Raw genomic sequence first — 72,089 nt, 5'->3', positions numbered from 1 at the left:
AGCAGGACATTATTAACAAAGATTTATCAAGGACTATGTTATAAAATTGAGAATTTATTCTTTCAAGTTTCATGCTTTCACTACTCCAACATAAGGTGCACCTGAGAGAAGATAAAGTATGGGATTGTGACCGTTAATTGAAAGTTATTAATTAATATTTTCATAATTTTGTTTGTTTGAACGATGTTATTTTGGTTTGAGTGTAATTGAAAGTTATTAATTAATATTTTCATAATTTAGTGTGTTTGAACGATGTTATTTTGGTTTGAGTGTAATTGAATTTGAAACTTTTAACTTGTAAGAAGGTTTCGAGTTTTAATTTGATGGATGAAAGAAATGAAGTTGAAAAAATATATTTTTATTAAAATTAAAGTCATTAATTAGGTTTTTCAATAAAAAAAAATAAATGACTAAATCTGTTGGTACTTTACATTTATAAATTATAATAAAAAAATTGTATGTTTGTGTATCAGGAAAATTAAATTTGTACTTTAAAATAATATGTAATTTTTTTTAAAAGAATATATATATATATATATATATATATATATATATATATATATATATATATAATTCTTATGTTACCACGTGTTAACTCATTTTGTACTTGCTTTCATATTTGAGTAATTTTAATTAATTTTTTTAAACAATTCAGGTAATACTTTTTTATTAATTATTTAATTTTTTTTAAAATTAGAATTAAACACAATAAGATATTACAAATCAAAATAATTTTCATTAATTATAATATTTTTTATTAACTAAAATAACCTTGTATCAATTAAAATATTTTCAAAATTATGTTTTAAATATTTGGTTTTATATTGTGAATTATATTTTTCGTTTTTACTAAAATATTTGTGTTAATTAGATTATTTTTAAAAATTAATCTTAATTTATATATTTTAATCTTTTTTATTTATGTTATAAAAAATACTGAAGCAACGTACAAGACATTTACTAGTATCATAGTTAAATTAAGAAAATAACAGTTTCAACTTTCATTACTCTTTTAATTTATAGTAGATCTCGTCACTTTGGCTGGGTAAGAAAGAAATTGCCGAAAATAGAAAGAGAGTGTGATTTTAGAAAAGGTAAAATTACAAATTTCTCTCATCCTAATTAAAGTAAAATAGATTTTTTTTTACACAAAACATAATTCTTTAGACGACAAAAATCTATTTTTGAGAACAAAAAATCGATTTTCTTTGTTTGTTAATCAAAAGAATCAATATTTTAGGTAAAAAAATCAATTTTCTTTGACACAAAAAATAATATTTCTAACTTATTTTTCTTAAACTAAATAATACAACATATAATTTTATTTATACTTTATTTCTCATTTTTTAAATTATCGCTTATATTTATATTTATCTTATTTTTTTCCTCAAAATCAAACACATCCTTAAGAAAGTTGGATTCAGTGATTTTATTTCTCTAATTTTAGATCATTTGATTAAATCTAACACTTTAGATTGTTATTTGTTTAAAAGATATTTTTAATCTAATAATTAACTTAGCTTTTATGTTTTTTATACTTTAAAAACATGAACAAATACTATTGAACATGTAGATTAATTAGTACTAAGTTGTTTTAGTTTAAGCAATGATCTTTAGAAAATACTTTATTATTTATAATAATCTTATCCGATTATAGTATGATTATCTCCAACAAAAGATATCAAACAAATGTATAAAAAAATCATCAAAAATTTTGTGGCAATTCTTAAATGTCAGAATATTTTTTCTCGCTAATTTGTTTTTTACACTTCAGTAACTTACTTTTTGTTGATGACTTAACAAACTATGCTCATTCTATTGATGGCAGTTCTTAAACTGCGAGAAATTAAACGATCCTTTGCGCATTTTTTATTTTGAATGTCGTAATGGAGGATGTATTTTCTACGGCTTTCCCTTGCAATTTTTAGTGTACTTTGTAATCCCCATCTTTCAAAAATAAAATGTGACAATTTAAATTTTGAAAGAATAATTGTGATTAGTTTAGTTTTTTAATATATAAAAAATTTCATAATTATGTTCTATTTTTAAGTATTATAAGACTATTTTTTAATAAATTTTAATGTTTAAAAATTAAATTTATATTAAATTATAAAATTTAAAAACTAATTTGTGATTAAATTATATGGTAGGAAGTGTTAATTGAATATTGTGGGTGCAGGAAGCAGCTGTCCATGCAGTAGTTAAATCTGAAAGGCCTATTTTTTTTTGTCCAGATCCCAACTGAAAGCCTAGTTGGTGAGAGACTGGGAGCTACTATTCCCCCTATCCAATTTGCTATTTAGACTACCAAATTTTGTAAAATTCCTCTTTTTTCAATTCAGCAAATCCTTACGCCACCTCTCCTTCCCCTCAGACTTCTCCCACGCATCACCTTGCTGCACCACCCCATCCTGTCCTCTAGCACTGTCATGCCAACTCTGTCCAAAATCGCCGTGCCACACCTATGACATGTGCCACCACCTATGGAAAAAATACACAGCGAAATCATATTTTTGTTGTATAATTTTTTTAAATACCTTATTACGTAACAAAAAGATAATTTTGTTATGTATTTTGTTAATGAAATTGTATTTTCATGAAAAGGATATTTTTGAAAAAACATTTCAAGCACATGTGAGTAGTGTAAATAGCAAATCTGATAGTCTTAAATCTTAATATGATATTTTATATGCATGCAAACATGCATGCTGTGTATTGTTTTCTTAAGTGCATGGATATTTTAGCTTGTCAAATATAGGGTAGACAATAATTTGGTCTCGAAAAATGAATAATTAACATTAATATAATTTTTCAAAGATGGAGACTAAGGTAAATTTTGTCTTCTAAAAACACTACTAAAAATGTATTTTTTACAATGTGCGATCTACGACGATTATTGTAGACTCGATTTAAAAGGTGACATAGTGTTATTTTTGTAATTATTGTAAAAAAAAATATATTTTACGACGCACATTCTAAGACAGTTATTAAAAACCGCCTTAAAATATTATATGTAATTTACGACGGATTTTAGTAAAAAAACCATTGTAATTAAAAAAAAAAAGCAAAACGCATCCTCCTACCTTCTCATTTCGCGAACATCAAGGTTTCCACCTCCTTCTCATTCATCAACGCACTCACCTCCCCTTTCCCTCCCTCAAACGCACAATTTCAAGAACCCAATGGCACAACCCTATTCGGTCCACTCCTCCAATTCCTTCACGACTCCAACTTCTCCTTCTTGATCAACCTCTACCCTTACAATCTTTATGGCCTCAACCCCGAGATTCCTCCCGGAATCGCACTTTTTCAAGAACATCATTTTAACTTCCTCTTGAAATTAATTAATTCACTTTTTAAATTATATAATTTTGATATGAATTCAATCCTTCAAATAATAAGAAAACACATAATTTAATCTATTTATAGTCTTACGATTTTATGCACATACATATAATTTTGACATTACTTTTACCATTTTCGTATAGAATATATATTGGATTAATGTTAATTATCTTTCAAAAACTAAAGTGATTTCATTGTCTACCCAACCTTTCAACCACTAGAATGGACATTATCCTTTATTTTACTTGATTTATACTTTCCAAACTTTATTTCTATATGACATTTAGTTATCTAGCTTTTCTTCTGTTTAGTTGTCCTCATTACCACAATATATATATATATATATATATATATATATATATATATATATATATATATATATATATATATATATAATGTGTATGGATCAATTTGATTCAATTTTATTAGGAGAAAATTCTGATCTAATTAAAATAAATTCATTTAATTTGATTCAGTTTTACACTTGGTTGTTTGGCCATCAAAAACCCTTTTAAACCCTTTTAAATTAACTAAACCCTTTTAAACAAAATGTACCATCAAAAACCCTTAAACAAAATGGCATAATAATAATAATAAATCAAAAAGCTTCGGTATAAATCATCAAGTTCCAAGTCATGTAACTTAGGATCCAAAAACCAGATATAACATTCATTGGTTTAGTTTAATTTATACATAAAACTAGAAATCAAATCGAATCAATTTGTTTTTTTTTTTAGTTTCTCAAATTAATCTGAGCCAATAAGTCATATTATTATATATTCTTCAGTTAAAAGCAAGTCAAAAGCAAAATAGATTTTTATCCTATTGGTCAAACTACTCCAATCTCTCAAACACTTATCTCCCTCTCCTCCCTTTTATTTTACAGTGAATAGGGCTATAATTGATTTTAGATAATGGATACGGTGTTTTATTTTTATTAATTAATTTAATTAGCAGGCACTCAATCATGATTTGACAGGATAATTGCATGGGTATTAATTTACTATATGCAAATATCTGTTTGCTTGGCAGATAAGATTTGTTTATTAATTGACAGATAAGACTCCATAGACTTTTAGGCCGTTGAAAGCATCATGCACAACTCAAAATATATATACCAATAGAATTAACACTTTCAATTCACGGTCATGATACCTATTCCAAAATGAGGCACAGGTGATGCTAAACTTTATAAAGTTGGTTCGTTTTCTTTCCCCAAAAGGGAAAGCAATTAAAGTGAAATTTGATTTGTATGGCTTTTGGATAATATGATTCCTTTAGATGATAACAAGAATGGTCCCTTATAGAGTCGAGCCACAAAGAGAGAGCAAGCTAGCAGCTAGTGATGAAATCGACTTTGATGTCCATTTGTGTGACCTTGGGTCGGTGGAATATACTTAACTATGTCTTATCACTCCCACGTAAGAAAATGACACCCATGCTCAAATATCTTGATATACCCTTTTTGTAGATTAAACCAAAGTTGGTGTGGGTGGAAATTGAAAAGGTAAAAATTAAAGAATAATAATAATATCAACCTAATTATTAATTAATTTCTAACCTAATGAGTAGAGAGTATCAATTTTTTTTCCCTCGAGTCGTGGCGTATTATTGATGTGCTGTCTAAATAACAACCGCGCATTAAAGTGAAGGTGTGCAAAAACTATATTAACAGCTATCTAGGTATCTCTTAGGAAAGGGATGCATCAAAAACAAGTTTTCAGTGGTTGGAATGGTTTGTCTTAGAGCACCATGAACTATAAGTGATAAACAGTGTAAGTGAATAGGTGATTAGGTGCTACTTTTCTCCTCTTATCCCTACCAATAAATGTTAAGTAGTAATGCGGATTGGTATACATTTTTTTATAAGTAAAAACTTAATTTATTGATTAAAAGGTATAAGAAATACTCTAACCCGAGTACAAGAATCTCACAAGGTTATATTAAATTAAGGTTTAAAAAAAATACTAGATACATGATTGATACACAATTAGAAAAGAAAAACATTGAGTCTAACCTTTTTAGTTGTAACCAAGTCTAAAGATCTCATTTTTTTATCAAATTTAAATTATCATTAAAATTAAAAAGAATATCCTGAAACACAATTTTGTTACGCGTCATCTAAATAAACCAGATCATGACGTATTATGAACAAAACCTAATTTTTTCCTTCTCAGGATTGAAAATGAAAAATATAAACCAAGGGATGGAGATGAACTGATTTTTCTTCTTTTCTAAAACTTCCTTAAAATGTTTCAAGAAACACTTTGAGAATGCATTAAGCAATTTAATAATTAGTCAGACAGTAGAATTTTTTTTTGACAACATCAGACAATAGATTTAAAAAAAAAGGTTTTTGAAGACTTTAATGAAAGATATTTAAAAAATTCGCAAACTCTCAAATTAATTCCACTTTAACATTGGTCACGAATAAAAGATAGATAAAGAAAATCTAGAAAGTTATACTAATTCATGCCAAAAACTTAATTAGGGTTAATGGGTTATATTCATTTTCTTCTTTTTGTACAAGATCTTTTCCTACAAAGACAAGGATCCCTTTTATACAAGTGTGTCTACTTGTCTAGGCATACAGCATAGGTATATTCTTTTCCATGCCTCTTTAGACTTATTTCTTAAAAAAAAAAACTAAAGAAAAGGTAAATTTAATGTTATATTAAAGTATATGAATGCTCAATTGCCAGCTAATAAAGTTGAAGAATGCTATGAGATTGTAAATATGATAAATAATTAATATATCAGAGATTTTAAAAGAATTGCAGAATTAATTAATATTTGATGTAGATGGGACTCTTTAATTCTTCAAACTTTTGTTGTAGACATTCGTTTAACGGTTAGAGATGAAGTGCGTTTTTAAAAATATTAGTTTATATATATATATATATATATATATATATATATATATATATATATATATATGCACGTTTAAAGTAAAAAAAATATTGCTTTTGATCGTCATGTGCAGAAATGTTTTTTCTTCAGATATAGTTCCTCTATGTTCTAACTCTTTAATTAAGTGAAACTTTTTATTTGCTCAACATCTTGTCACTCATTCTGAAAGTTCAATTTGTCATATCCCTTTAAGGATGTGAGTACAATCTTCAACAAGAACTTTTCTAATAAATTTTGTCTTTGTCTTATAATATATCAACTATATCCTTCAACAATTTAGAATGCTTCGAGACTTAGAGATAATCAGACAATCATAGTGTTAGAGATGTGAGGATGTGTAGATGCTATACATACATATAGTCTATTAATGCTTTAATGATAAACACAATTTTTAGTATTTTTTTTTTGCACATATAGTAAACGTATCTACTTTATTTATTGAAAAGAAAAACTCATTCAAATCTTAATATCAATATTTTATTCTTTATCAAAATTTTGAAGTACAATCTTTGTTGACTCGATCTAACCATTATTAATTTTAATGTAAGTCATATTATATTATCTTTATCCTCAAAGTTCAAATGTTTTTCTTTCTAATAAGAAGTAATTAAAAATATTTTATGTCTTATATCTTATTTTAAATTTTTATTTTTTGAACTCTTAAATTTAATTTTCTCTTTTTCTAAAAGTTAAAATAAATATTAATTAACAGGACCTTATATTTTAAAAAAATAGTGAAAATAATTTTCATTATATATATATATATATATATATATATATATATATATATATTAATCCTAAACAGAGAAAGTATATATAATATTTGTTAATTGATGTTTATTCTTCAGTTATTTTAAAATCTTGTTTTCTTTTAATCTTTAACAAAAAAATATTTGAATTCCTCTTTTTATATGTTATAAACGTTTATAAGTTGGTGAGTTAAAAAAAATGAGGCTGAAAACACGAAAAGCCAAGAAACATATATGTGGGATAAATAGAAACTTATTAATAAAAACAATTAATGAAGCAACAATTTAAAAGAATTTTAAAACGAAATATTTAGGAAAAAAATTATGTGACAACTTTATGTTAGAAATTTTATATTATATATTTATTGACAACTAGATATTAATATATTATCATTGAAATTTAATATTAAACTGAAAATTATACTTTACACCGTACTTGTAGTACGGGCACTAATAAGGGGCTGCACGAGTGATCGATCTTAGAAAAGGATAAATTAGGGGAACAAAAGTAAGAGAGTACGAAAACTAACTTCCTAATGATAATGGATAGCATCACAATACCACAAATCTTTAATAACATAAAGAATTAAAAAAAATTGACATTGTGTATCAATGTCTACTTAAGAACATATAGCTCCCAAGCATGGATGACATATGCATTTATAATACCATCATATCATACATTAATTAATCAGTGAAATAGCTAGCATAGTTATTGTCGCTATAACTTATAAATATCTTGCTGGTATTTTTTTAATTAATATGATATACTACTTTTACCAAACAGAAAATCAGATATTGAAAATGTTAATATCATCAGATATATAGAATACAAGTTATGACAAACATTTCGTTTTCAAAGAATGTGATCGGTTGGGACAAAATTCAGAACCCTTCTTTCATAATTGGTGCATGTGCATGCATCAATCGAAAAGTCTATAACAGAAGATTTCAGTTGCACACATATTTAAAAAACAAATTACAAGACGGGCCCCTATATATATCGTGCTAGAAGACAGAAGCAGTGAAAAATAATGTTTATTAACAAACAAAATAATATTTCATACTTTTTGTATGTTTGTGTATGGATGCACAATATTCTACCTGATGTAGATATCGATATCATTCAGGCCAAAAGAATATGTAGAGATATTAACAATGCTAATCAATATCATGTAGTTTACCTAGGTTACATGCAAATACGTTATACAAAATCCCTTTCACTTGTGTTCGCTTAACCGTCAAGAGCTTATATAATAACAGTTTAGTGATAACAAATCAATCAACATTGATTGGATTAATATCAAGCTCTTCATGAACAAGTTATAGATAAACAAACCGCAAATATAATCAATATACATATTTTAAAATCTTGCATCAATAATATAATAATATATCGTTCGGAAGTATAGTTTCTATATTCTTCATTTTGTATCCTAAAGCAAAGTATATATATATATATAATTGTGGCTAACTCTTTCTTTCATATCGCTCGAAAGTTTTTATACACAAAAAGAGCGCCCTCACTTTTTTTTTTTCTTTACACACTAATAAAACAAGCAAATTAAATATCCCTTTATATCTATCTATATCTATGTTTCTATATCAATCTATATAAATTAAAATTAAACTAAAAGTACCAAGGCCTTACACCCTCACCTCATGTGGTATTAATTGCCATGAGCTACCTGCAAATGGTTGGAGGAAAGCATTGATTAGAGTACTCTAACGTGCTTCCATTCTCCTAACAATTAAACCACAATCTCAATGACCCTTTTGAAATCTTTGCGATCTAGCACAAGTTGAAGATATTCCTTGCCACACCTTAGTTCAATTGGATCTCCTTGTGCATTATAATTATGAAATTATCATATCATATCGTACGTATCCCCCAAAATGGAGTTAACCATACCAATTGGTCCCTTGTATTTGATATGGTGTTCGAAGTAACCCATCTATTTGGGGCAATGAAGGTGTTTGTGGAAGTTGGTTAAGCAGAGTGGCAAAGGAGCCAGAAGTACCATTAGTATTATTATTATTCTCTTCAGTCCTCAAAACACTCACATTCCCATTACTGTCCAAATTGAAGTGTTTGTGATCATCATCATCATTATCATCATCAACATTCCAATAGAGTGATGAGAGTGTTCTTTTGGAGGCTGAATTAGAAGTGTTGTTGTTTGAAGGGGCAAAAGGAAGAAGCTCTGCCTTGGAGTTTGAGGAGGCAAACTGATGATGAGATGATGATGATGATATGGCATTTATTGAATTAGTGTTGATTCCATTGACATTACCATTGCCTATAACCACACCTTCTAACGTGTTTCTGTCATTTTCCAACAATGCACCACTGTAGCTCGTGGACATCTTTGAAAGGTGAAACCTCGCATTCATGTGGCCCACGTTGATGGAAGGAGGTACTTCTCCAATCATGTCGTCCATGGAATCATCCCTCTCATGTGACCTTTGTGTGTTACCCTTCTTGTAGATCCGGCATAACACCCAATCATCCAGCTACACAATTCATGTACAATATTCAATTCGCATGTTATTCTTCTATAGTAGTGTATATTAAATTAAGTATCTTATCGCAATAATCTTTAACTTGTGCAAATATAAAAATGTCAATATACTTTTTTATTCGTATAAAACATTACTCTACCCAAAATTCACCCGTGCGTCACACATGTTAATACTCTAGTCAAGGAAGAAAAGAAAGAAAGAAAGAAAGAAAACATAAAGTGCTTCTGAAAAAAATGCCATCCAGAAGTGCTTTTCAAAGTTTTTCTACGGAAAATATAGATTTTTTTTTCCAGTAAAGAAGGTCTTTAAAGTTGTCAAAAGCATTTTCTAGCCTTGTATTCAAACAGGTATAGAAGAAAATGATTCTTGCTTTGTTCAACAATGTGCCTAAAAGCACAAAGATAGGTTTAATTATTATTTTAATATATCCTAGCTTTTAATTGGTTGTCATTTGTGCAAGAATTGGTGAATGAGGAGAGCCTCTGGTGGGAAGAGAAAGTGTGATATGCATGATATGCTCAAAAGTGAAGCAAAATAAAGCAAGATTTTACATGAAAAAAGGGTTTACCCTTAGGGAGTTTTTCTTGTGGCCCAAGTCACACCCAGGAGGCCTATTGTTAGGCTTGTTTTCAGCAACACGGTACTCATGCATGATCCAATCAGTTTTGACCCCTTTTGGTGGCTTCCCTCCATAGAAAACCAAAGATTTCTTCACCCCAACCTTTTGAGTTCCACTACATATAGGCTTATCTGTACCTGTGGCCTTCCAATACCCTGAAGTTGCAGCCCTGTTTGGCCTTGCGCCATTCGGGTACTTCCTTTCTCTCGGGCTGAAAAAGTACCACTCTTCCGCCCCAAACGATGCCATAGCTTCAAAAACAAATGCAAACAAAAAAAAATGAGAAAAAAAAATCAAAGAAAAAAAAACTAAATATCCATTTTCATTCTCTATCATAAAGTTAAATTACAATACCAAAACGGTCTCATTTCATTCGGTGAGGCCAATTACAAGAATCACACAACGTAATAAACACAATTAGAAATAGAAAAATGAGGATCATAGATTTATATTACAACAATGAAAGTTTTAAGACATATAAATCATGAAAAATTAAATAGTTCGGTTGAAGATTATGAAAATTCAATATTATAAAAAAAAATATTATGAAACTTGATATACAAAACCTTAATATTATGAAAAGTTATGAAAAAGTGCGGTTGATGAGTGTAAACCTCTAAAATCTTGAAATTGTGAAGCAATTGAAAACTTCTGTTGTAATCGATAATTTATATGGGTGAAATTGGAGACATACCTGGTAATTCCCATGGATCAAACTTGTAGAGATCAACATCAGCGATGATTGAAACAGGGAGAGGAACAGAATCAACTTTCTTCTTGAGGTAATGAACCACGAGCTCCTCGTCCGTGGGGTGGAACCGAAACCCGGGTGGCAGGTTCGGTTGTTGTTGTTGTTGTGAACTCGTGGATGAGTCTTCGGTGCTCTCCATGGTTGTTATTATTATTACCAAGGTTGTTGTTGTTCACTATGTTTTTGTTGTTGGGTTGTTCCAATGGTTGTTGTTGTGGCTTTGGCTTCACACAAGAAGAAGAGAACAACACAAATCTTTCACTTTGGATGATATGTAGCTTTATTTACCCATCCAAAGTCAAGGTGAAGGCCATGATCAGCTTATGTGGCTGTCTGTGAGAGATGGAAATTAATTAAATGATCTCCTACAAACACCTCCAATGTTTCACTTAATTCATGCATGTGGGCATGTGTGTATGCATGTTAGATGATTTCATGACTCATAGGGAGGGGCAGAAGAGTCTTTTGACTTATACTGTTTGAGGTAGAATTTAAAAGTTAAAAAAAATGCTGACATTTTATTTAATTTTTAACTTGATATACGGGTTCAAATATAATTTTAATCATTAAAGGATTGTTGTTAGTATAGGTGATATCTAATATATGTCCTCATGCATACTGTCTAAATTCATCATTACTAGATTGACCTAATTGGCTATATGTGTTTGTTTTTTATAATTAAAATAAGGTTTATATTTAAGTTTGTGTGTGACGAAAAAAAAATCTTTAAAGATAATTTCCATTATCCATATAGTATTTATTTTTCATGCATTATTGATAATTTTTATTGGAGGTGCAACGATAAATTTAAGACTCGTGGTCATTAGTGAAGTTGTTATAATCAAGTGTTAATTGATCTAAGCGTTCAATAATTCCCGCAATACTATTTATTTTGTATATATAAATATATTTATACAGTAAAAAATTTCAATTCAACAATAAATTTTTTTAGATAAACTATTGGGTAAGAGACTATTAAATAATTAATAATTATTTTACTATGATTTGAGTTATTGACTTGATGTAGGAAAAGGACTGCGGTTGCAAATGAAAGAGGTGGGTAACCATTGATAAATACGCGAACTGGAAATTTGGCCGTTGAGAGAGCGGCACGTATGATTCCAAACCATAAAAAATTGACACGTGGATGGGACCACAAGACAATGCAATTTTCCATTTTTCATTTTCTTATGAATAAATATGATAGAATGAGATCGTTTACAGCTTCACGAAAAATCCATTCAATCTCAGCCATGAAACACGTTTGATTATTTAACCAGAAAATGTTATAAAGTAGGATTAATGGAAATGAAAGGTGAAAATGTGAACTGCACCAATACATTAGAACTCTAGAGAATCTTTATCCCAATATGATTGGGACGTCAACCCCTATTGAAAATAAATGCTATAGGATGTGTAGTTCATGATTTCAGCCACTCAATATTTATTTATTTTTATCGAAGATTACGAGTGTATAAATTAATTTTGTTAACATTATTTGATTATTGTTGGTTCAAAAATTTTATATAGATAATTAAATATAAATTTTTTTACTAAGTAGATCATTTCTTAACTTAAATGAATGTTTACACCACGGTGTAACATATAAATTACTCAATAATTATTTAATTACAGCTTTCAAAAGCGAATTTGTAAGAAAAGAAAAGAAAATATTGAATGGTGAGGATGTCGTGCTGTTTAAAAGTAACTCCAGATAGCCAAGGCCGATCGTGATTGATATTAATTTAATTTGTTTTATGTGATGAAACAAAAAAGTGTAAATCGACGGAAAGATAAGTGTGGGGACAAAGCTTTACCACACTTTTCTGCTTTTGTTGGGCACATAGCACCACCAACGCTAACATCAACCAATGGATTAAGAAAAATTACCATGGCAAATGCTAAATCAACGGTCCCACATGCCATTGGGTGAACACTCACTTTTCTTTTTTTCTTGATCTCGTGTGAACCCCCACTTATGCGAATGATAATGGAATAATACATGATATGGTTGATATAGACATATATAGTGTTTTTTAGTGCACTGAATATCAGCTGATTTTTTTCATTTTAATAAAGGTGTACTAATTAAATGCAAGTGGAGAAAAAATGAAAGTAAAACTACTTAGCATTATTTTCACATCGAAATACTTAATTAATTAGAAGATATAAATGTGAGAAAATAACATGTTATATATTTTTTTTATTTAATTAAATATGCCAGACAAAACATCAAATCTTGGAATACGATACTTTTTAAATTAAATATTTGTATAATGTACATATAGAAATGATTAATATATTATTGATGGTGAATTGTTTTATTGGATAAGTTTATAGAAGCTTGAAACTATGCACGATTTTATTCAAAAAGAAGAGAAAAAATAAATAAAAAAATTGATATTGTTTTTTAACAGTAAATACACAATTTCTTATATATATGAAATTATCTTTTACACAGACTTTAGTCACTAAATTTTGTTTATATTTATAAGTTATATCTTAAAGCAATAGAACTTTCCATTAAGTTTGTCTTTTCAAAACAAAAGTGAAATATATATAATACAAACTAACAAGATTTATATATATATATATATATAATATAACTTAACTTATACACATAAATAATTTTTAAAAAATAGTTTATAAATAAAATAATTTAAAGCACTAAGTTTCTAATTGTAAGATTTTGAATATATTAATTTTTAATATATTGTTCTTTTGGTATGATTATATATAGAAGTTCAAATTGAAAAAGGTTTAACATTTTCTACATTAAAATTTACAAGAATTTGAGTAGAGAACAAAATTGGTGAATATTAAAGTTGATACCAATTAAACTACAAGTTCTGCTCTAAAAAAATTAACTAAACAAATTCAGTTGCCTATTTAAAGATGGAAGTTTTTTAAATATATATTTAGAGTTAGGCTAGAGTGTTAGACTCTAGCTTGTTTGAAGTATTGTCTATTTTGGTTCTCGTAAGTCCTATTTTCTCCTTAAAAAATATCTCGGTAACCTAAAAGATGATGATATTTATAAATTATTTCGGATCTCAATTCTTAAATAATGTGAGTTTATTTGATGGGATGGAACAATACATGTTTATTCTTCTTATATATTTTACTCCTTATTTTTAAATCCCGACATATCTTGTGTTAAGTTCCAGCAACAAGTTATTAATATATATCTTTTGGCTTATAAAAGATAGTTTTTTTAATTATCAATAATTAAAAATAGCCCTATATTATAATCTAAATTATTTATTATTATAATTAATTTATATATTAAAATATATTTCTTTATTATTAATTATAAAATAACATATATATTAAAATAGTTATGTATTATAAATATTAACTATAAAAACTATTTAATGGCAAATTAGTTCTATGTTAAAGACAAAGAATTACAGTATCAAATTGTAAATTCTATGAAAATCTATAATGTCATTTATGAAAAATACACCCTATTTTTTTGTTAGTATTCATTATGTGCGATTCCTCCCATGCATTTGACCGAAAGACGAGACTGAAAGAGACGTGATGAGTACATGGCCACACATGCCAAAATGCATGTGGAGATAAAACCAAACCATACCCCACAATGACTCAATATCTAATCAAAATCGATGAAGGCTACAATACAAAAATCTTTGATGGTGTAAAACCCTAAAAATACTATAGTAGGTGGGGCCCAAATGCTGATTAGTTATCGACCAGAGGGTCCCATGGAGCATCACTTACTGTAGCCCATGACTTCACACCAGGTAGGGCTACCGAAAGCTGAACAAACCCTAGACATACGTTTCGTATCTTAATTTCCGCGTATGTCTCCATGTTTTGTTTTATACATTAGGTGGTGTATTTTTCATTTTGTCAATCTTATAATTATATGAATTAGATAAAATTATTATAGATATATATGTATATTAGACTATTGGTCTTTTGATATATTAAAATTTATTTAAAAGATTGATATTTTTTTATAAACATTTTTCTCATATATATGAATATATGAGAATCAAATCAGTGATAAAATATTTAAAAATATAATTCTCCATAGATAATGTTAGATTATGTTAATACAATACTTTTAAACTATTAAAGGTATTAGGATTTGTTCAAGGCGTTGATTTCTCTCAATAAATATTTATTTATATGCATAAGTTTGAAAGTAAAGCTATGATCATATGTATAAAGAATAAAATTATCTATCGAACATATTATATCTTATTTTAACATATTTCAAGTGAAATTTAAATTTTAACCTATAAAATACAATATATCTAAGAGTGTTAAAGGAGAGTTTTGCTTCCTGGTAGCGCGTACGTACTCTTTTGCATCTATTTACAGGTAATTTATTGAAATTGTGTCTAAGATATGGTAAGGTTAATTCTTTTTTTTTTCTGAATGTGGTAAGATTAATTCTCTTAATAAGAGTTTATTTTTTGTTGTTGATAAATTATAAGAGTTTCTTTTATAGATACAAAATTTAAATTTAAAATCTTAATTAATATATTATACAAATTAATTACCAATTAATTACCAATTAATAAACTATATTAGCATATTTGATTTTTTTTTATTTTAAAAATATAATTTAAGAAAAAATATATAAAAAGGTATTTAAGTATCATTCGATATTTTCTAAGTACAAATTTAACACTACGTACGGTGTGTATGCGAATGGTTATCATATACTCAGAACTGCTCACCCAATTAATGTTCATTTATTATGCTGTTCCTGCCTATGATGCTTTTGGGTTTTGGTACGTATGCTCCTCCATTTTAGGTTTTGGTACGAATATACTTTTTTTTTAAAATGTATTTTTGGAGATTATATCATTTTGAAATATATTTTGCCAAGTCACTTATATTTTGTTATAAAATACCAAAATTATATATATATATATATATATATATATATATATATATATATATTCTTCAATTAAAACTAATATTTCATTTATAAAGTGATTTTATTAACTATTGTGTTTAAAATAATTGTTCAGCACATTCAAAAAAAAAGTTGTTAAGGAATTAATAATTATAATGTTTTATTGAAATATTAATGATAGGACTTCATTTATAATATTACTATTTTTACTCTTTTAAAAAAATCATTATTTTAATAAAAAAATACGTTTAAAAAAATAGTTGAAAAATTAACTGAAATAATTTATCTCATTCGTAAATTGGCACCATGATGTTTAATTTAATTTTAATTAAACCTTATAATTTTCTGTTTTTTGTAAATAGACACCTTGAACTTAAATTCATTATGATTTATCATTTTTACAAATGGTTTTTTTATATCAATATAGAGTTAATTTTTCTTATATAAAATTAGTGAAACTAAGCTAGCTAACTAAAGCATCCCCAACGAGATTGTCATCCAAATGCTAGCAAGCAGAAGCCACACCACATATAACATTAAGAAAAAGGAGCCAAAAACAAAATCACAAATGGAAGAACTAGACCAAAATCCATCAACAAAATCAGGTGAATCTATGAAAGGAGAGCATCAATATAGAGTTAAATTATTTATGTTAAATGTCAATAATTCATTATCATTTTTTCATATTCTTTTGTTACAATTTATTTTCTTCATGTATTAAAATATAATAAAAATGTGAATTTAGAAAGAAAAAACAATAAAAAGGACTTTATTTGATTTTGTTTAATTATCAATTTTATTATGTTTGTATGTTTGAAAATGCTATTTATAAAAATAAAACTAATAAATGATTGGGATTTAAAATAAACAAATTATTGACATTTTTCCCTTTTTTTACTGCGACATTTTTTCCTAATTAGTACTTTAATCGGAGTTTAATATAAGAGATCATTTACAAGATGATAAATTTTGAGAATTAATTAAGAATAAATTGAAATTAAGGTTTTTATGTGCAATAATAATAGATGAAGTTTAAGTATTAATTCAGATAAAAATAAAGTTTAAAATATTATCTGCAATAAGATTAAAGTTTAAGGATCAATTAGGATGAAATTAAAGGTTAAGATGTTTATTTAATGATTGATACGGCAATAGCTCTGTAGATAACCTATAATGAAAAAGTACATGAGGATGTAAGCTGAATATTGGTGCCTATTTGAAAAATACTTAGAAATGTTAGATCACATATTCTAATGTAAAATTTATTATTGAGATTAATTATTTATATCTCAAATGTTTTTTATTTTGAAGTATTGTAATTTAATTAATTGTACTTAATTTTAAAAAGAATGAACATATTAAATGTATTTTTTATTTATTTACTATCTTTTAAAATAAGATCATTATGCGTTCTCACTTGTTGCATGTTATACCTAAAAATTCTAATGAGTAAGTGGAAATGGATCCCAGAACTGTTAAAATAGGTCAAAATTCACCGACCAACCTGGCCCGCCACTAGTTTAGGTTAGGATGGGTTAAAAAAATTGACACTTGCAATTAGTTTAAGATAGGATTCTGACCACCTACAACCCGGCTCACTTAGGTTGAACATTTTAATATATATAATATATGTAATATAATATTTTAATAATAAATTAATTATTTTAAGTATTAATTATTTATTTTATTCTATTTCTTGAAAAAATATTTATTCCCTTTTATAGCATTCATTACAAAAATAATGATATTTGATTTTATTTATTTCCTAGCTTTGTCAGTATCTTTTCCTTTTGCAAAATATATTGTTGTTATTTTAAATGTTATAAATATTTAAATTTGTAACCAAATAACTTTACTATCCATTCTTTTTATATTGATTTGATTATAATTGATTTGAGGAATTAAATATTATTTATAATTAATTTTTATATATGAGATAGAGTTACAGTACATAAGAAATTAATAACTAAATTTTGGAGACGTACTAATAACTATTCCTTTTTTTATTACTATTATTCATATATATATATATATATATATATATATTTTTTTTTTTTTATTTCTCTTATCTCATTTTTGTTCTTCTTGTCATTGTTAGCTCTAATCTAATGTTGGCTTTAAGGGTATGAGTCTAGTTTTTCTTTCTTTTCTTCCCACCGTGTATGAGTCTTTGTTTTTTTTTTTTTTTGTCTAAAACTTATCCACCGAAGGCAATTATTTTCTATTTGGATAGGATCATTATGAACGATAAAATTCTCCCTCAAAGTATTTAACACAATTATATATACAAGACTCGAACTTGAAATCTTTTATTAAACTGAAATAACCCCATGATATTTTATCCACGTATTTGATGATTATAATGTATCAGTCTAGTTTTGAATTTATGAAGCTAAACCTTATTATATAAGCTTTGGAAAAGAAAATTAAATAATAAATTATACTGAATTTATTGAAATTTACTTTCATAGATTTTGGGCTTTTTCATAAAATAAATAGTTAATTAATTTTTTATTTCAAAATCATGTGAATTATATTTGGCACGCCTAATGTTTACTGCTCGGTCTGCCCCTGCACTTGTCCCACTCAGAAAGAAAAAAAAAACCTAGTGTAATGACCACAAATGTAATGATTTTTTTGCTTAAAAATTAATTTTTATGTAATTGGAATTTCCAAAATAATAAAAAGTCATGAGCAAATATAATCGCACATCTATCTAATTTTGCTTAAACTTATTTTTCTAAAAAAACTTAATTTTATGTTTTTTTTATATTTTTCTGAGTCAATATATTTAACCCACCAACTTATGATAGGCCAATCCAAGCCAACATTTGATTGGATTGACCCATTTATTAGGTGAGTCAAGGTGGGTCAAACATATCTATTTTGATAATTCTATAAATTGGGATTCTTTTCGAGCAACACTATGTTATTCTTTAGTTTTCATCTCTAGTCATTTGACATTACATCTTTCTATTTTTTTTTGTAATTTTAAATTTTATCATTCATTTTTCTCTCTTCATTTTTTATGGGTTTAAATATGTTTTTTTATCCTCAAACAAATGAGGGACTAAAAAAATTGTTTACAAAAATAAAAAATTAGACATAATTGTTCTAGTCAAACTTCTTGAACTCTTGAAAATATGATAAGTCATTGAGTTGCTAATGTGACTGCTATGTAATAAAAAAATATGTCACATGATAGCAAAGACTAAAATTGTTAATAAAGAAAAAGTACATGACCAAAAATGCAAAAAAAAATAAAATTGTTTAGAGACTAAAAATAGAATTTGCAAAAAGTTAACAGATCAAAATAAATTTAACCTTTTTTTTTATGTGTTTTTGCTTTTAATTTTGTTGGATTGTATAGGCATGAAGGGATCTAATTTGAAGTGGGGACTTATCTTTGTGTCATGAAATATCAATTTATGGTTTGTTGAATATAGACCTTATGTAACACTAGCAGAAACACAAACGATGTTGTACTTTGTCTGTCTGTATTTTTATTTTGTTATTGTGTTTTTATGTGTTGAACTTGATATATATTATACATTGATGTATATGTTAATTTTATTATTTGCTTTCGTTTGTTTTATTTTTTATTTATTGTTTCCTTTAATTTTTATGTGTTGAACTTGATATATATATTCTTCCACTTGAAAGTATGTATTCTATAAAATATTGAGGACCTTTATGGAAAGAGTAAAAATAATAACAAATAACACTACAAATCCAACAACTACACATGAATAGTTCCTGCAAAACCATCTATCGAATTTTGTCACATGCATTGCTCATTATTTAATACAGAAATTAAAAAATCAGAATTTTTTATGGATTAAAAAGTTGATTTCAAGTTAAAAATTAACAATGAAAAAAATTGAAAAAACTATAGATTTCAAATTGAAAAAAAAAATTGATTAATATGATTTAGTAATATATTAAAAAACCAATTAATAGAAAGAGAGACCATAAAGTGGATAAGATAAAATAAAATAATGAAGAAAACGATAACAAAAATAGATGTAGAATAAAAGACATTAGAATTTTTTTATGACAAAAAAGTTGATGTCAAATTTAAATGTGAGTAAATTAAGGATTTCAAATTGAAATTAAAATTTAAAAATTTTCAAATTGAAAACATTTCTGATTGTTATGAGTTAGTAATATATTTTAAAACAACATTGATTATTGGAAGAGGAACTGAAAAGTTGATTAGATGAAGAAAAATAAAAGAAATAAGACAATAGATGATGATGATAGAAAATATTAGAGATATAACAATAAATGCATTAAATAAAAAGATAACAAAATAGATGAAGAAGAAGAAGGATTAAAACAATGAGCCATTATTTCCTTCTTGCTTGAAGCACATGTTCTTTAACCTATAGAAAAAATTATTTCCTTTGTTACTTTCTTCTTGCTTGAAGCAGAGAGCATGTAACCACAAATTATTATAGACGAATCATGGAGGTTTTGATTGTATCGAATGTGTTGGATTGTTTTTTAGCCTTCACCAATGTGACACTTGAAAAACACCAAAACAATAGTAAAAACAAATGTGTCTTGAATGTTTTTTTAGAATTGATGCATCACAATTTTCATTCTTTTGAATCCAAACAAAATGAATTTCCAAACAACATGTAAACCAAATTACAAACAAAAATATAATTAAAAATATGAAACATGAAAATTCAAATAAAATAAAATAAAATAAAATAATATTGAATAACTTCCGTGGAGAGAACGAATAAAAGTGAGAAAAAGTTTTGAAAAAATAGAGAAAAAATAATAGAAAATTTTAAATTTCTATGATTGTTTTTATTTCTAATTTTTTTAATTTTTTAGAAAGAAAATATTAAGAGACGGATAAATTGAAAGTAACATATGTATTATAGAATTATAGAGTTCAAAATAATGATCATCAATAACTATGAGTGATTATATATAAAAGTGACATATGTTGTTTTGTTTTTTTGGATTCCTGCTTTTTTTTTTCCAATTTATATCATTTTAATGCAGTTGGACTTGAAAGATATTATAAAGAATTTTAAAATAATTAAAGAATAAAGATATCTGTGTAAAAGTAAATACTAAAAATAATTTTTGAATGAGATTTTATTTATTTATTGGTAAACAATTTATTTTCTATGACTATATGGATTTAAATATGTTGTGTGATTTTTTAGTCTTACCTTGAGTCTCACCAATCAAATGATGACACGTTAATTAAGTTGTCATGAGTATTATTTCTTCAATTCTCAAAATACCCGACAAATCCCTAACCCAAAAAATCTCTAACGCCTTCCTAACAGAGTATGGCACACGAATCGTTTCTCCCTAATTCCTGACGACACGTTTCTTCCAGAAGTAAAAAGTGATGGTGAATTGCTGAGTAACCGTCACGACCCATTTCTTCATCCATGGAGGTAACTACACTGCGAATCTTCTCTTCTTTTTCTTTTCTCTCTCATGCCATTGGGTTGTCGGAGAAGGACGTAGGGGCCGAAATAGAGTGATTTTCGAAGAATTATCCAATAAAGAACAATAACTTAAAGACGTGTAACTGAAACAATGACGGAAGAGTGAGGAAGAAGGTTGAAAAGCAAATAGGAATTACAGTGCTTTCATTTTTATTTTATTTTTTTTATCGTGGCATAAGTTAGAGATTCCTCAGAGGTATTTAGAAAATTGAAGGAAAAATATACCTAACAACATAAATGACATGTCACCATTTGATTGGTGGAACAAGAAATGAGACTAAAAAAATAAGACAACAGATTTAAATCCGACAATTTTTCGGATCACACTTTACTAAACTTATATTTTAATTTATCACACGTTTCTCCTGAAATTAAAAATTAATTAATACTCAAAGTAAGTAAAGATGAGCACGTAATTACATACCTTACCAAGAGAAGCAAGATTAACCTCTTGTTTTTTATCTGCTAATATTCAATATAGGTAAATATGCGATGAATGAATAAATGGTCACCATAAAGTAAAAGATTATGTTTTTTAATTGCCCAACAAGAAATGGAGATGAATTGATTTATCCCATCTTTAAGTTGAATATAGTTGTACAATCTCACAAATATCTTCGTCCAAGATTCTCCAGCATATTTAAGATTTCACTTCCTCTTTTTGGGTTCACCCTATGGATTATTATCTTCAGCCCCGAAAGTTGTATGATATTATGGACAGTTGGACACCATAGGTAAAAGCATCCATAAGGAAAATAGGGAATGATGTGTACTTTGTCAACTTGTCGTCTGGAAAATTTATGAGATTCTCGGCCAATATGAAGGAATCAAATAAAATATTGAATCATGATACATAAATTTTTTGAGTGTTAATCTAACAACTTCAATTTTAAAAACTTCATCCTTGGCAATATTGTATTAGGGTCTTGTTAGAAAATTATTTGTACATCTTCACCGAACATGTTAATTTACAGAGAAAACGTAATCTCAAAAAAGTTATACATGACAATTAATTAATCTAAACTCATTGATACTTGTCTGATCTTGACTCTACTTTGTTAGGAAAATTCATTTTGAGTGTGTTCAGATTTGATTTTTTGGTTTTAAGCTTCTATTAAGGTTCTACTTTTTTCTTTCGCGTGAAAAATTCTGCTGATTTTGTGCTTGTATATTAAGATCATGGCTTTCCCTTGTCAAGTTATGTTTGGTACGATTCCTACATAATTCAACCTCCAGCAAAAAGGAATGTTACCTTGAACCAATATAAATAAAAAGATCATGAAGTGTTTAGATATTTTGGAACAAACACAGACCAGTCACTCGAGTTAAGTTCTACTAAAACACACTTTACCTCACTCTTGAATAAGAATTTGCACACAAATTTAATATGGACTTTAATATCATATAGACATATATATAAGAGGATCATAATAAAGACAAGACTTGAAGTCTAAAACAAACAAAAAGTGATTGAAAAATTAATTGAAAATGCCCAAAATAATATAAAAGGTCAAGCTAAATAAAACATGCTCATAAGTCATTATAGAAACAAGTTGAAGGATATATAATATATTCTTTCCAAAAAAAGTTGAAGGGTATATAAATAAGAGTCATAAGTCTAAAGTACTGTCTTAATAGGAGGGTGTTGGGTTGTTCGTTGGAATAGTTATAAATATAATCGAGGTTTTAAAAAGTTATTGGTATATGGGTTTCTGCGGTAAGATTATTTTGTTGGAATTTGTAGACTCAGCTTGGAGGGCCTTGGTGTGGGGTTAGTGGTATTGGTTATAGTTTACGTGATTTAGCTTTGGAGGGACTGAGTTATTTTGAGATTGGCATTTGAAGTGTTTTCAATGTCTTTCTCTTTTATTAACTTGGTTGTTATGTTTCTTTTTTCCCGGTTTTTTTTGGCACTTCTAGTGCCCCTTCATTTATTAATATATATATATATATATATATATATATATATATATTTGGCTTATAAAAAAAATCTAAAGTGACTAATTTTTAAAACAAATAGATAATTTAAATCTTACTAACACTCTCTCTAGTTATCCCACAACCATATTTTAGAATAATTATATTCATGCAATCAATTTTCATAACATTTTATATACTCTTATCTTTTTCTCTCTTCGTCATATATACCATTTATCCTATTGTGTGCTTTTCTCTCTCGTCTTACCTTTTCCCTTCGTATAAAAAATTGTAAAATTATTGTAATTTTTTTTTTTTGTAAATGTAACCTCTCGCTTGTATATCGACCAAATTTGTTAAGTTGTCAACCAATCCTAGTTCGGGTGTTGACCGACCAAGTCAGAGAGGCAAAGATCACTCTTTGGTCTTATCTCCAAAGCCATGCATGTTTGTTACTGTACGTAACTTCCTAGGATGTGTATCCAAGGATCTCAAGTAACGACTAGGTGAGAATATCAGAGGTCGACACTCGACACCAGGCATGAGGGGGATATATTTTAAAAAAATAGAACAATGGGGTACTAGTACAAAATTTCTTATCCGTTGCGATCCCACCTAAAGGATGTACACCTTCATGCCACAAAAGGTCCTAACATTGATAGGGTACCAATACAAAATTGACACAAGTAAAATGAACGTATTAACATAACTTGAACCACAATCAATAAGAAACATGATAGTTTAATAGCAGTCTTCTCAATACTTAAAATTAAAATCTATTTGACATATATTATGATAATAATAAATTGAGAAAATTAGAATTATGGACCTGGATGGATATATGTTCTTAAATCAACAATTTTTTTTTTTAAATAGGAAGATTTTACATGTATTCACATTAAAATTAATATCTATTATATATCAACTCTTTGGATGAGTGAAATTCTAAAAAGTAAATTCTCCTTTTACTTTTCAGGTCTAGAAATTAAACTTTTTCTGGTCTATGTCTAGTTCTCTTTAGATACTTTTATTAAAGATATATGAATTTTCAAATAATCAAATGATTAAGTATAATAAGTAATCACATGATTTAAGATATGTAGCAATAAAATCTTATTCTTATTTTATGAACAATTTTCACATCTATAAAATAATACTCTTTGTTTATATTAATTATATTCTTGGTGTTAGTAAAAAATATAATAATATTTCACTAAAATATTTATTTTATTAAATTAAATTCTATAATTTAATTATCAAATAAATTATTTTCTTTTGCAAAGATTAAAACATTCATTTGTATGTGATCTCGTAGGTTCAATATTAAACTAATAGTAAATTAATCAGAATTAATTTACTAATTAAGATAGACGTTTAGCAACACTTCTTGACATTTGGATAGCTGAAGTAACATATTTTACCTCCAAGAGAATAATGTAAATTTTCTTCCCTCATTTACCGTTCAAGGTTAACTCTAGAGAATAATATTACCATCAAATTCTAATAAATTAACACATTATATTTAATTAATTAATGACTTAAGAAATTTTTTTCTTCTTTCATTTGATTTCCCTTACCAAGATCTTAATCTCGTTACCTAGAGTCGATGGATTCCTTCTTCATTATTTAATCATATCCATTATTCATTCAACTAATGTCCTAAGATATTAGGTGTTTGAAATCAAAATATAACAAATAACTTGTTATTTATTATGATGATAATGTCAGGTCAAAGGAAACTATTATATTTCTTCTTGAAAACATCCTATTGATATATTAAAGTAATATTAACCATTAGGAATTATCAATTGAATAAGTTGAATGATGACATTCATATGTACATCATCTATGTGCGTAATTTAATAACTGAGATCTATTAATCTTTATCCAATAAAGACCATTATACATATATTTATTTATATGGATTATTGATGTCTTATTCACAATAATTCTATGATAAAAAATAATTTAGATTAAAATTATAAACAACTTATTTCTCATTATCATAATCTTTATCGTAATAACAAGTTTCTAATTTTTAATCAAGATCTAGTCAAATTAACAATTTAATAAAATAAAGAACAATTTTTTTTACTAAAATTAATAATATGATGAATTGAATCTTGACCATACACAATTATCCCCAACAATATAACATAATCAAAAATTATAAAATAATATCTATAAATACAAATTATAGCATGTGAGTATAGCGATAAAACATATAAGGTTATTGAAGGCTAACTTGAATTCACATTAATCCCCATGAGCATAAATGACGATGAAAATACTTCATTACTCTTGAGAGGGTTTCCGCCCACTTTCTAGGGAACTATTTAAGAGAATCTGACTAAGAGAGAAATAATTATAAAGTGTAAATTTGTTTAATGGGATAATAATTTATAATTCTCTAGTAGTAGGTAGGGCTATTTACTAAATGATTGACCAAATTCATCACTTGATCAATCTTATCTTAATTTCATCCAAAATATTTCTAATATACATATGATAATTAACTTATCTCGTGTTATATTAGAGAGATTTTTTTCTCACACATTGGGCAAATTACATAGCAAAAAATTGTTTATGTCTATTTTTACACTAGACAAATCATATTGGGTAAATAACATAGATTAAATATTATGCTTGATATATTAAATTCTTTGTTTATCCCATGCATGGCAGGAGTAAAAAATTTAGTACGTAAACAAGCAATTAAAGATAAAGGTTAAGAGAAGAAAATTATGATATCAAATAAATAAGAGTTTTGCTAACCAATGCTCTTAGGATATTACTTAAAGAACTAATTAAAATGAGACATTATTTATCGTGGAGATCATAAAATTGCATAAAAAAATCATTTGTGTTTCTTATCCAATGCCCTAAGGATACTTAGTTAGCATTTGTCAATAAATAATAGATTCTTTTTATTTCTAATCAATACTCTTGGAACATTGGTTAAGAAATTAAAAAAGAAATATTTAGTGTGAAGATCTTAGGAAAACATAAAAAAAAATCACGGGTAACATAATTTTACACGTTCCAATAAAAAAAATACTTTTAATTTATTAACAAATACCTAAAGATACTAATTAGTATTTACCTAAATAATAATGTCTTGTAAAAAAAAATGTCTTGCACAAAAAAAATAAAATAATGGTGACTGCCAATTTAAATATATGAATGGAGTTCTTTAATGCTTAATGGGACTTGCACCATTTTTTGATATGCTTTTCCTGACCTTTCCTTCTCATTGCATACCGATCGATAATCTTTACAAATCCTTTTATTGCTAAAGTACTCAAGTCTTCAACAGTCACCTTTCTATTTTCTATTTTGAATTACACATGCACAGACCTTTTCTCACAAAACCTTTTCCTTTTCCCATTCTTTCACCCTTTTAACCTTTTTGCTTTTTCCACTGTTTTTTATATTATCACCATCACCTTTATAACAAGCCTCCCTTGATAATGCAAAAAAATGCCTAATTTCCTCCACTTAATTAAGATATTTCAACACGGCCAAAAATGCATGACTCTTTCAATTCACATGTATGTAACTGAGACCTTGTCATTCTGTTGACTTTGCTGCGTTATCCATCCTTCTCAGGTAACCGTAAGTTTGGCATTTCACGCTATCCAAAGTTATATGGTTTTAAAATTAACTACATTTGAGAAAAAAAAAAAACAAAAATTGAATGATTAAACCCACTCTCAATTTATCAAATCATGATAGTATTTTGACCTATAAAAAATCATGATAGTATTTGTTTATAATCATCATTTTTTAGAGGAATAATATAATCATCATTATATATGATGCAAAAAAAAATTATGTAAGAATATCATTAATTTTGTGTTTCAAAGAAAATAATTTGTAATATTGACAACATTTCGAATGAAAATTTTTTAAGTAGATTTCTTAAATTATTTTTTTGATTTTCATATTATTTTTTGTGATTTCTTATGAGATATTCATACACCATTTTACTTTAATGGTAAGAAACTTTGATATTATTTTTTATTGCTAAGAAATAGTTTCTTGAAGAATTACAAATTTTTTTTTTGAGAAATTCTTCCTGTCACATAGATATGCTACAATAAAAAAACGATAAAAAAAATTTTTCACTTAAGAAACTTCATCCAAGATACCATAAGTTACCCGACGTTAAATTTCTTCTTTACAGTTATCTTAAATATAGTTTTAAATTGCGATCCACACAACGTCATGAACATAATCGTGATGGCATTAATAGTAATTGTTTGTAATTTCTTGCAATTGTTATATGCAACGTAACAAACTGCAACTACAATTGTACTTAATTAAAACTTTGATTAGTTTTATGCATCCCAACATATGTGTATGCCAACAACCTAAAAATTAGTTAAACTTGGGATGATCCTATTTCTTCTTTACTTACATGACGTGATCATTTGCATTTTATCATGTGACTGTTAGTTACAGCACGATTGGTGATGCGATCTTTGTCTTTCTATTTGATTATCGGATACAACTCATACAAGCTTAATCTATAAGGTGAAATATAATTTGTAGTTAAGTTAAATCAAAATGTCAAAAAGTATGTGGTGTGGACGAAAGTATATTACGAAAAAGCAAAATGTGGTAGAGAACTCATTTTTAGATTTATCTCAATCTAACAATCAGAGATTTATCTCTAAGTGGGGCTTCATTATTTAATATAATTATTTATTATTATTATATAATAATAAAGAATATGATTAAAAACTAAAGATAAACTAGAAAATAAAAATAAAAAATACAATTCCTGTATCTACCCATTTTCCTTATGTCATGTTAAAAATATGATTTTTTTTAATAAGAATGTATCATTAGGGTAAAACTTTCTTTACTGCAATTTCATATATAGGAGTAGTGTAATATATATAATTTTAGTTTTTCGACAACAAGAAATCTCTTTAGAGCCTCTTTCTCAAGTCATCGTCTAAAGAGAATCATCATATTGATAATTTAGTTGAATTTCTATACCGACTTATTGATAGAAATTAGACTCAAATATTAAAGTCTATATTAAATTTGATCAAAATAAGAAAGGCAGGAGTGTTTCTTATACTTTAGGGGAATTGTTACGATCATCCTTGATGATGTAGTAATTGATTCTTAAATTTGGTTAGTCCATCCATATAAAATACAACTCAATCACTCAATTGTTTTTTTTTAAATACTAGGATAGAATTTGGATGTATCATTAATTAAATGTATGGATAATAGTCCATTCTAATTTTTAAGATCTTGTCCACATATATAATGAAAATATGTTTTTGTTGTGTATCATGACAATATCTTGTATAGATATATAATGAAAATATATTTTTGTTATGTTAGTTGTGTATCATGATAGGATTTTGTTGAGATACAAAACAATAATGTTTTTATCGTATATGTTGACAACATTTTGTCATGATACAAATGAAAATACTTTTTGTAAACAATAAAAGCTTCCTTTTGTTGTGTTGTTGGGATTTCAGACATCTTAAGCATACTTTTGGTAAAAAGACAAATTTCTGAAAATGTTGGGGGTTAATAGAGATGTCGGAGTTGCCAATAGTAATATATTTTTCTTCTTCTTATGGACTGAAGTTGGTAGTCCAACTATAATTTGAAACTTGCTATTTACACATGCAATTTGCTAAGCACACAGCAATCTCCCATTTTTATATTTTAATTTCTCAATACCCCTTGGAACCTCATTTTTTTTACTTCCGGAAATGTCTTTCTAGAACCTATTCTGGAAATATATTTTTGAAACTATGATACACATTCTCAAGCTGATGGTCCTAGGATTGGTTGGGTCTGCCATTATGTGACTCGCACAAAGCAATACTACTAGAAGATGAGTTTTTTCTTGGAGCATTTTAATACAATTAGGTACATCGACATATCATTTGAATTTTTCATTCACCTTCGTGTGCTTGCCTAGGCAATTTTTGCTTTCTAATAACAGAGTGGTGTAAGGTCCCACTCTAATATTATAACTGTGAATTATTGCATGTTTTTTTATTAATATTTACAATAAATTTATTATTATTTAGCTTTCTTTCTTTCTTTTTTAATTTAGGGTCTATGTAAGGTGAATGCAAAATTGGAACAATCTATTTAGTGGGAGAATTCGTATTCAATTCCTATCGTGTGTAAAAATTCCTTCATATTCGATACTTGTGGTCTCTGACCTAGAAATAAAAAAAAGCTAAATAACAATAATCACAAATTTATTGTAAATATTCATAAAAATTTATGTAATGATTCAGAATGTTGATGGTATGATTCATCATCTTAAGTTTCATACAATGTGAATTATCTTTCAAAAGTAAACTTACCCTTTTCCCCTCTTTTGATAACAAAAGTGACCCCTTTATATATATATATATAAGTATTTTAAAATTTAATATATATTTTATAACATAAACATATAATTTCAATAAAAAATATTGCATGTCATATTGCAATATGTCAATAACATAGTTATAACAAATCTCTTTAAAAAAATATTATGTTTTTTCCCAATCAATTCCTATGCAATTATTTATCATCAAAAAAATATTTTCTCTAAAATTATTGTCCCACATATTATCTAAAAACAAAACACACAAATTATCATAAGTTATTTCTTCTAACGTTTTGAGAAGCAAAATCATTAATGATAACAGTAATATTAATATTTTTTAAAATATTATTCTCAATAGATAAAACTATCAAATAATTAAACCTTTCTTATCAAGTTGATGATCTCAAGTAAGATTTTAATTTATTAATTTTAGATTTGATGAATTTCTTTTAGCGAATACCAAATCACAGACACAGTCAAGGCTGATCTTGACATTATGTGGGTTATGGTAAATTTTATTAATGTTAGCTTTAAAACATTTGAATAAATGGGGATTAATTAATTTTAACTTGTGATTTTTATTACTGTAACTTCCACACTTTTTTATTTGGGTAAGGGTAACTACCACACTTTATGCTATTAAGTTTTAATAAGTTAAATGATGAATTATTTATTCAATTTGGTTAATGAAATAAAAAATTTATCTTACAATTTTTCTAATAGACTAAAGGACTAACACTCACGTTTTTTAATAAGTAGCTAGATTAGCTAAAAAAATTAATGCAAAATCCCATTAAATTATTCCTATCAAATCACAAAAGGCCCAATCGGTTATACGAAAACTCCACCAAGGCTCACTATTCTCTTTTTATTTTGTGTCGCTTAAACATCATCCAATGTCCCAAGGGATGTTGAATATCGGCCATCAAATTAGTAATTCGGTAGTTCTAATGGAATGAACATTGTTCCACTCCGAAGGCATAAAGGTATGCAAAAGAATCCCAGTAGAACCGAATCCATCCAAAACCTGTTGCAACTGAGATTATGCCGGACAACAGAAAATAAGTAAAAAATAAAAAAATAAAATAGAACCATCACCATAATTTATTAAATAAAATTAAAAAAAAACTTTATAGAAAAATGACTTTGAAATAAAATTTGAGTGTCGATTTCACCTAAGAAAATGTTAGCACCCTACCACGATGTTCATCATAAACATGATTACTTCTAGTTAAACGTTTAAAATTTTAATAACTTTAAAATTATTTATTTTACCCCTAAAAATAAAAAATAAAATATATTTTTGCATATTTTATTTATCATTATTAGTGCAATTTTTTATTATTATTTAGAAGAGAAATTTATTAATATAAAGGGAGAATTATTGTTGTATTTTTTTTAATCTTTTCAATATATATATATATATATATATATATATATATATAATTGTTGACATACTTTCACCTTATTTTCAGATGGAGTATGCTAGCATAGTACACCAAAAAATTTAGAAAAAAACCCATCCATTTTATGTTTTAGGGGGAGAGAGAGTTCTGTCAAAAAGTGAGAGAAATAATTCAAATATTGATGATTTTTAATGGTTACAATGTTTAAATTAGGTAAAATTATATTTTTGGTCCCCCAGTTTATCTCTAGTTTCGGATTTGGTCCCCCAGTAATTTAATTCATGAATTTGGTCCTCCTATTTTGTAAAATCATGCAATGTTGGTCTCTCAGGCCACAATTGAACGTTGACCGTTAACAAGTGATGTTGACTGTTACGTGTCACGTTTTTATTGGATTATGACTGTCACGTGTTATGTTCTGATTGGTTAATGAAAACAACAATGCATTTCATCTTTCATGGAGTTGACATCCAATCAGAACATGACAAGTGACAGTCATCATTCAATAAAAACGTGACACGTGGCAGTCAACATCACTTGTTAACGGTTAACGTCCAATTGTAGTCTAAAGGACCAACATTACACGATTTTACAAAATAGGAGGACCAAATTCGTGAATTAAATTACTAGGGGACCAAATCCGAAACTGGAGATAAACTGGGGGACCAAATTTATAATTTTGCCTTTAAATTAAGCTTTGTTCGTTTGAAAATAAAAAGAGCAGAAAAGAGAAAAAATAAATAGTAAAATAAAGTAAAATTCATATTTTTACACTCTTAGTTTAATTTAAAGTCTCATCTCATTTTATTTTCTTTTTATTTTTTTTTCACTCTACCAAAGGATATTTTATTATTTTAGAATTTAGAGCACACTCAACTAAGAAAATATAAAACACTAACATTGTTAGTATTAAACTGACCAGAGGTTTATTTTACAATACTAGACAATGTAAATATTACATCGTCTAGTTAACATCAATTTATATGAAAATCAATGTTAATAAATATATAGTAACATTTTTTTTAAATAAGTTGACGTGGTTAATATTAGTTATGAGAGAATTGATATTAAGAATTGAACTCAACATCAATTTTGTTCAGAATCGATGATCTTAACACATCAACATTGGTTTTTCGTGAAACTGAGACTATGCTTCACCTGTGCTTCACCTTAAATCTTAAGCACATTGACTCTTGTTTCATTCCAGCTCTCACGCCCAAACGTCTTTGTGTCTCTCTTCGTTTCACCCTCAACCTCTGTGACTCTCTTTTCACCCTAAACACTGTCTCTCATCATTGTCGTCATTGCCATTGAGCTCATTGTCGTCGTTCCAGTCGTTGTATCCTTAGTTTCAGAAAAACTAGAAGCAACAAGAACGAAGGAACAAGGTTTGATGGTAAGAAAATATATTTGCCTCCAACATATCATACTTTGTCAAGGAATGAGAAGACAAGTTTTTGTTAGTGTATGCGGTGTGTGAAAGTGCTACAAGGATACTCTTTAAATATTAAGAGCCTTGTGTATCTGAAATTAATTGGCTTAAAGTTTCATGATTGTCACATCTTGATGCAACAACTCTCGATCGTGGCAATATGAGACATCTTGCCTAACAAAGTCAGGCATGTCATAACTCACTTGTGCTTATTCTTCAATTCTATACGTAACAAATTCATTGACCTTCTAAAGTTAGATGACTTGGAAAATGAGATTGTTATTATCTTATGTTAGTTGGAGATGAATTTTCCCCCTTCATTTTTTCACATCATGGTTCACTTAATTATTCATCTAGTGAGGGAAATTAAATTATGCAGCCCCGTTTATTTATGGTGGATGTACCTGGTTGAACGATACATGAAGATCTTAAAAGGGTATACAAAGAATCTACATTGTCCTAAAGCATCCATTGTTGAAGGGTACATTGTAGAAGAAACTATTGAGTTTTGTTTAGAGTACATTGAAAAGGCAAAACCTGTCGGGCTTCCCGAGTCTCGTCATGACAAGAAAGTGAGAGGTAAGGGCTCCCGAGGACTGAATGTTGTAACTCTAGGTCTAGAGGAATTGAATCAAGCGCATTTGTATATATTGAATAACAATAATGAAGTTGTGCTATACATAGTTCTTCATGAAGCCTTAGTCAAGGAAAGTAATCTAAAAATGACCAAGAATAAAGTGACGAAAAAGAATAACAAGATTTTCCTAAATTGGTTTAAAGATACAATCTTTGGTGACAACATACTTCTAAAGTGTTAAGGAAGTTAGCAGATGGGCCCAAATGAAATATTAGAACTTGGCAATGATACAATATCAACAAGTATTCATTCTACACCAAATCACAAGATGACAAGAGTACAATGCAAAACAATGGGATTAGTCTTAAGGCCAAACCTCAATACTTCGCTACTGTAAATTATGACAACCCTCGTCTGGTGTCCATGCCTTACTTTGGAGTCATTGAAGAAATCTAGGAGCTTAATTATGTTAAATTCATTGTGTATGTTTTTAAGTGTAAGTGACTTGACAACAATATCGATGTGTAGACCAATGATTTTAGATTTACTGTGGTATATCTTAAGAAGCTAGCTTATAAGAATGAGTCTTTCATCATGGCAGAACAAGCTAAACACGTGTTTTATGTCCAAGTGCTCAGTGGTTTCACATAGAAAAATCATAGGTGTTAATCTTGAAGATGATGATTTAACCCTTGATACTTTTCACACTCCTTTCTCCATACACGTGCCTACCATCAATGTAGAGGATGAAGTTGACAATGTACATGCAAATCATAATGATCATGATGAAGGATAATTAATTAACATAGTATAATGTAATCATTTTTTATATATATTTGTTTTCATATTTACAATTAGATAACTTTGTATACTTTTGAGTTGAATTTAATTAATATTCTTTTTTAACAAGCACATGGCTACACCACCGAGCCCCTGTCCTCTTGAGTCAGCACCTTCACCGTCTACGTTCAAGAGGACTAGAAAAGCCACACGACTCAAATCTTTGTCTGCCAGACCTGTGGGTTTGGAGAGACCATTGGTTCATGTGGATCCTAACATTGGGAGTGCTACTGGTTCATACAAATAGAAATTAAGGACTATTTGGGGGTCATCAACCGAGACAAAGTTGATGTTACGTATATTAACTAGAAACAAGTTCCTACATCTCAGAAGGATTTCATTTGGGAGGACATTCAGGTATATCATTTAAACCTTGTATGTTATGGTAATTGGATGTATTAAACCGACACATTGTTGTGAATCACTAACTTTTACATGTCATTTTGTAATGCAACATGAATTTGATATTCTAGAAGCATTCGATAAAAAGACGAAGAAGAATATCCTCCAGACTGTAAGAGAGCAATGAAGGCAATTTAAGTCAAAGTTGACCTCCAAATGGACTCTTCCAAAAGGCACGGATGATGATGATGAAACTATGCGCGACAAGCATGGTATTAACAAAGACAAGTAAAGCCAATTTTGTCAAAGCTGTAGAGACCCTTCATGGAAGGTTAGTTGTGGTTGTTGTTTTTGAAATTGACATTTACAATTTATTTAAGCATTTTATTGACATCGTGTCTAATTCTCATGAGATGTTAGAAAGAAGGCACAAACCATCCATAAGCACAATATTGCCCCTCACATATTGTCTTGTAGGGGTTATGAATTTCTTGACGAGAAGTTAATGGAGGAAAAGCAAAAGAAACGATTGGAGCAAGCAAACCAATCTGGGAGTAGTGAAGCAATTGTTGATCCTCCATCTCCCATTAGATGACACGTGAAGTGAAAGCTGGTTGCACAAAAAAATCAAGTCAGATGACATCTAAGGCGGCATGCAAAATTACTGATAGGATTGTAAGTTAATTTTTAGTTTTAAATGTAACTATAAATAATAACAACAATAATCTGTAAACAATTTCATCTTTTGTTGGTTGCAAGATTCCCTGGAAGAGTAGTCTGCACATAGTAGCTTTGTTGCCCATGGACGTCAAGATATACTAACTACTGTCATTGGATGACCAAAGCACCCTGACCATGTCCATGTTGTTGGAGTCGGTGTCACTATCAGACAATACTTTGAACCACCATCATAAAGCTCCTAGACATCTGTATTAATAAGCCCATAAGAGCTAGATCAATTGAAACAAAATCTTAAAGAGGAGTTGACATAGAATATTAGAGATGAGTTGGAACATTCGATCATTTAAAAAGTGATGAAACAACTAATGTTGTTGTTCAGCCAGATGCAATCCCAACAACCACATCCAGTTGAGCCAAATGTAGTTTCTTTCGGTGCCCGTGTGAGAATAAAGGGAAACTGTGTTGACCCTTCAAGGTAGGACCCTGGCATTGATATCTCAGACATGCATTGGTTGTATGCTGATGACATTCTTCCCTACTTGGTTGTCCTTGGGAAAGTTTATGAAGGGTCGTCAATCGTACACCACGTGCCTTTGGCCAATGATATGGTGAAGGTGGGTGTTGAAGAAATTAGAGATGCTGATGCTTATGACCTTACACCTACTAAAAAGATTCAGTTAGTGGGGTAGGCTCTATACACCTTCATTGTTTGGCCGAAACATCTTGTAAAGCCTTTTTCATACAAGGTATTTCCTTTTTGTTGTGTTTATTATTATTAAAAAAGGATTTAACCAAAATAAAGTCTTGACTATCATTAACCTATGTTTATTAACTATGTAGGATAAAAAGGTACCAAAGAATTTGAAGAAGCATTTTGATAGGTTGGAACTTGATTATGATCCCATATATCAAATGACTTTGATGATCCCGCAACTTTTCCTCAAGTCTATGTAGATGGCATGGGATGCAACTATATTTGGGGTGTACAATGATGATATTATATTCCCTTGTACATAAAGCATGAAAATCTTGGGGAAACAACACGTGGTGGTCAATGTCTGAACATTGTCATTATACAATTGTGGATTATGTAAGTGCATTTTAATTATAGTAAATTACTTAATTGATTGCATTAAATTGATTAATAATTTACATTATTCTAACAAAAATAGGCATATGAGTGGGTTAAGTATGCGATAAGGGAATGATTTTGAGTATGGATTCCTTGAGCCATAATCCATGCAAGAATCAGGACAATCGCAGTTTGAATATGAAGATTATATTAAAAAATGAATTCAAAATTCACAGAGAAATGTCTACCTAGGAACCTTCTTGAATAGGTAAGTAAAACTTAACAAATACATTTAAATAATGTATGCATTATAATAACTTAATGTTCTCCAATGCAGTGGACATTGGCAACTGGTAGTTATATGTCCTAACGATAATGTTGTTGCTTGGTTTTATTTCTTGCACAATAAGTCCGACAAGTACTTCAAAGGAATAGTTAACAGGTAAGTTTTAATTTGTAATGCTTTTATTTTATCCTTAGTATTATACATAAATATTCTAATTGTACAATATACATGCATGATTCTCTTAATCAATACTTCGAAGAGATTCAGTGATAAACAAGGAAGTAAATCCAAGACAAATGTTAAATGGATTCCAGTTAAAGTAAGTAATTTAAATAATGTTTGATCTCTTCAAAATGATATTTTATTATTTTGTACACTAATTTTGTGATAAAATTGAATTTCTTATTGAATTTAGTGTAATAAGCAAAGAGGAAGCACTGAGTGTGACTATTACGTCATGCATTAGATGTCAACCATAGTCCTAAGGGAATTCAAGGATATTTGAGAAATGGTAATTGGTTACTTCATAACAGATTTCATTTATTATAGTTGTTATTAATTAGACTGATTAAGTTATGTTTTATTATATGATGCAAAATTTTACTGATCCGAGAGCAATGGAACAAGAGAGAATAAAGGTAATTCACATTGAGAGGGCAACATGTTTATGAAGAGTTAGAAATGAAGCATTGAGTGCTTAAGAAATTTTAGAATTGTTAAACTTATGTTTAACATAGCTTATGGATGATATTTATTAATTTGTTTCATTGTTTGATGTAGTTTGGTATACTTGTTTCATTCTCATTTTAAACATATGTTTAGTATATTTTATGTTTGCACTTTAAGTGTTTCTTTATTTAATAGTATTTATTAATTTCTATATATGAATACCATTCATATTGCTTGGACTGGTTCTGGATTTAATGTGCATGTTTGGTTTCATTTAACAAACAAATAAAATATAAAAAAAATTGTAAAAACAACATCGATTTTGACCACAACCGATGTGGTATAGTAGCAAAAACAACATTAATTTTGTCAAAATTGATGTTGTATTGCACAATTTTGACCACATATCTACATCGGTTTTGGGAATAACCTATGTAAAATCGATGTAAAAAATGACCTACTATTAACAGTGATTGTTTCAACATCAGTTATAAATTGATATTGAATGTCTTCTAAAATTGATGTTAAAGTCTATTTTCTAATAGTGTTAAATTTTTTTAAAAGATTAAAGGATTTAAATAAAAAAATTTAAAACATAAAAAATAAAAATAAAAAACACAAAAAGGTGATGAATAAAAATAATATTTTAGCTTTAAAAATAAAATGCTTCTTTTACTGTAAACATTCACGAGTCACCACATAAACTTCTAATTATATGTACGAGTTTTCGGATCAGAACAAGTTGAAACGAATGATGTAATAAAGAAAATAAAGAAAAAACAAATTATAAGAAAAACACTGTAAGAATACTTTTTTTTTTTAAGTAACTTTTGTAAAGCTTTACAAAAGGCTACCAAGATTCAAGCGGCACTAATCATGTGCTACTCTTGCATAGCTTTACAAAAGTCCTACCGAAAAGGACGAAATGATGAACTAAAAATCTAATCATTAATGTAAAGAACATGGTTGTTTAACGCAATTTTATAAAATTTTTAGAATGTCAACATGAGAATATATTATTTAGGAGGAGATGTTTGTTTCACGGAATTATTTAGATTCTAAAAAATGTGGAAATAAAAATATATTTCTTTTAAATTTATTTTATTTCACTACTAGAAAAATTGGATTTTTAGTCGGTTCTTATGGCCATGTCACGACGGTTTTCAACCGTTGTTAATGCCAACGTCGTAAAATGTATAAGCTATTTTACGATGGTTATGGGAACCGTCTTTGTAAGTTTTGAATACTATGACGGTCAAATATAACCGTCTTAGTATGTGCTAAATATTACAACGTTTCTTCCATAACCGTCTTAAAGTCTACAGATAAATTTGCGATATGAAGACGGTTACGATGACCGTCTTAATAGGTGCGAATCGTCTACGACGGTTATTGAAAAACCGTCTTAATTGTAATTATCATAATTTACATTTTAAGACGGTTTTTATAACCGTCTTTGTATGTTATGCCAATTTAAGACGGTTTTTATGACCGTCTTAGATGGCATGTCAAGACTGCATACTAAGACGTTTTATGGGAAACGGCTTTGTATGTTATGCACATTTACGACGGTTATGGGAACCGTCTTTGTAGGTCTATATTATGTTGTCATTTTACGACGTTTTCGGAAACCCTCTTTGTATGTCTAAGTTTTTTTTTTATTTTCTTCGTTTTATTGATGCATTTTTTTTACATTGATCTCTGGTACCTATAAATTAAATCAGACCATGCAAATTAAATAATAACATCAAATGAAATCTGAACAATAGCATCAAATGACATGCATCCTACATATATAAGTCCATGCAAATTGAATACCCTTTTTTGAAGTAATGATCCTCTAATGTATCCAACATACAAAGTTGTAGCCATAATTGTTCTAATTCTTTGATGAAACCACAGGAAAAATGCACTTGTACATAATACAAATCAAATTTAGCAACTGCTTTTCCTAAAAGATAAAAAGTAAGTTGCCCATTTCTGTCGAACTGTTGTGATGGCCTCCACGTCTAACGATGAGCCATCAGAAAACCACTACAAAATTAACATTAGATAAAATTATTAGTAACTTAACAAATATTAACCAAAGTTACAATTGTAACTCCATGCATTATGTTTACCTTGTGCACCACATCCAGTGCATGACATAATATCCGCACTCAAACCCTCCACTTTGCACATTAGTCTACATATAACATTTTTAATGGTTACTTAACATTCAACACTTAAAGATGTACAAACGGTTCATTACAAACAACTACTGATTACCTTGGGTTCAACCCACCGAGGTGCACCTTGATTAGACATGCCTTCAAAAGAACTGGTTATTGTCTTCATTGCACTAGTTAAAAAAAAATAGCATATATATGACAACCATTTTTGTTGTATATGTAACAACAATTACCAACTAAAGGATGCCATGATTTGTATATTTGAATAGAACCTGTTAATTGCGCCTTTGATGTTAATATCAGGCTTCTTCCTCAGAGAACAAAACCAAACGACCATGTTTTCCCTTGGGTGGAGAACAAATAGTTGCCAATGTGCCCTGAATTGGACAATTATAATAACAGAATTGTACAACAACATAAAAAACTTAAATTCGAAGAACAATTGAACTTACTGATGCAAGTAAGCTCCTAAATACAACTGCCTTTGTGATTCCTTGACCCATGTTTCAATGTATTGTTGGCATTGTTGACGTCTTTCCTTAGCATTTTGTATAGATTGAGGCTCCAGCAAACCATATAGTGACTGATCAGCTTTGCTTCTACCGCACTCATTCATAAATCTGTTTGGAAGACAAGTCATGATTATTTTAAATGTTTTAGATTTAAAAATAATGGTTATCAGGTAATGAAACATAAAGGTTGCAGGAAAATGACTTACATGGTCCACAATTGTAGTATCGCTATGTTTAAACACTTGTCACCTGATATTATTTATGCTAGATCTACATGTGTGATGTAAAATTTTGCCCCAATCTCAGGAAGTCCAAATTGGTGAGCCTCCCACGACACTTCCACTGGATTCTGGTACACATAAAACAATATCTTCATCAACTCTCCCAATGGATCGGATTCACCTGCAAGCTTTGCATCACTACTATGTTCAACTGGCTTCCGCACATTAAGGTCAGAATCCTAAGTGGTACAAGAAAATAAGTATTAAATTTAATCAACAACTTAACAAATATTACAAGTGTGTATTCAAATGACAATTTGGCAGAGGGATTATTATATTACTTACATAAGATAAAGGTTTCACTAGATGTCTGGGCCATCCAATGAATGAGTTCACGGCGTCCCTGAAATACTGAATCTCTAAAGTGGGTAACGGGACAATGGCTTCAGCATCGTATACAGTGTCAACACACACCCTTACTACATCATCTCCATAAGCAGAAAAGGTTAAGGATTCTAAGTCAATAATAATAGAATACGGTAAGAGTGAGGACTCTGCCTGGAGGATTGTTAAGGTATTTAAAGTACCACTTGATACATGACTTCTGCTTTGGCACAAATACTTCATCCCGCTCAAGAGAACCAGTGTTGGAGTGGTGATGGCGATGGCTGTATTTCCATGAAAAGTATGGGACTAGGAGACCGGAGTGGAGGACAAGGCCAACAATATCATCAAGCAACTGGTAGTCACTGAATGCATGGTGGCCACACTTATGGGCAATGACCCAAACTCCAGTAAGGATGCAACCTTGGACAGCCCAGTAGATTGGCCATGCCAAGAAAGAGAAAGGGTTGGGAAGGACGTGGAAGTAATGGGTGGCAACATAATAGAGGCAGAAGGCTATGGTGAGGTCGCAAATGAATCACATTTCAAACTTAGGGTGCACATTTAAACATTCCAAACCAATTCAAGACAAATACTATCATTAGCAATTTATAACTGTTGGGGAAAGACGAAACATTGTGCAGACAATTCCAAAAAAAAAAAATGGAATGCTACAAAAAAAATATTACTAATAAATTGTTTAATTGACAGATATTTTCTTTCTCTCTTCTATATCAAATGACAAACGTATTCAGCCAAAAGTATTTAACTTTTAAGTCAATTCTTATGTTACTTTCGTACAATACTCTCCCAGACGTTTAAATAAGTATTTATGTGATATGATAAACTCAAATAAGTACAATACTCTTCCAGACGTTTAAATAAGTATTTATGTGAAACTCTTCCCTATACACTCACATAGTCACATGCAATCCAATGCATAAGCCTTCGCTGCACTGCATATTGTAGGCCCTCCCACCCACATGATACACACCAAATTAACTCTCCTTCACTGTTTCCAATTCTTTCCTTCTTCACTAACTTTTCAATTCGTGGGGTTCCTTTCTTTCTTTTTTACTAACAAATATCCAAAACTACCATAGGATCTCCTCTTCCTCAGCTTTATAATTATTCCCTCTATTTTTCTATCTAATCTAGTCTAGATATATATGACTACCAATCCGATTACTTGCACTTGAACCACATGCATTTTGAATTAGCTAGAGATAATTTTTTATACAATATTTTTAAATAACGAGGTTATAGTAGTACCCTTTTTATTTATTAATCTATATCTTTTTAGTTGTACTTGCAATTTTTTTAATGAATTTGTTGCTTTCCTCAACCAGAATCAAAGATTAATAGTGCTATAGATGCAAGATAATGAATTAATGATCCTTATGAACCATTAACGTACGGCTTAACCAGACATGTTTAGTGGGAAGAAATGTTGTTGTTGGGGCAGGAATGGCTTTGCCAGCGGATGCCAACTAACTTAGTACTTTAAATGAGTATAGTTATTAGTTAATGACATTTAATCACTTTGATATTTTCTAACTAGTTTAAGCATGGTGCAGTCAACTACAATGATATATAACCAAAAGTGGGATAATATATATGCTAATAAAGGCTGTCATGGGCCGTGGATTAGGCGGGTCAGGTGGTTATTATGCACCAAAAAGTATAAGCACTTCATCTTGTTTATTTTTAACGAGAAATCTTAAATTGAGATCTTAGATGATTTTTATTATCTATGACCCACTGTCAAATTTTGCATAAAAAAATTTAATTACCAGCAACATGTAATAGAACTGACAAGCTTTTCTCACTAAGAGGCCCCCGTTTGTCAAATTAGAGGATTTTGATCAGTGTATCACTGGACCTTTACCAGCTTGTTTAAAATGCTCTAAACATATATTTATTTATAAACACTTAAAATTAAAGTAAATATTGTAAGACATAAATCTTTTGAAATACTCTCATATAATCATATAGCAGACATCATGAATTAGTTCAGAATGAAATTACTTACCGCGACACTGTTATTTTGAACTCCTCTGGTCTTCCAAGATAAAAAGCAACCTGCAAAGAGTGTAAAATATGTTCAGAAGTCAAAGCAAAAGCTTATAATTTCTTATTTCTCTAATAACAAGGGGCAATTAGACATGCAATTTATCTGTTAGGCCTTCATTTGGAAAGAATAGAAATCCAAAAAATAAAAACAAATGGCTGGTTTTTGTAATGCACGATAAAAAAATTTGGCAAGTCTTGGTCAGACAAGTCATGGGGTTTTTTATGCATCCTAGTAAATTTAAAGTATATTATATATTCTTAATTGCATTACCAAATGGTTGCACAAGTTGCAGAGATATGCTAGCCACAGGAACCAATTCAAGACAAATAATATCATTAGCAATTTATAACTCTTGGGGAAAGACGAAACATTGTGCCCATGGGGTTTAACAAAATATTTGGATAGAATGTGTATTATATCCCCTGGATTTCTTTATATATCAAAATTAGTTTTTTTTTATATTTTAAAAATAATAATCTTGATTGTTGTATTTTTTTTATAATTAATGACTTTTGTCCCTCATCCTGGTATCTTAATTCTTAATTTTCATAATAAAAAATAAAAAGATCAAAATCATCATTTTTTTCTAGTATATACAAACTTGAGAATCAAACTTTAAGAAATAAACAAAACACCACCAGACGTGAAAGGAATCTTGTGCTACTTTTTTTTTTTATTTAATACTATATATTTTCTTTTTAACAAGTTGTGATCTTAAAGAAATAAACAAGCCTATATATAAAAGAAGAAGACACCGTCTTATTTGAGTTATTTCTGGTGATGTATAATTTTTCATAGGGAAGTAGACGTACGATCCACCAATTCCATGATAGGGAATCTTAAAAATGATACACCAACAGTATGTATTATTTAAGGCTGATTTGCAAGTTGGAGAAGTGAGATTTCTAGTGCTACCAAAAATATACCATGCCAAAGTATAGAGGTGGAGCCAGAGTGTTGAAAAAAAAGACGGATAAATTTCCAAGATCACAAATCAAGCAACCAATTGGGATCAGAACTGTTATCATGTTGTGACATATTTGCTTAGTAGAGATGATGATCAGAGGGGTCCCAATACCATGCAGCTTGTAACATGTTTTGGCAGTGTGGTCACAACGACCACAATACTGGCATGCAGGGACTGAGTGAGAGACATTACCCCATTGAGTGTTGTTGTTTGGAGGGTCAGCAGAAGTAGAGGAATTGTGACTACGAGGGTTTATTTGGCCATGAGTTGAGGATGCATGAGAACCATTAGTGTAGTTTGTAGTACTGGAGTCTAGGAATGGACTATTGTTGACATTCCTCATGTTGGAGAAAAATCTCTATCAACAAGTTTGTTGAAAATTTCTGCAAACAAGGGAGAATCACATTCTTGAATGGAGGCAGAGAATTCATGAAATGCATGGCCAAGTCCCCTCATGTTGGTGGGAAGGGATGACACTGTAGCTAGCTCAATGAGTGGATTGGTGGAAGGAGTTTCAGCAGCCATAGGAAGAAAAAGAAGGAACAATTCAACCATTGAAGCTACTGGCTATATGATATTATGTAGAGAAATTAATGAAGATAACTGTTGTAAATATGAAATTAATTTAGGACAGAATGGTTTCATATAATTAACATTGATTAAGAACAGAGATTGATTACCAAAAAATTAGGAGACTTTATTTCCCTATTTTCAGTTATTCTTGATTATCAATGGCCTATATAAGCATAGTAGCAGACTCATGATTGTATTTCAATGTCAAGCAATAATATTCAAATCATTTCCTTTAATGTTTCCTTTTCAACTTTAACATATGTTCTATATATGTCAAAGTCATGGTACAAGTACAACAATCAAGAGAGAGAATACAAGGAAACAGAATATGATAAGATTGTTATCCACTTAGGTTGTTTCAAGTGATTGAGAAGTTGACTCATGGTATGAAAGGACGGAGCTTATCTTTAGACACTGCCAGGAGAATACAAAAACAGATTTTTTTTACTAATAATTACACGTTTTAATTGTAATTACATGTAAATTATTATTAAAAAAATTATTTAATAAAATGAATTAGAATCGTTATATAAAAAATCATTTTTATTAAAAAATCAGTTTTACAAGAAATGTCATTAGAAAATAACCAATTCGACCATAAACTTAATTAAATCATGAAATATCTAAGAGTTTAATCACATGACATTATAAAATACTTTTAAAACATTCTTCAATCATATTATTAATATAATTTTTGAAGTAAAGTGAAGCATAAAACATAACTAACCGTGCTTACTGTAGTTGTTTGTTCAGTGATTGTCAATGAGTTCTCTGAAGGCCTCCAGTATTCTCAGGTACTGATAGTCCAAACGTGTAAAATCTTGAATTTAAAGGGTATGAACTCTCCTGCATATATAAAAATGTAAAAAATTTATGCTTTTTACTTGAATACAATGAATCTTTCTAGTAGCCTTCCATTAAAAATGAAGGAACAAAAACAAAGTTTCTGATCAAATAATGAAACACAACTACAGGTTATATGTACATTGAAAAAGAAAGAAAATAAACAAAACAATTTGTATCAAATAAAGGCTTATCTAAAAAAAATTTAAACAATGTATAGATGACACTGTTTTTGTCAAAAACCTGAGCATGTGAAGCACAAAAAGAAAATGAAGCTGAACATTCCTAGACTAGGTGAGACCTTAAAAATATTCAATAAAGTTTCCTATTGTATTATAAGGATAATACTAGGTGAGACCTTATATTTCTTTTTCTCAGTTTGTGTCCCCTTACCTCGTACTTTTGTTTTTCTTGGTCTCCTCGTGTTACTTGCATATAGTTAGTGACATATAATAGTATAATACTAATACAATTATAGTATATGACATGTGTGATATGCCTTAATTTTCTACCTACAATTAATTTTCTCTGGTCTCTGGAGTTTTTACACTGAGTTTATTGTGCTTAGTTTCTCAATTTCTTTCTTCATTTGTTTTGTTTTTATTTAGTATTTATTGTCAGCGATACTATGTAACTCCAACCAATATTAACATTGCAGTAATTGCATATTAAATCAGAACCAAGAGACAAGTAAAATTAATTAATCTGTGATCTAGTTCAATCAATTGAGGCAATTCATCAAACACAAAGATGATATGCAAAAGAATTATGACTTGCAAATTCACCACGCTGGGGTGAAATTGTTATTAACAATTCATTGACATATGATCCAGTATTATTCCCACAATCCAGTCGGCAAACAAACAAATGCACACATTGATGCTACACACACAGAGGCATCATCCTAAAAACCCCCTTTACAAGGTTGAATTAACTTATTTTGTACTCAAAATAACTTGTTATTTCTATCGTGCGTGTAAATCAATTAGCACAAAATTATTCTAATTTAATCAATGTTCTTGAATTTAAGTTCAAAATATCCAACTGCATTAAATGATTAAGAATGCAAATACAACCGTGCATGTATTCTGGTAAGAAGAAAGCCATTATCAACCCATTAAAATTTTCATAAATTAATTGTTCTAATAGACAACAGGAAGGTGTAAAAAAAAAAAAAAAAAGGAAGTGTAATGTCAATTACTACACAAACTAATATTTCTCAGCATTTCTACCAGCCATACAATATGTAACATGTTTTAAACATGTTTTGTGATATCTATACTATTAATAAATGAAATATTATTTGTTGGTGTTCACAAAATTTAGATAATTATATTCTGTTTTAGTTTTTAAACTTTTATTACTCTCTTTTAATAGTTACTCACTACTTTTATGTTGTTAATTACTTTTTATTAGTCTTATTTTTTAACTTCTAAATCTTTTTTTCCTTTTCTTTTATTTTATTTAAAATATGTAGAAGATGTAGGGAATACCTCTTTCCCCTAGTATGGTATAATATACTTTTATTATTTTTTCTTCGTATATTTTTTGGTAATTTTTTCCATCATACTTTTATAAGAGTTAGTTTTAAGTTAACAATAAAATGTAACATTAGTAGAAAATGATGAAGAAACAGGAAGGAAGATAAGAGAAGTCAGAAGAGAAAGGAAAAAAGAGGAAAGATGCTAGGAAAATTCTTGGTGCACTCCATTCCTCATTATCAATAATCAAACAAAAGCTCAAATTAAAATCACAAAAGAACTCAATTATGCCACTTCATAGCTAAAAATACATTTGCAAAATATCACAACAACAATGTGTCAAATGTAATTAATTTCCTAAAAAAATGTGTCAATGGCTAAATTGAAAGGATCATACGCCTTTTTCTTCTTCTTTTAACTTCTTAGGCCCGTGTCATTACCCCATTTACAAAAGAATCTTATCCTAAACGTAGAAGTAAAAAAAAAAAAATCTATATATACCAAATGGCATCCAAGGAAATTGAGAGTGCAAATGCATCAAAATTTATAGGACAAAACCCTTGGGTATAGGGACTTAAAGGACTAGCTGGGATTCATAGAACAACGTAGACACTGGAACTATATGGCCACTAATGGATCACTTATGCATTTCTTTAACAGAGAAACGTGAAAAATACTAATAATTCAACCAGATTCAGGAAATTTTCAGAGCTAAGTATACAGGTGAATGAGGTTCAATTATGCACTTCTTTTTTATTTTTCTTTTGAGTTATTACTTGTTAATAATTGACTAACTTTAATAATATAACAAATATACTAATAAAGTGCAAAATGGGTAACAAACAAAAGTTCCAACCAAATACCAAATACCTAAATGGTACAAAAGGTCTTGTGAACTAAATATCTTAACTCTTAAGAACAAATGTCAAATATACACATAATAGTTAGCAAAAAGGAATCAGTTAGAGTTTTGAGAAGTTGTATCTCATCTCTTGAGAGTGGGTTGGGAGCTATATACAAGGTGCAGAAGGATAAAGGTCAACTAAGGAGCTTACGGATATTCATCATAAGGCCTGGAGCTTTTGATCAGTTATCAAAATTAGCCATTAAAAATGGAACATCAGCTAGTAATTCTTTAATTGTAATTTTAGTTCATTTTTTAACTTAATATTCAATATTTGACAGAAATTACAACTTAACCCTCTATTACACATCCACATCACCATTTTGCTGTTACATCAACAGTTCCATTAAATATAACATAGTAAAGAGAGATCAAAATGAAATTAAACCAAAATACTATTAATTACTTAATTACTTGTGAGAACAATAAATACTAGTAATCAAATGCAGAGTAGAGACAAACTTACGAGTGGCCTAAGATGGTTAGAGGAAAATGGTTATGGTCTTTTGTGGTCAGCAAAAAAGATGTTCTAACTTCAATCTCTGCTACCTGATGGTTCCTTCTCCCTTCATCATCCTCATCAAAATGTTGTTAAGAAAGCCCTATATATCAGTGTACGAACTTGTAATTATCCTCATCAAAATGTTGAATACAAACAGATAAAGATAAGCGAAACACAATATTTGGAAGACAATACAAATTAATTAAATGGAGTCTAATGCAAACAATTCAACTAAAGGATTGCATCCATTATCTATTAATTTAAATTAAAATTTTTTACATTCTCTAATAACTATGGAGAGCTTCACAGCATAGTCACAAAAAGGTTTGGTTCAAATTAGCTGCATACAGGGAACCAAAATCAACACAAGGCAAAATTCATGAATCTTTAATCAGCTGTACCTTTTACTTTTAATTTAATAAGTAATCATTCCATGATATATTGACATCATTAAAAAATCATAAACCATTTTAGCAACTCTAACAACTGGTTTGCTATATAAGTTAACGATGATGTTGAGTTGGACTAATGGTCTTCAGTTCAAGTCTTGTTATTGAGAAGAGTTTCTTTCACATGGTAATTTTAGCCGCTTCAACATCATTACTTCTTGCATGTAAACATATGAAGAACCACACCACGAAGGGTGTGAGGTGAACCACAGAACTAGACAAACCAAAACACTATGTTTTTGAGATAAGGCCATAAGGGTCAACTTATACTTATCCTCAATTGACTGAAACAAAAATTACAAAGCATCACATGGCAAGAGGTGCAGGCACTACTAGAAAATACATGTCTAATTATTTCACTGAACAAGTGATGATTATTTGGGCAGCAATGAAGCACACTACCATTTACTGAAGCACACTGAAGCACTGAAGCAAATAAAAATTACTCAAAATTCATGACATTCATAATTAACAATAAAAGGTCACAAGTGTCTCAAACAAAACATACAAGTAAATACCAACAAAAGTTAAATACAAGCTTCCTAGATAGGTATCATCAATCATCTTCTAAATCTGTGTCTATCATTTTCACTACATACATTTGCAGATTTCATTTTTTGGAAATTGATTATTGTTGTTATTTCTTCGTCTCAAAAGAATGGATAATTTACTAGGATTTGCTAATTCTACCCACTTTTGAGTACATGGACTATGAAGGCCTCAAAAGAATATTGAAAGAGATAAAAAACAGCAAGCAAGCTACACACAATAGGTCCTTGCATCACAGGCTCAGACTTGAAAGGGCATTCAGTGGAATACACTTGCAAGGTAGCAATCATCAGAGAGAGGGGGATATTGAGGACCAAGTTATAGAAGTAAAAACATTAGAACAAGATGGTTCCAGACAGTTATATAAGACCAACTTTCAGAAGTTTGATGAAGAAGGAGGAGAGGTTGAGGCAAGACTCTTTCAGAAGCTTGATGAAGAGCTCAACAAGGTCAATGCATTTTACAAGGATCAGGTGGAAGCATCCCAGCATGAAGTAACCCTTTTGAGTAAACAAATGGAGGCCTTGGTTGCACTAAGGGTAAAGGTGAAAAGTCCAGATACAGGTAAATACAAAATTCAAACAGTAGTTTTATAGTTATTTAAGCACATAGTTCTACTATTGGGAGGAATTGCAAGCTTTTAGAGGCAAAATTTGAGAAATGTGCATCAACTAGATGCTTTTTATGTTGGGAGGATTGAGAAAAAAGATATAGGAATAGGATCACAATGTATTTGAGGCCATATTAAGTTAAATAAATGTACACTCATTATATGTTTTTCTATGTTGCCATGCACATGTGAATATCTGTGATTTTCATTCAAAATAACTCACTGACACTCATAGTGGCAATTTAGATGCTATTAATCGGTAGAATTAATTTATCTATAGTAAATATTGTCTAGAAGACTGAGTTTGACTTGAATCTGTAGGATTGAAACAAATTATCTCCTCACCTGAAGAGACCATGGATGAAAGTCATCAACAAAAAGATTCTATGGTTGGACCTGAAGATAATCCTCTTCAACAGGCCAATAGAAATACTCATTATGAGGAGCAAGCAAAAGCAAACAATAATTACATCACAAAAGATCCCTTCAAAATCCTACAACACGTAAAGGCTGATAATGTTCCTCAATCTCCAATATCAACAATTAAAAAAGCTTTTACTGATTCCAGTGATAATGAATTGAGCTTCAGCAAAGAAGAGCTGAGAAAAGTTAAAGAGCAACTGAGACTTGTGTTTGTTGAGTTCTATCAGAAACTCCTCCATCTCAAAGATTACAGGTAATAAACAAAGATTTCATGGACCTTATAATTACTAATAAAGCCAAATGTTCTTCCATTTCTAAAAGCCATTTTGCCATGTGCCTTTGTATTTATACAAATGGATGCGACAGTTTTATGAACCTCTCAGCATTTTCCAAGATCATGAAGAAGTACGAAAAGGTTAGAAGTATACCAAGTACTGCAGAAACTTCAGTTTTATTCGTTACATTCTTCACAATTTAAATTCAAATGATGGCATTTAAAAAAAAATATCGTTCTGTTCAGAAACAGAATTATGACAGTTTTGTTTAACTTCATTTTTTTTCTCGGAAAAGCATACATCAAGGGCAGCATCTGCAGCATACATGACAGTAGTGGATAACTCCTATGTGGGCAGTTCTGATGAGGTTAGTTTGAATCATATGTTTGCTATATTCACAGCTTCAATCATGATTATTTCTTCCTTTTACTTCTTGTGATGGTTTTTTTTGTGTGTGTGTATCAAGATATATATATGTAAAAGAAGGAGATATATTACGTAGAGGAGCTTCTTTAATATTTTATTCATCTTCACATGACCCCTCTCTCAGCATGAGTGGTCAAGTGGGGTAATTTTTCTCATCTCAAGAATCTCTATTTATAGACCTAGGTATTTTAATCTTAAAAAGAGGACACAAATTTATAATTTACAGATAATGTGACCATATAAAGATACTTTCTCAAAACTTCATAGATTCATTGATGCATTTTCTAAAGTTTAAAATGGATAGACAAGACAAATTTATTTCACTAAATAACCATATGAAGATGCTTTCTCTGAACTCATACTGCTCTTAAGATATCCTTGGAATTAAGTGTTCCTTTATTATGACTATTGTGCACCTTTCTTCTTATTTGTTTGTAATTGTGATTTGTGGTTAATGTCCGGTTTCCATACTCTGATCTAGAAAAATAGCTTGCCATAATTTTAAAATGAATCTGTTATCTAAAAACTTTTGTAGTCATTCACAGTTACATATTAAGGCTTGAAATAGTGTTATCCTTCCTTAATCCTTAACATCCCCAACCATCTTTGTGATGCTATCTGTTTCATCTGATTTTAGGTTAACTTTCTATTGGAGAAAGTGGAGTCTACCTTCATCAGAAACTTTACACACTCAAATCACAAAAAGGGGAGGAAGCTATTAAGGCAAAAAACAAAAACAGAAAGGCACAACACAACATTTTTCACGGGTAAATACTAAATCTGTATCCACTCCATTAAGTGGGTAGAATTAGCAAATCCTAGTAAATTGATTATTATTGTTATTTCTTCGTCTCATTTTTGTACTCAAAATCTGTTCTCTTTATGTTCCCTAATTTCTGAGTAAGAAGAACATTTAGGGGCAAGTGGTAACGAGAAAGAACAACTCACCAGTGACGACGACGTTGGGGTGATACTCCGGCGAAAGGCGGCGAGGGAGCTGAGGCTACGATTCCACGGCGGCGACGGGGGAGGTTCTTCGAACCTTTAAAAGGTTCACTTTGCAGCGGAAGCGAGACTAGGGTGAAGAGGTGCTGACAGCTTAGAAGCGAGACTAGGGTGAAGCCAGAGGTCCAGCGAGAGGTTCGTGTAAGGGTTCGAAAGGGTTTGAAGCGAGACTAGGGTGAAAGGGCAAGAGGAGGAAGCGCTAAAGAGGAAAGAGGAGGAAGCGCGAAAGGATTATTAACCCAAACATTCTAAGGCGATTTTAATAACCGTCTTAGATTTAATATGTAAAATCCTATTATTGTTCAAATAATTACAAAAAAGCCACCGCACATCTTTTTAAGGCGGTTCCCCAATAACCGTCGTAGTGCCCGTGTCGTAAAATGCTATTTTTATAGTAGTGTTTGAAAGTAATTGAAATATATTCTTAGATATCTTTTTTTTTTTTTTTTTTAAAAGTGAGATGTTCATAATTATTTTGATTTTGTATTAAGATGATCACATCAAAAAAATGGGAACATGAATTTTTATGGGATAAGAATCATATTAATGTGTCAAATTGATAAATAAAATCTCATATAAAATAGATGTGAAAAAATTAAAAATTAAGTAAAATACTTATATATCTGATATTTAAGATTTTGAATTAGAATATAACATCCCATTCATTTACATTATTACACATGATCAATTGATAAATATATATATTCAATGTTTACCCCTCATATGCATACGGCACAAGGCATATTTTGGTTTTTTTTTTTTATTTTCTTTTGAACTGCCAAATTTTATTAAACTGAAAGCAAGAATGCAAGATTGTGGTCACAAGTAGTGCCATGCATCAATCAAGCGAAGTCAAATTACAGAATTCAAGATTAACAATTAAAACATAAACATTTAACAAAAGACACATATGCACGTGCACAATATATCCCCAATTCCAAAATCTACTAATAACCATGAATACCAAAGCCCAATACCAAAGCCCAAAATTCTGTGAAAATAGTCTAGAACTATGCAACGTGCCCAACACTCAGAAAGTGCGCTTATTTCATACTCTATCTCCCTAATTATTAGGTTATGTTAAAAAAAATTATTTATTTATTTTTATAAGATTTTTTTAAATTTTTAAATGTGTTAATTATTTTTTTATATATTCTTATTTAGTTATTTTTTCTATAAATATTAATAAAAAAATAAATAAATAAAGAGAAAATAAATAATTTTAAAATCATGGTATAAATAATTAATAAATCTAATGCAATAACATCACATGACTTGTACAGAAAATCATCGACGACTGCTTCAACATCACACTGTATTCATTAAAGAGAATATCGTTCCTATGCCTCCACAAGGACCCACCACACAATCCATCATACACGTTTAGCCGTTGGTTTTGTTATGGAACCCACATGTTGCCAAAAATGACTTTGAAGTTCCCACGATAACACTCGCACTTCCCCACTCCATCCGGTAGCTATTCCATAATTCATGTGCAAACCTACAATTGAAAAGCAAGTAAAGTGTGTAGTCGTTTCCAAAAATGAGTTGCAAAATACACGAGAATTATATCTAGCATTGGGATATTTTGGTGTTGTGTTCATTTCTTTAATAGTAAGACATGATTAAAAGATATTTTGATGTTACATTCTCAAGAATAGCATTGCTAAGAATGTAAGAAAAAGATTGTGAAACAAATGCCATCTTACTATTATATTATTTTATTTATATATTTATGCCGTAATTATTACCTTAATTCTTATGTTTGTCAAAATACCATAAAGTAGACGAGTTTGAAATAAGCATATCACATAATAGAATAAATTCGAGTCCAATAAACTTAAGGTATGTTCATTTGAATCGAAAGAAAACAGTAAATTCATATTTTTATATTTTATTTTAATTTTTTTTATCTTAATTCATTTTTTTCCTCTTTACAAAATCAAAATTTTTAATAGCACGGTAGCATGAATACCTCAATGTTTATCTGTTTTATTTTGACTGGGAAGCATATATGCGTATAAGCTTCTCTACAAAATTTGACCGTTTTCGAAGGCCTTGATGTTTTACTAGTCAATGGTGGAAAGTAAAGTTTGAGGGCGACTACTATTCCCTAATTAAACTTTGCAGCCTTTTGATCACGTACATTTCCTTTTGTCCAAGAATTTATTGGAGATTACGATGGGCATATTTATTTCTTTATGTATAAATTTAAAATTTTATTTAAAATAATGAAACGGATAATGATGACCAAAATTTAGATTTCTTAATCATAAATTTTTTTATATTATACCATGAATTAATTCTCTTGAAAGTTTAAATTTTATTAATATTTTTTAGCATAAAAATTACTATAAGTAAAGATTCATAAATTATTTGTTATTAATACATTTTAAACATCCTTTATAAGGGTCATTTAAAAAAAATACTTTATAATGGTATTATTGATTAGATTATTTAAGACTGAAGTAATCCGAAAAAATCCACACGAAAGAAGTTAAATTAATTGGGTCAATATCTTATTTGTTCTGGTCCAAACCAATAAAATTCAATCATATGTGATTTGAAGATATATATCAATTTCGTTATTAAAATTTTTATAACTCATTACTTGGGCCAATCATTCAAAATATGTCATTTTGTTTTTTTTCTTATATGCACAATATGATATCTTTTCAACTAAAAAGATGGGTTTTTTTAAGCAACTAAAAAAATGGTTATCCAAATCAAACAATTTATACCAACTAACTTTTGTAACAAAAATACTACCTTTTTATATTATTTCATTTTTAGTTTTTTTTAATCGATAATGAGAATATATATTAAACTGTCAATACAACACAAATAATATCAGTGTTGAATAAAAAAATACAAAGAAAAAATACACACGATTGGCATAGTAAGATTTTACTCTATTCACATATAGAAGAACAAACTGTTTAATAAGATAATTTATGTTTAATTAGTTTATAATTCAGTAAATTGAGAGACATCAGAACAAAATACAAACAGAAAAAGAAAAGCATTATAGCTAGACTACTAGTTACTTCATTTTTAGCTATATGTGTATATGAATGCTGCTTGATTTAAATCAATTTTTTTTATTTCATTTTATATATGTAAAATGACGTTGTTTTAGTTTAAAAGGAATGCTTATCCAATTCAATTAACTTAACCTCATATATATGTGGTTCAAGTTTTATAAAAAAATTATTATAAAACCGAACTAAATTATTGTGGATACACGTAATTGTTCATCATCAATAATAATCTAGTTTATAAGATAAATGATTCCAATTTTGTGTATGACAGAACTGCATTGTTCAAAATTGTCGCCTAGAGTTCAAGAAGATTTAAAATATAACTTCGCATTATAACTTGCGGGTTGATTTTATAACAAATACCTGCGAAACTAGTAAGTTGTAACAAGCAAGTTAAGACATAGTTAAAATGTAAAGATTTTTTTTAAAGAGAAAATGTAAAGATCTATAAGACATATATAGCTGTACATTAATTAATTAATTAATTAAATTGAGAACAAAATAAAAAAGAAAATCAGTGTCCATGAACCACGGTCCAACCCAATTATTTAATATTTAAAGTTGAAAAGGAAGTATACCACATACGTGTACATGCGTGTGTATATACCGCGTACGTGTACAAATGCGTGCATGTATTCAAGAATTCCATGCTTCAAACAAAACTCTTAGCTTGCACGTTTGAAACTTGTTAATGGGAGAAGGAAAAGAGCATCCTCATAAAAATGTTAAAGGGTGCATAGAAATATCCGAATGATGAGTATGCCTCCGAAAAATAAAAGGAAAAAGACAGAATGGTCATTTGCGGCCATGAAACAACAAAAGAGATTTTGGTCAAAGGAAATATCCCCCAAAAAAACAAACAACAATAAAGAGACAAAAGGAAGTCACGTTGCAAACACGTGCAAGAAACGAACCTAAGAATCAAAATGGCACCTAGACCATCTCACGGAAGTCACTGACAGCTTCAACTAAAGATAGAGATAACCACAACAAAATTAAAGCACTTAGAATTTAAATCATTAAAAGAATCGGGGCCCAACATTTTAATAATTAATTGATTAAAAAAAATACTTAAATTAAAGAATCTTAAGATTGAACCCAAGGTACAATCTGAGTGACCAATGAAAACGATGAAGTTGATTGAGTTTAAGTTCAAGTTTGATTTGAAAGAAAAAGAAAAGAAAAAAAAGTAGTCAAGGTTCAAAATTCAAACTCACGTCTATAGAACTTGAAACCTAGGACACACTTGATACTTATGCTTGTGGTTCTGCTTTTGACTCTGTTGGCACATTCGCTTTCACACATTCACTCACACCCATCTTTTGGTTAATTATTAAGCATTGGAAGAGATAGGGAGGAGTGGGATGTTACCCGTTTACCTCAAATTAAAGCTTGCTCTACTTAGCAAGCTGGATAAGATGCTTACATCATCTGTCTTTTTGTGGGAAAAATATATTATTTGATTCTAAATCATCACTTATTTATATTTTCAATTAATTTTTATATGTTACATATAAATTTGTAAATTTATCTATAATCAATACTTAATTACGTATCACGTAGAGATTAATCCAGATTTATATAATTTGATTAATGGTTCAGATCACTTAATAATTTTTTTTGTAGACTAAATTTTTATTCCGTAATTATGTTCTATTATAGTTTTTATTTCTGATTTTTGTTTTATTATAGTTACATCAACTCTAATGAAATTACTTAAATAAATGGATTTTTAAAGTTAATTATGCAGTTTGAAAATATTATCGTAGTAATAAATAGAACATACTAAAAAAATTAAGAACTCAAGCTAAGTTCTAGTAGGAGTGAAAAATAGTAAGTAATCTGGAATCCTATGTGGCAACAATGGATGCATTAAAAAAAGTTAAGAACATAAATTAAGATCTTGCATTGGAAATATTTTTAGGGGATGTTTAGTAGGAGATAAATATTTTATTTTTCAGGAATTAGAGGTTAGGAATTTTAGTATCTCATGTTTGATATTTATTTTAAAAAATAACATTCTTAAAAAAATGATATTTTCTGCAAATATTTTTTAATCAATTTCTCACTAAAAAATTTCTATGGGAGAGATGATAATCTTACTTTTCTAAGATTAATTATTTTTTCTATAGTAAAAAATCATGTTATTCTTTATCAAATTATATAATATGATAAATAATTAAAATAATCGATAAAAATACGCGTAACTCTTCGATTCCTATAAAACTTATCTAAAGATTTTCAATGACCAACCAAACAAATTTTATTCATTCCTTAGAAACATGAATCCCCAGAATAAAATCATGATTCTTGTGCATGAAAAAATTTCTCTCCTACCAAACGTCCAATTATAGTTAAAATCTTATCCTCAAGTTCAATTAGAGTACTATATTTCATACATAAATAATACCTAAGTTTTGCTACTTATAATTTATAGTGAAGATGTGCTCCTTTAGAATTTAAAATAAAAATTAAAGTTGTTTATTAATTAGACAATTTTGAAAAAATCATTGATCAGGTAAACAATTAGATGTAACATTGGTTCAAAAAGAAAAAAAAATAGGTGTAGCATGATAAAGTTTATCAAAAAGTGTAATTTGTGTACAACTTTTTTTTGTATAAAAACCAAAAAAGATTTAACTTTATTACTTTATATATGTTTTTGCTTGAATGTATCATTTGAGTGATAAATCCCAAAAGAGTAGACTATATATCCTTCTATGAAAATACAATTGATATGGGTAAGTTGATGATAGTACAAGAGAGAGGTGTTATTTGTATCACCCTATGACGAGAGTTGCATCATCAAAAAGACCCTGTCAATGGAGGCTCAACCACCCTCTTGCCTTCTCTGAATGGTACGCCTTACAAAGACAAAATGATGGGTCTGGACGTCACTATAGAAGATTCCCTAACCGACCCTAAGGATTTCAGTGATGCTATAAGGAGTGACATGTGCCCCTAATTGGACTCAGAGATAGAAAAGGAAGAAGATGAAGTCCCCTTTAACCCTTGTCTGTCAATCTCGATCTCAGTGGTGATCTATGACAGGTGGTGTTGACCATGGCAATTTTCAATCATTGTGAAACTCTTGGGTAAGAAGGTGGATTTGAAAATTTTGTTTGCGAGGCTTTAGAAACTCTGGGCAAAAATTGGACAGTTGCAAACCCTTGATTTAGAAGGAGATTGCTTCCTAATATGATTCACATCAGAAGATGATTATGAGTTTGCTCTCTTTGAGGGGCCTTGGATGATTTTTGACCATCATATATCCGTTTAGAGATGGCATCCTTTCTTTAACCCGCTTGAGCACTCAGTGAACAAAGTTGTAGCCTGGGTGAGAATCCCTTTGGTCCCCCATTGAGTTGTACAACTGGGAATTCTCGTGGGAGGTAGGTGTTGGAATTTTCTATTCCAATAATTAATGTAGGTTATTATTATAAGACAATTATATTAGCTATTTATCATTAGTGGGTTTTATTTTATGTGATCAAATTAAGTGAGTCCGTTATACAACTAAATCAAATGATATGAACTTAAATGAACAGATGTCAGTGTTGGCCCATTAGGGGATAATGGGAATCCTATTAGGTTAACACACTATAAGAAGGTTATGGTGCCAAATATACCGTACCGTCACACATACTTTCTCTTATTCCCATCTAAAGAGTTACGAAAGTCCTATTAAGGAATAAATAGGCTCTGGTTGAAGAAGAATCATGAAGCCACCAGTTATGTTGTTAGCTAGTTATCCATTGTCTCTACAACATCCCGTAATAGATACTGAGAAGAGCGCATAGATCAGAAATCACCTACAGATTCAAATTCCATTGCGTTTGTTTGATCAATAATTATGGATCCAGGTATTCCTAAAACTCTTCTTGATAATCTAATGTAATATGTTTCTGGTGGTTGTTGGTATTTTATAAGGATCCCCTAAAATTTCAACAAGTGGTATCATAGCCACCATTACTGTTAGATTATTGAGATTTAAAGTTATTTGATTCTAATTATACCTAAATTGTTTTGGTTATATGAACCCAAATTTTTTTGGAACAACACATATTAATTATCGGTAAATTCAGATATTGCCATATTGGATATTTGATTTGAATTCGAGTGTATTTTGTTTTTTTTTTTTGCATAGTTATTTGGTTTTGTGAACGACTTCTCTTCATGACTACTATTCATATCGCTTTTGATATATATTTGAGGAAGTTTTTCATGCATGCAATTTTCGGTTTTTTATTTTATTTTGTTAACAAAATAATATAAGGAAGTACATAATGGAAATATCTAGCTTGACATCGAAACTGAAAGTACTTAAGATAGAGCTTGGTGAAGACCTGCTCGTGTATTTAGTTTTGAACTCACTTCCCACACACCTTGGGCAATTCAAAGTGAGTTATAACTCTCAGAAGGATAAATGATCTCTTAATGAGCTTCTATCTCATTGTGTGCAAGAGGAAGAGAGGCGGCATAAAGACAAATATGAAAGTGCTCATTTAAGTTTGACATCTCAAAATAAGAAAAGAAAGAAAACTAAGGATGGTAAACATGTGGTGATTATAATTAGTGTGATCTTCCATGTGAATAATGAAATTTCCAAAGACAATCATTATTTGACCAAAGTAGCCATCATATAAGTTTTTCATGTGAGCAATAGAGTGCCCAAAGACAACATTTGTTTGACAGGACTTATCACAAATGTTTGATCAATGCGTTGAGAATACCGCTTGTAGTTAGTCTTTTTCAATCCAAAGATTGAGGATTAATGGTGCAGTAGGTATCTTGTTTGGGTCTTGAAATTTACCATAAAGATTATTTGTGCATTGTATATTTATTATTCTCTTCTTTAATTGTTGTTGTTGTTACTACTACAGTTTAAATTACTCATATTATTTGAATTCCAAAAATGGATATATAAAATTTAGAGTTCGAAAGGAGTTAGTTGAGAGTTAAGAATATTGCATAGTTTTTTTTTTGTTTTTTTCTAGAGAAGAAACAAGAGAACAAGATCATGTTTGAGACGGGAATCCAAAACTCCTTGAGGAAATTGAGTTTGGAGGGGAAGAAAACATAGAGTGTTGTATTTAAAGAATAACATGTTATTAAGAATAGATAAGTCTTTGTACTTACTATTGTTTAAGAAATGGATATGGTAATTAAATAATTATGTTACTCCTAACATAATTAAAAGAAAAGACATCACTGAGATTTCTTCTCAAGCACCACCTAAAGTTCAAATTCAATAACCTCAAGAAATGTCATTAAAAAACTCCACTGGAGAAAGGAACAATGTAATTTGATATGATTATGTCATATTTCTTTAAGAACATGAATATGACATTAGATTAATTGAGAAGGTCTAATTGACTTTAGTCAAGTCATGTTGTACTCTAACTCTCAAGTGGATTGATGCCATAAATAATGTAATAAAACTGATGGTTGAACATGACATTTGGGATATCATCAAATTGCTTGAAAAGTTGAAACCCATAAGTTGTAGATAAATATCTATAGTCGAAAGGGATTTAATGGGTAACATTGAGATATACAAAGTTTGTCTTGTCGCCAAAAGTTTTACAAGAAGAAAAACATTGATCACAAAGAGACTTTCTCTCTGATTTCTTATGAAGACTTTCTTAGGATTATAATGACATCGTAGATCATTTTGATAATTGTTTTGCGTAGATGGATGTAAAGATTACGTTTCTAAATGGAAGTATTGATGAAACACTTTATACGGTGCAACAACAAAAAACTTTGTTTAAGATGATAAAAAAATCTATGGTATGCAAACTAAAGAAATCCATTTATGCTTTTTAAACAAGTCTCTCATCTATGATATTAAAAAATTCATCAAGATTACTTCTTATGGTGTTGAGGTAAATTTGATTGATGATTGCATATACTAAAAGTTCAGTTGGAGTAAATTTATTATTTTGGTATTATATGTTGATGACATCCTACTAGCATCATACGGTTTAGTGTTGTAAAACAATTATATTGCAATTTATCATGCATTTTTAAGTTTATTTTTATTGTCCTAAAATAATTTTTAGTGGGAGTCCTAAGGTGATATATGAGTAATCTTGGTATGTAACACTAGAAAATAGTAAAGTGCATTATGTGCTAATTGATGAGAACAAGAAACTGCATGCTTTCATATCGAAAGTCTATAAGTTTAGAGATCATTGGGTATTCTAACTTCGATTTTTATGGAATATCTTAATAGCAATCACTCTACATAAGGATCCACATTTAACCATATTGGTGGGGTTAATATTTTTTGCTATGAGACATCATACTAGAATTTATGACTGCTAAATTATTGTAACTAGCTTGCATGTTGTTGCCAACATTAAAAGTCATCAAGTTTTTATTGGAACAATATCTTAGCGGTCTTATTAAGGATTCAACCAAGTAAAAGTTTGTTGACATAAAATATTTGGTTGTTAAATAAAGAATTAAAAAAATACAGATTTGTATATAACATATAAGGACTCATTCCATGCTAGTTGATCCACTTACTAAAGGTTTGATACTTAAAGTTTTTTTATGAGCACACTACTTATATGAGTGTAATTCCTAATAGTACCTTAGTTTAATGGGAGTCTTGCTTATTTTCTATATCTTTTGATTTGCAAACATTTTGTTTGGATTTTTTTGCAGAAATAAAGTTGAAGTTTATCATTTCATTATAAGCTTATTTTGTTTGCAATATTTATGTTGTGTTTGAATTAATCTCTATTAAGAATAAAGTTTGGACTAATTGGAAATAGGCATGACTGAGATCACATTGCATGTAATTTCCATGCTGCTTATCGATATTGACCTATGTCATTGAGTGTATTTATGTGGTGGTCATTGGGGTCTAGTTACATTTGTTGTAGTGATGAAAGCCGCAATGATTCTATTATTGATACATGAGATGAAGCTTGTTATTAAGGTGGAAGTCTAAAGGTAAATAGCATACAAATGTGCACTTAAGGATTTTGATATAATTGTTACAATATGTAGCCCAAGTTGGAGATTGTTGGAATTTTCTATTACAATAATTAATGTGAGCTAATATTATAAGACAATTATATTAGCTATTTATCATTAGTGAGTTTTATTTTATGTGATCAAATTAAGTGAACTCGTTAGCCAACTAAATTAGATGATATGAACTTAAATGAGCAGATGTCAGTGTTGGCCCATTAGGGGATAATGGGAACCCTATTAGGTTAACATGCCATAAGAAGGCTATGGTGCCCAATATACCGTGCCATCAGACATAGTTTCTCTTCTTTGCATATGAAGGTCCTATTGAGTAATAAATAGACTCCGGTTGAAGAAGAATTATGAAGTCACCGGTTACACTGTTAGCCGGTTATCTGTTGTCTCTACAGCATCCTGTAATATATACTAAGAAGAGCGCATAGATCAGAAATCACCTACAGATTTAGATTCCGTTACATTTGTTTGATCAATCATTATGGATCTAGGTATTCTTAAAACTCTTCTTGATGATCTAACGTAATATGTTCCTAGTGATTATTGATATTTTATAAGGATCCTCTAAAATTCCAACAGTAGGAAGTCACTTAGGGACTATGCTCCGAGTGGATGAACATACTTCTATTCGCAGTCATAGCAAGTTTGCTAGAATTTGTGTTGAGCTGGATTTAAGAAGAGAGTTAGTGCCTTTGTTTTTTAATTATGGGGCGTGAATTTAAACTAGAATATGAGGGTTTGTACTTAATATGTTTTTCTTGTGGTAAATATGGCCATAAAGAGAGCCAATGTCCAAAGAAAGTGGTGACTCAAGTACCAAAACCGACAAATACACCTAACCAATTGTCAGAGAAGGAGCTGGTAGTGTCGGTGGTCTCTCCAAGTTCCATTGATCCATCATCAAACCCTCTTTAGCAGGTTGATCTGACCCCAAATCAAAATGGTGAACCTGCTAAGCTAGAAGAAACACTATTTGCCCAATGGATGTTGGCCAGAAAACCCGCTCTCAAGAAAGACAACCAGTAAAAAAAATGGAAAGCCCAATGAGGAGAAAAATGGGAACCCATTAAAGACAAAAAAAAAGGGATGGTAAAAAAAAGGGACCATTAACATCAGCGAGATCAGGATCCAAATTTTCAATTTTAGAGAAGGAGGCTACCATTCCAAAGAACATGGAAGTTCAATAGTGGGAGAACATTGACTCACAAAAAAAAGGTTCAAACTTCAAATGGATCTACTTCTAGTCCTAATAAGCCATTCCCACCAACCTTTATTCAAAAGGGAGATCAAGGAGGAAACAAGAATTATAGCACTCACCCATAGACAAATGCAGTTGCTGCGATATATTCTGATCCTGAGATAATGCATGAAAGTTAACAAGATGGTCAATCTCATAGTTCAATGGTGGTGGACCACCACCCTTACATCAAGCTTGATATGGTTACTGTTCTCTCCCTTTTTCCCATGGTTTCTATGAATGTGCTTATTTGGAATTGTTGTGGGGCTAGGAAGAAACTTTTTCAAGCCTGGTTCAAGATCTAGTTCGTATTGATGGGCTCAATTTCATTGCTATTCTGGAGCCACATATTAATTATATGATTGTTGATGAGGTTATTCACAGAGTTCGTTTTGAAGACATTTTCAAAGTTGATGCTCAAGGTTTTTTAGGTGGTATTTGGTGTTTATGGAAGAGTAACTCCACCAACATTTCCGTTGTTGGTTCCTTTAGGTACATTTGCACATAAACCCCCTCTCGAGAATTCCCTAGCATATGACAATCATTTATGGTAGTCCCAAAGCTCATCTCTTCCATTTTCTATAGGATGAGCTAAGGAACATAAGCAACATTATCGTTGGACCTTGGGCTGTAGCTAATGATTATAATTTTGTTCTTTGTGATCATGAAAAGTAGGCGGGGGACCAATTAATGTTCACTCAACTAGGCTTATGGAAGAATGCCTTAACTCCTGTAAACTGATTATTGCGGGTTTCATTGGACCTTTGCTCACTTGGAATAAGGGTTTGCTGAAAGAAAGACTTAACAGGGTAACTACCAATCAGGAATGGCTCCAAGCTTTCCATTCTTCTCGCATCACTAATATAGCTCTCCCATATTTTGATCACTATGCTTTATGGGTTGACATTGGTGATAAGCCAAAGAGAAATAAAATAAATTATTTCAAATTCTTGGGTTTGAAGGTTGTATTATGTATATTTTAATATTCAAATTGAGAAAGCTTGGTGTCCTTCTGACCTATGGGATACTAATATAAAAAGGCTTAGAACTTCTTCGGGGGACTGGAATCAGTAGGTCTTTGGGAATCTTTTCATTACAAAAAAGAGACTCATAGCTTGATTGGAAGGAAATCTTTGTGAAACTTATTGGTTTTCAACAAGCTAAAATTAAATGTCAAGATCTTTGTGGAAATCTTTGGGGGATGAATATGTCAAGATCTTGACTCAAGAAGAAACTTATTGGTTTCAACAAGCTAAAATTAAATGGATTAACATGGGGGGATCAAAATACTTCCTTTTTCAATCAATCTGTTTTGCTAAGAAGGCGTAAGCATAATACAAAAGCTTTGAAGAGTGATCAAGATAATTAGGAGTTTGATAAAGATGTTATTCATCAAATGGTGCTGAGCCATTACAAAGGCCATTTCTCCTCTCAAGACCATGACTCTTAAAGATTTCTTACTAATCATTCTTTCCCTTAGATCTTTGAAGAACATATGGACATCATCGATGTAGAGTTTTCTATCAAAGAAGTAAATGGTGCTTTATTCTCTATGGGGAACTTCAAATCTCTTGACCCAGATGGGTTTCACCTAATTTTTTTCAAATTGCAGTGGGAGCATTGTGGGACTTCTATCTATAATTTTTTTTTTGCAAAGCTCGCTTCAAGCCTTAAACCAGCCAGCTAGTTAATGGCACATTGCTGACTCTTATTCCTAAAAGTCTGAAGCCTTCTTCAGTGAATGAGTTTAGACTTATTTCTCTTTGCAATGTGGTTTATAAAATTCTCATTACGACTATTGCCAATCGTTTGAAATCCATTATGAATGATGCAATTGGCCCAATAAAAATAGCTTTATCAAAGGTCACACTTCCCTTGATAATTTTGTTATCCTATAGGAACTTATTCACTTTCTGGAAACTAGATCCACAAAGAATGGTTTTATGACAATCAAAGTGGATCTTCACAAAGCCTATGATTGTATTGAGTGGGATTTTGTGGAAGACACCCTTATCAAGCTTGGTATCCCCATTGATTGAATAATTTGATAAAGGTCTGTCTAAGTTATTCTTCCATGAACATAAATTGGAATGACAACAATTCAACAACTTTTAATCCCACTCGTGGCCTTCAGCAGGGAGATCCTATCTCTTCATTTCTTTTCGTCCTCTACATGGAGCACTTGGCTCACAAAATTCAAGATTTTGTTGCTAATGGTAAGTGGAAACCTTTCTCTTTTGGCATATATGATAATGTCCAAGTTTCCTTTCTCTTTTTTGTAGATGATTTGATCTTGGTAGCTGAACCTTCAATTGACCAAGCTAGAAAGATTAATGACATCTTGAACGTGCTTTATCATGTTTCAGGCCAAAGGGTTAACTTGAATAAATCTTTTGTTTTCTTTTCTAAGAAGGTTAATTCAGTTACTACCTCAAAAATCAACATTGAGTTGAATATCCCTATTTCTATGGATTTTAAAAGTTACCTGGGGTTCCTTTTTCTGCATCATAAAAAATCTCCTAATCAGTTTAATTTTCTGGTTGAAAAAGTGAAGTCAAAACTAACGGCTTGGAAGGCTTGCAATTTATCCATGGTTGGGAGAATAACTCTAGCACAATCATCTCTTATAAGTATTATGTTGGGAAGTAAAATAAAATAAAATAAATAAATGAGAAGAAGATGCAAAGTCTCAAACTACATAAAAGAACAACAATAGTAATACAACTTTAGAATATGACAGAACATGGGTTAACAATGCAATATAACATATAATAAGTTATCTGGAAAATAATTTTCAATGAGAAGTTTTAAATAACCTGGGTTGAAGCGCGCAAACGCTATCCTTAAGAGAAAACACCCCATTGCATTGGTAGGAGAATCTGATTGCGACCATCTCAGAAGATATGATAACCCGTTGGTTCCGATCATGTGCAGTGAAAGGATCCCCAAACCTTCTGAACAATAATGCTCTTTCTCTCAAACTTTCAGAAGGTTTGGGGATCCTTTCGTTGTACACGATCACCCATAATGTGATTGTGTACAACAAAAGGATCCCCAAACCTTGTGAACACCAACACCCTTTCTCTTAAAAAGTAATCTTAATCTTTTCTAAGAATAGGAGAAGAAATTTAGAGGAAAATGCAAAAATATTTTTCTATTTGTCTCTATTGACTGAAGAGAGATATATATAGACATAAAACCTCTTATGCAACGAAAAAACTCGAAGTAAAACTATCACACCTTATTAGAAACCAATGTACATAAAAAACAAACAAATGTAACAAACACGTAAAAAAACCAAATTGACCCACTAAAATCAAAATCCTAAAAATAGGAAGTTTAGTTTTACGTAAGAAATTCTTGAGCAAATATTTTATTTTATAAAAAAGTTAATATAAATAATATATTTTTATAAAATTTAAATTATAAGACAATTTATTAACATCCTGTTTATGTGCTTCAGGCAACTCTCATTCCTGCTACCACATGTAACCAAATAGAGATGTCAGGCAACTCTCAGTCCTGCTACCACATGTAACCAAATTGAGAAAATCTGCAAAGACATTATTTTGGGGTAGCACCGACAATAGCCGCACAATTCATCTGATTTATTGGGAGACAATTTGATCTCCCAAGGAAAATGGCAAGTTGGGTTTTAGGAATTTAAAGGAGTTGAATCAATGCTATATGATGAAACTGGGATGGCGTCTTATTATTGAACATAAATCTCTGTGGGCTAGTTGTTTGACATTTTAGGGATCTTAATAAAATACCAATAATCACCTAAAACACATGTTAGATTATCAAGAGGGGTTGTGAAAAATACCTGGATCCATGATAAGCAGTGGATTGTGAGTCTAAGGAACTGTTGGTTTTGTGTTCTTCCTCAACCAAATTACCGTTTTCTTTTTAGGACCTTAGGTTTCTTGTCAGATGGGGAGAAGAGAATACAATTTATGATTTGGTGTCTTAGGGACCACAACCTTGCTTTAGGTTTTAACCTGTTAGAGTTCTCATTATTCCCTAACGGGCCAAACTGGTTTCTGCTTATCAAGCCCATATTAATTTCTGATGATAGTCCAATAGGCTCACCAAATTAGATCACTTTTATTGAGCCCACAAATGTAAACAACTAATATAAATGATAAATATAATATGTAGTCCACACTAATTAATTAATTAGGAATTATAAAATTCCTAACAATCTCCCACTTGAGCTTCATATTAACCTTAATCATTTATATTGCAAAAGTATTTAGGCGCACAACCGTATGTTATTTACTTTTAGACTTTCCTTAAACAATTTGGTCCATCTTATATAGTAACATAGAACCATTGCATTTTTCCTCACAATCCAACGTGATTGAGCCACAATGATCACCAATGTCACATATACTTGATGAAATAGATCAAATATGGATAATCAACATGAAAATAAAATGCAATGTGATCTCATTCATGTTCATTTCCAACTAGTCCAAACTTTATTCTTTATAGAGATTAATCCAAACACAATATAAATATTGCAAACAAAACAAGCTCAGAATGAAATGATAACCTTCACCTTTATTTTATAGAAAAACAATCTATACAAATATATGAACAACATAAGGCATATAAAGAACATAAATGGGACTCCCACTAAACTAAGGTACTATAAGGAATCACTCCCATATAAGTAGTGTGCTCATGAAAAACTTTAGGTACCAAACCTTTCGTAAGTGGGTCAGCTAGCATATCATTAGTCCTTAAATGTTCTATGAAAATCTGTCTATTCTGAACTCTTTCTTTAACAACCAAAAACTTGATGTCAATAAACTTTGATTTGATTGCACTCCTATTATTGTTGGAGTAAAGAACTGCTGAGTTATTGTCACAATAAATCGTTAATGGTCTTTCAATGTCGTCAACCACACACAAACCAGTGACAAAATTTCTCAGCCATATCCCATGGTTGGATGCTTCAAAACAAGCAATGAACTCCGCAGCCATGGTCGAAGAAGCTATGAGAGTTTGTTTAGCAGACTTCCAAGAGATAGCTCCTCTAGCCAGCATAAATATGTATCCATATGTGGAGCGTTTGCTATCTTGACATCCAGCAAAATCAGAGTCTGAGAACCCAATGATGTCCAAATTCTCAGACTTCTGATAAGTGAGCATGTATCCTTTTGTTCTCTTTAGGTAACACATCACGCGTTTTGCTGCTTTCCAATGCTGCATTCCAGGATTACTCAAATATCTGCCAAGAAATCTTACTACAAATGCTATATCGGGACGAGTGCAAACTTGAGCGTACATTAGACTTTCTACTGCTGATGTATAAGGAATCTTTTGTATCTATATTCTTTCAAGGTCATTATTGGGGCATTGTTTGAGACTAAATTTTTCTCCTTTAGCTATCAGGGTATCTCCTTGTTTACTATCTTTCATGTCGAATCTATCTAGGACCTTATCGATATAACTCTCTTGTGACAACCTTAGGATACCTTGAGAGCGATCTCTTAGTATCTTGATTCCTAATACAAAAGAGGCTTCCCCAAGATCTTTCATCTCAAAATTTTCGTCAGAAATTTCTTAGTCTCTTGTAAGATGCTTATATCGTTGCTAGCAAGCAGTATATCATCAATATATAACACCAAGAATGAGTATTTACTCCCACTAAACTTGTGTTATACACAATCATCAACTACATTTGCCTCAAAACCATATGAGGTAATGACCTGATGGAACTTGTAATACCATTGACGGGAAGCTTGTTTCAAACCATAGATGGATTTATTTAGTTTGCAAACCATAGACTTTGAGTCACCTGATACAAAGTTTTCTGGTTGCATCATATAAATTGTTTCTTCAATGTCACGATTTAGAAATGTAATCTTAACATCCATCTGATGTAGCTCTAAATCATAATGAGCTACCAGTGCCATTATTGTTTTAAAAGAATCCTTTGAAGATACTAGAGAAAATGTTTCTTTATAGTCAATGCCTTCCTTTTGGGTAAATCCTTTAGTGACTAGACGAGCCTTATATCTCTCGACATTGCCCTTTGAATCCCTTTTGGTTTTAAATATCCATTTGTAACCAATAGGTTTCAAACTTTCAGGCAACTCGACGAGATCCCAAACATCATTGTTTTGCATAGATTTCATCTCATCCTTCATGGCAGTGATCCAGTTTTGAGAGTTAGAAATACGAATGGCTTGACAGAAGTTAATCGGATCATCCTCTGTTAAACCAATGTCCTCCTCATGTTCTTGGAGAAAGATAATATAATCATCAGGGATTGCACTTCTCCTCTCTCCATCAGATCTTCTGAATGGCACTTCTTGAGGTTGTTGAGGTTGTTGTATAGGTATTTAAGGAAGAACCTCATCGTTGTCTTGTTCTTGAACAATGTCATCAACAATAGTTTGAACATTGTTTTCTATTACTGGAGTTATTTCTTGAACAACAATAGGTATGAGGACTTGAACACTGTCAATAACATGTTCTTCCTCAAAGACAACTTTCTTTATGTTCTCTTCCTTCCCAAACTCAACTTCCTCAAGAAATCTTGCATTTCTTGTTTCAAATATTGATCTTAAAGTGGGATCATAAAACTTATAGCCCCGAGAGCGTTCACCATAGCTAACAAAATAGCAGCTAATTGTTCTTGAATCCAGCTTTCTTTCATATGGCCTATAAGGCCGTGCCTCAGCCGGACAACCCCAAATATGCAAATGCTTAATGCTTGGCTTTTTGCCAGCCCAAAGTTTATAAGGGGTTTTATTAACTGCTTTACTTGGCAAGCTATTAAGGATATAAGCTACGGTCTTTAAGGCTTCTCCCCAAAGTGACTATGGCAAAGAAGAATGACTAACCATACTTCTCACCATATCCTTAAGAGTTCGGTTTCATCGTTCTGCAACACCATTCATGCTAGGTTTTCCTGACATAGTGTATTGTGGAACAATTCCATACTCTTTGAGAAAAAGCGCAAAAGGTCCTAGACGTTGTTCTCCTGATCAATCATATCTACCATAGTACTCACCACCACGGTCAGATTTGACAGCCTTAATTTTCTTTCCAAGTTGAAGTTCAACTTTAGCCTTGAAACTCTTAAAAACGTCTAGGGATTGGGACTTCTCATGTATTAAATAAAGGTAACCGTATCTAGAGTAGTCATCTATGAACGAGATAAAGTATTGTTGCCCATTCCAAGAAGGTGTTGGAAAAGGGCCACAAATGTCCGTATGTACCAATTCTAAGATGTCTTTAGCTCTTTCGGCACCTAATTTCCTTATGTTTGTTCGTTTTCCCTTTATGCATTCAACACAGACTTCAAAGTGTGATAAATCTATAGGTTCAAGAATTTCATCCGACACAAGTCTCTAAATTCTCTGTTTAGAGATATGACCTAAGCGTTTGTGTCATAAAGTGGTTGAATTCTTTTTTAATTTCCTTTTTGTACAACGTGAATTTGTTTGTAGTATTTCATTATAGGAAAAATTAACATCCAACATATATAGATTATCAATTAAAGAATCGGAACCAATCAAATTCGAATTTTGGTAGAGACTAACTTTATTATTTCCAAATGAACAAGAAAAACCAAATTTGTCCAAACTAGAAATAGAAATCAAATTCCATCTAAAGGACGGTACAACAAAAGTCTCAAACAAATCCAAATAAAATCCAATCTTTAACTGCAATCTAAAAGTTCCTATAGCCTTCACCATAACCTTTTTGCCATCACCAACAAATATGAATCTTTCATCATCACTTGGCAGTCGGCTCCACAGACAACCCTGCATGGTTACACTTATGTGAGTAGTAGCACCAGAATCTACCCACCAAGTATCTTTAGGTACAAAAGCTAAATTAACTTTAGAACAAACAAGAGCAAGAGATTTACCTTTCTTTACACGCCATGTGGCATACTTGGGACACTCTTTCTTCATGTGTCCATACTTATTGCAGAAATAGCAGGCAAATTCCTCATCCTTCTGTGGTTTCTTTTGTTAAGAAGACCCTTCAGCAACACCTTTGGTTTTCTTTCTTTTCTTATTTTGAGAGGTGGAGCTTAAATGAACACTTTCAGATCTGTCTCTCTGCAGCCTCTCTTCCTCTTGCACATAGTGAGACATAAGCTCATTAAGGGACCATTTGTCCTTCTGAGTGTTATAACTCACTTTGAATTGCCCAAAGTGTGCAGGAAGTGAGATCAAAACTAAATGCATGAGCAGGTCTTCACCAAGCTCTAACTTAAGTGCTTTCAGTTTAGATGCCAAGTTAGACATTTCCATTATGTACTCCCTTATATTACTTTTGCCCTTATACTTCATGGAGATGAGTTTAGCCAAAAGGTTACTCATCTCCGCCTTCTCAATTTTGGCAAAGTATTGTTCAATTTCATCAATAAATTCCTTTGCATTTTCACCCTCAGAAATAGAGCCATGAAACGCTTCTGGAATAGAGCGCTTCATGATCATAATGCACATTCGATTGGAACGATCCTATTTCTCAATTTTTACCTCATTGGAGGCTTCCGGAGTGGAAGTTGGTCATTCCGTTCTCAGTGCCAAATCCAAATCCATACAGCCGAGAACAATTTCTACGGCTTCCTTCCAAACCTTAAAATTTGTCGCATTCAACATAAGGATACTATTCACTTGAGTAGATACATTTGTAGCACTAACAATAGAAACTGAATAATAATAAAAATAAAAATAATTACATGCTCACAAATAAGCCAATAAGTTATATAAAAATATATATACCAAGACATGTGCAAAATAGTTCACATAACAAACCCATCACAAGATACCCAGCACAACATTAATTCATAGTCTTTGGACAAAGAAATTAATTTGTAATTGGTACTCTCAATGCAATGATCAAATATTGAGAATAAATTCTGTCAAATAATAGTCTTTCTTTGAATCGACTATAATTCACGTGAAAATACCTTATAATTGTCACACATTTATCATCACAGGTACAAAATTATTTAGCCAAATTGTGTCTTCCTTTAGGCTGAGCACAATTCGCATAAATAATTTTATACTAATATCTATGTAATTTTAATTAAATTAATTTACGCACTAGAGATTGTTTTGACAATATATTATTTCAATCAACTCAATCAAAATTATCATACATAAAAAAAGAATAATTTTGAGGGTTTGTAATTTTTGAATTTACACCAAAACATAATGGGAATCACCAATTAATACACATATTTCATAAATAAAAACAAAGAAAACAAAAATAAAATGCAAAAGCCAAATTGCATTTAACGATACGCAACAAGGGTTTTCTTATGATGATATAATAAAGCCAAAGATTATGTATCACATGTATATCATGTCATGGCATGTATGGCATGGATTCATGGCATGCATAAGGAAACAAAACCAATAGCCATAAAAAAAAACACGTGAACAAGAAACAAAAATGGATGACTATTTTGGAGCGAGATAAAAAATAGTTTTTCTCATGGAATCCGAACGCAAAACATGAACGCGCATATAATGATTATTATATCGTGATCAAAAAGAAAAAAAAAAGAATTTTCCAAACTTACAATCATAATTAT

General features: G+C 30.0%; 2 protein-coding genes and 1 long non-coding RNA gene across 8 annotated transcripts; all 3 read right to left on the bottom strand.

The window, feature by feature from the left end:
* Positions 1 to 8,398: 8,398 nt before the first annotated feature.
* Positions 8,399 to 11,264, bottom strand: LOC114416903 (NAC transcription factor 56-like). Its single transcript, XM_028381941.1, has 3 exons — positions 10,841 to 11,264; positions 10,096 to 10,397; positions 8,399 to 9,518 (listed from the first exon to the last, which is right to left on the bottom strand). The coding sequence occupies exons 1-3, from the start codon at positions 11,034 to 11,036 to the stop codon at positions 8,907 to 8,909; spliced, it is 1,110 nt and encodes a 369-aa protein (XP_028237742.1). The 5' UTR covers positions 11,037 to 11,264; the 3' UTR covers positions 8,399 to 8,906.
* Positions 11,265 to 38,597: 27,333 nt separating this feature from the next.
* LOC114416901 lies at positions 38,598 to 51,459 on the bottom strand. 6 transcript variants are annotated; one of them, XR_003667615.1, is made up of 11 exons: positions 51,176 to 51,459; positions 47,460 to 47,595; positions 44,493 to 44,611; positions 42,184 to 42,233; positions 40,113 to 40,178; positions 39,753 to 40,006; positions 39,487 to 39,654; positions 39,307 to 39,411; positions 39,132 to 39,204; positions 38,984 to 39,048; positions 38,598 to 38,897 (listed from the first exon to the last, which is right to left on the bottom strand). It is a non-coding gene; the product is annotated as an uncharacterized LOC114416901 (long non-coding RNA). The 6 variants fall into 6 exon arrangements; XR_003667616.1 differs by having other exon boundaries at positions 40,113 to 40,170; XR_003667618.1 differs by having other exon boundaries at positions 44,502 to 44,611.
* Positions 51,460 to 70,512: 19,053 nt separating this feature from the next.
* On the bottom strand, positions 70,513 to 70,977 carry LOC114416203. Its single transcript, XM_028381066.1, has one exon. The coding sequence runs from the start codon at positions 70,975 to 70,977 to the stop codon at positions 70,513 to 70,515; it is 465 nt and encodes a 154-aa protein (XP_028236867.1).
* Between the last annotated feature and the right edge of the window lie 1,112 nt (positions 70,978 to 72,089).

This window comes from Glycine soja, chromosome 6, assembly GCF_004193775.1.
Source record: "Glycine soja cultivar W05 chromosome 6, ASM419377v2, whole genome shotgun sequence".
In the NCBI taxonomy this organism is placed as follows: Eukaryota; Viridiplantae; Streptophyta; class Magnoliopsida; order Fabales; family Fabaceae; genus Glycine; species Glycine soja.
Note: the sequence above shows the minus strand (reverse complement) of the source record. Positions and strands in the feature narration are given on the sequence as shown.

What these genes read in the sequence shown, in the direction of transcription:
- LOC114416903 (XM_028381941.1), bottom strand. Translation starts at nt 11,036, where the DNA reads ATGGAGAGCACCGAAGACTCATCCACGAGTTCACAACAACAACAACAA. An exon ending in TGATCCATGGGAATTACCAG is followed by an intron (nt 10,398 to 10,840) that starts GTATGTCTCCAA and finishes TTGTTTTTGAAG; the next exon opens with CTATGGCATCGTTTGGGGCG. An exon ending in ACAAGAAAAACTCCCTAAGG is followed by an intron (nt 9,519 to 10,095) that starts GTAAACCCTTTT and finishes TGAATTGTGTAG; the next exon opens with CTGGATGATTGGGTGTTATG.
- LOC114416203 (XM_028381066.1), bottom strand. Translation starts at nt 70,977, where the DNA reads ATGAAGCGCTCTATTCCAGAAGCGTTTCATGGCTCTATTTCTGAGGGT.